The sequence below is a fragment of the Python bivittatus genome, unplaced genomic scaffold (assembly GCF_059951505.1).
Source record: "Python bivittatus isolate LINGU-HERP-01145 unplaced genomic scaffold, Pbiv_v1 ctg000020_np1212, whole genome shotgun sequence".
NCBI lineage: Eukaryota > Metazoa > Chordata > Lepidosauria > Squamata > Pythonidae > Python > Python bivittatus.
Genome location: NW_028277030.1, coordinates 62,668,502 through 62,740,590, shown reverse-complemented (window position 1 = coordinate 62,740,590; position 72,089 = coordinate 62,668,502). Strand labels below are relative to the sequence as shown.

The 72,089-nt window shown below is 38.2% G+C and overlaps 1 protein-coding gene across 1 annotated transcript; it reads right to left on the bottom strand.

Annotated features, from left to right (window-relative positions):
• Positions 1-24,891: 24,891 nt before the first annotated feature.
• On the bottom strand, positions 24,892-70,320 carry RFX6 (regulatory factor X6). The gene is made up of 19 exons (XM_025171601.2): positions 70,125-70,320; positions 67,973-68,129; positions 65,953-66,076; positions 63,144-63,205; positions 53,184-53,261; positions 51,569-51,596; positions 48,418-48,525; positions 45,435-45,512; positions 45,230-45,343; positions 43,660-43,709; positions 41,177-41,336; positions 38,401-38,545; positions 36,042-36,151; positions 31,904-32,021; positions 29,866-29,988; positions 28,296-28,505; positions 27,642-28,157; positions 25,856-26,068; positions 24,892-25,067 (listed from the first exon to the last, which is right to left on the bottom strand). Exons 1-19 carry the CDS (start codon positions 70,318-70,320, stop codon positions 24,892-24,894), a joined length of 2,766 nt encoding a protein of 921 aa, XP_025027369.1.
• Positions 70,321-72,089: the final 1,769 nt, after the last annotated feature.

The window sequence follows — 72,089 nt, the reverse complement described above, 5'->3', positions numbered from 1 at the left end:
TACTATTAGGTTCCCCCCCCCCCCCAGGATTCTTTTAAATTTTTTTACTTCCAAGTCTAGCCTACAAATTTGGATTTTCAAGTGGTCTTCCTTCAGACTCTGCGTAGCTTCTTTGAGATCATCCAACATCAGGTAGGTCGTGCCACTTGCCATAAATTTAATAGGGAGATGATGGCAGTAAAATCATCATCATCATCATCATCATCATCATCACCATCACAAAATATAAAGACTTGCAAATAGAAGTAGGACGACTATGGCAAAAAAAAAAAAAAAAAGCAAAGATAGTACCAATAGTAATAGAGGCCTTGGGTGCAATCCCAAAACAACTGGAACACCACTTGAAGACCATCGGCAGTGACAAAATCACCATCAGTCAATTGCAAAAGGCAGCTTTGCTTGGAACAGCTTATATCCTGCGACGATACCTTTAACACCATCAAACCATCAATCAACAACATCTGCCTATCCCAAGTCCTTGGGAAGGACTAGCTACAGTAGGTGGATAAAATGCCAAATCCAGTCTAAACATCTGGCTGACTGTGTGACCAGCCATAATACTAAAAATTAAGAATCAAGCCCACAGATCCCAATGTTGGGGATGTCCAGGAAGGCCAATATCATAGCCTGGGAAGGGCTATCTTCTGCTCCAGATTTCTATGTCATTCACTGGGATTCTGACTTGGTGCTTGGGCTGGGAGCTATTAAAGGGGAACAGGCAAATGATAGGAGTTTAGTAGAAGCCAAATCAGACTTCATGCTACTTAACATTCACAAAGGGTTATTGTAGATTCCATTCCCTTCTATCCTTAAATAAGGTTCTGGGGGCGGAACCTGAGGGCAGCAGTGGAGCAGTGGATCTGGAGGACATCTCGCTGGGAAAGACTGGCTGGATATAATACATAATATTCAATTTTTAATTACAGAGAACTGATGTTGCTAGAAGCATTTAGCACTTTAACAAAGACCTCTTAACTTTATGTACAATATAGCACTGTGTAAATACACATTTAGTGTCACTGCACTATGCCATGAGATATTTAAAAGTACTCAAGGATAGTATCTCCATAAAGGCTGTTTGCCTTTTACTATTTTAGGGTTTTTTTTCAAAATTTTGTTTTTGTGTGGATTGTCTGTCCTCCATTCACTGACTAGTTCTCATTTCTCTCAGCTGGAGTCTTCTGCTAATGTATGCACAATACCTAGCTCAAACCAAGTGTTAATTCTTTTCAAACGAAGCCATATTAAGATGGAGATAAGTATCATGGTGTAATCCGGAATTTAAATAAGACAAGGCTGAGCGTGGGCAAGTTTTGCTTGGCATCTACTGAATGTCCTGTTGAATCTGGCAGGCCCTCATCTTAGCAGGCCCAAGGCCATCCCTGACAGCTGGTCACAAGGAGAGCCTGCCAAAAGACCATGTATGATCATCAGATGTGTTTGCTAAGGGCAAGATTCCAGGATGGGAATGTCAAAATTGTTTCTGTCCCAAGCTTACATGCCTGTGGCTCAAAGGACCATACATTCATTCCCGCTCTCTCCCTCAGTGAGAGAGGCAACCACCATTTGAAATGACCCAATTGGTTCCATGATCTGATAAAGCTAGCAGGAGGATGTAGCGGGTGATTATGAGTAACCTGGGAAAAGATGAAGATAAAAGCTATTAACAGCTCTTTGTGTTCCACTCCCTTTTGGGATCTTGGGAAGATGTCTGAGTGTTAGCTTTTAAAGCAGCTGAACTGGATGGTCTAAATTGGTTGCACAGTTTTTATTAGCAGGGCCAGTTAAAGGCTGGAGAGGGAGTAGGAAGTGGCAATGTTCCTGGGGCATTGCATGGTTTGGGCCCTCCTCCATACACAGCCAGATGTGGGAGGATCAGGTCATATAAAGCCAGGTAGATTTTCCTCTGACTCTTGTCTTTCCTGTGAATACTTGAAATTGGCTCCCTATGCTACACATCCATGCGCAAAGACTGTGAAAAGGTGTTAGCATCCTGAATATATGTGTTGGCCACTTCCAAGACAAAAGGTTATATACAGATGTGCTATTCACTATTTTTCAGGGATCGCATGTAGTTCTGGAATGGCATGCAAGACAAACACTCTCAACAGTAGATGAAGTGGGAACAAAGAAATGGAGAGGCCAAGAGAAAATTACATTAGTTTAATTTTGATTTAAATTAAATCACAGGTAGTCCCCAACTTATATTCCAGGAACCATGTGCAAGACAATTTTTGTGTAAGTGACATTGCCATTCACATTCTGCATGTCCACCCTTTTTCTGTATGTGCAAAAAGCTGATCCTTGTGTGGCCTACAGGGGAAAAAAAATCCATAAAATAAGTTTTTATGTCAAGTTCTATGTAACCTGTGAAGCACCTGCTATTAAATAGAATTAATATGAACACCCCCATCAAACTATATAACAGTTGCATTAACATTTTAATGTCATATTAAAATTATAATTTAAAAATGACCAACATTATGAGGGCTGCTTGTTTGGATCCTGTGTTAGATCTCAATCTGCCCTTCTGCAGATGTCCATGCCCTCTTTTAACTCTCATCATTCCAGTTATTGACGGGCTAAAGTGGTGCTCTTAGATGCTCTGGATTACAGTTCCCGTCATCCCTAATCATTGTCTGATGAGAACTGTAGTTCAGATCATCTGGGGCAGAGTCTACCTGCAGATAACTTTTAAGAAAAATAGTATCATTTAAGGTTTCTTTTGTGTTTAGGCAATCCATTAATAGTAGTAGAAATGGAAAATAAAATAATCCACGTCTGTGTGTCTGTATGTAATTCTGTGACTAAAGAGAGCCCCAGGGCTTTGCACACCATGTACTTGTAGGATAAAATGTACACCCATATTATGAATCACAATTTATCACTGAAATGTTCACCACCTGGCCATGAATCATGGTACCTGTTTAACAATATGCAATAGAAAGACACAGCAATTTAGGTAAGGAAGGAAGAAATGTCACATTGAATTAGGTCTATGGACTGGCTAAAATGGGGCTGCCAAGGAGAGGCATGATCCCAAGGAAAACAAACCTGAAATAGGGCTGAAATAGATTTTGAATGGGCAAATGCTGTGGGCCATATTAAACGTTTTGTTATCTGTTCATATTAGCACTCTGAACAGCTGCATGATCTTTACCAATTAGGAACCATATGGTCATGCTAGCAGTACTGTTCATCCAATCAGATTGATCGGTGTCATGATGTCACAAAGAGCAAACACTCTGCCACTGCAGTTTATAACAATAAAAGAGCAGTATGGTTGATTGAAAAAGCTCTCCGAACCAAAATAAACAGATGACACAATCTATGCAGAAATCCTTTTGTTTAAGGCAGTGTTTCTCAACCTTGGGAACTTTAAGATGTGTGGACTTCAACATGGCTGGCTGGGGAATTCTGGGAGTTGAAGTCCACACATCTTAAAGTTCCCAAGGCTGAGAAACACTGATTTAAGAAATTGTATTTTCCTAATGCAACTGCTGTTTGTTGGGTATCCTATAGCGAAGGCAGTAGAGTAACTCCTGGGTCTTTGACACAATCTTGTAAGGATGTGCAAATCTTTAGAATGAGGCACTTTGGGATGTGTAAGCTGTTCTTAAAAAGTTAAAGCAAGTGCACCTTCTCACTTCTTATCACTATGCAAATGCTTGCACAACAACTGCACAAACTCTTTTTTTTTTTCACAGCCAAGCAAAGGCATGCCTATGGTGTGGACACAATTGGGAGCAGCTTCTTAAGCAGCCAGGAGACCTGAGCCATGTGAAAGATGGGGCTGCTTTCATGATTCCAGAACAGGCACTTTGTACAGGTTCCTGCATGTTCCAAAACATCCCTTTCCAAAGATTTGCACAGCCCTACAATTAAATACAGAGATAGTGCTGTGTGAAGCAAATGGGCTCTGTTTTTAGACAGTGCTTCATGCTACAGAGGTGTTGCACTTTGTCTCACTCCAGTTAGAAGCATGGGGGTGAGCATCTGCCTTCATTGGCTGCCTCGCTTCTAAGAAAGTAGGTTCTGCACACGCACAGGAGCCACTTTTCCCAAGCAAAGTGAAACAGGACAGCTGCTCTGTTCTACTGCTTAGAAGGAGAAGCATTTCTCTTCCTCAAATGGCTTCAAAGGAATGCTTCAGTTGACTCTTGATTGACGTCAAGGAGCCTTTTGAAACACCCAACCGTTTGGTGTTATACATCGAGGCATAGTATTCCAAATGTCAGGGGAGTAAGTAAAGATGGGAAGATCGCATGTTTGATCTTTTCTCTTGTAATAAAACATGCCAGAGGCACTGTACATTCCTATATCAGGGCAATGTTTTCACCTATACTGACCACCAAGAAACAACACATGACCAGTTTCATCCTCTTTGGGACTATTCAGATGTACAGAGCCACAGATCTTTTCCATCGGTTCAAACCCTCTTCCAGGAATTGAACTCATGAACCATTGCACATCAGGTGATGTATACAGTCCATTAGCTTCAGGAGCTCTCCAGGTCCTGACGTTCAGCAGTGTGGCAGGAAGAGATATAGAGTCTATCTTTTAAAACAGTATACACAGTCCATCTTCCCTTCAAAGCAGAGAAATATAGATGCTGCATTAAATTATGTCCTCACCTATGAAGTTTTACATGATTTCCACCTCCCTCTTGTTAAAGTGCTGGTGTTTATATCTGTTGCTTTGTGCCTGCAGTTCTGTTTCAGCCAGAGTCTAATGCGTTCTCTGTTACATTTCCCTCCCCTGTGGAGACCAAATGTTCATAGTTTTATTTTAATCTCTACTGAGGCTTGCATTTCAGATTTCCTTTAAAAAAATTGAGATTATAATGTATTAAGATTACAATGAGAAAAGTCCATGTTGCAGGTACATAGAAAAGCAGGTTTTTCTCCCTCTAAAATAGAGATAATGTACAGTTTATTCAAGGTTGTGCAATTGCTTAGGGAATAATGAAAATTAGTATTAAAAAGCAACCATAGATTTCCCACCCACAGATCACTTCTTCTTTATCTCATATCAAAGGGAAGATGAAAATATTGCAAAATGGTTGTACAGATTTAAAATCCTACATAAGAATTAGAATGAAGCTAGATTAGAACATATATAACTCTCATCACAATTGCCATTTTGTTAAAAAAAAAAAAAAACCTGTAAAATAGTTGGAGGGAAAAGAAGTGGAATATAAGAGACCATGTCCTACAAAACATAAGTAAATCAGATGTTATAAGACTAAAACTAAAACAAATTGATCACTTGGCTAAATAAAAATTGTTCATTGCCCATCTCAAGGTCTCAATAGCTCCCTAAACTAGCTTTGGTTGGTCTCAAAAGCTAAGCAGGGTCAGCCCTGGTTAGAATGAATTGATTAGTAAACTGAAAATAAATCAGTTTAATCTAACATGGATGAAAGCTCCAAAATTGGGAACTTGCCATCCAAATGACATTGTCCTTCATCCAGATGAATTACGGCACCTTTGTTGGTGGAACAGAACAGAGCAGGACTACTGAAGACAGCTGAGATTTGCAGGCATATTTATGATAGGGGAAGAGACAGCTCTTTGTATAACCTATTCTTAAAACAATTACAGCCCTCATATAATTCATTGGGAACAAAAAGGAATTAGATAACAGTGCAATTTTTGATAAGACTATCAGCTTATCTTATATCTCATACCAGCTTATCTTATATCCACTTTGGTACCAACTTTTTGTACCAACTTGAACTTCTGAACACTTTTCAAAGGCAGCCTCACATAAACTACATTGCACTTACCTAACCTGTCTAACCTAAATGTAACTATCGTGTGGATACCAATTGAGCAGAAAATAAGAATAAGAAAATAAGAGGGCATGTAGTTCAATACAACAAATGCCAACCATTCTCCATTCACACAAACATTCTCAGGTGGCAAGAGCTGATTTCATGGTGTTAAAGAGAAACGTGCCATTCTTGTTTTAGGGAATGAATCTTATACTGAGGCAGGCCTGCCATCTAGTGGCACAGTGATGGACTTTCCTTTTTTGTTTCTTTACATAATTCTGAATGATGATCCTGGGCTAAAATAATAATGCTTCTTTAAAGTTGAACTCAGCTCCCAGGACTTCATCCATGCAGGATTTTGAGGCATAGTACAAAAGTGATTTTTTTTATTTTCCTAGTTTAGTCCTGTGGTATTTTTTATTAATCTCCCATCTAAATCTTAACCAGGCCTGTTCTTGTTTACCTTCTGAGCCCAGATAAAACCAACCAGCTGTTTCCACTTAAAGGAAGGCAAAAGGCTTTGCAGAATAACACAATTCTCCATTTCTGTTGTAGTCAATTCAGTATGTAAAATCAAGGACACCACCTGACTATGCTTTGTTGCAACACTCTGGGCTTTTAATAGTGTGTTTAGATTTTTGAGAAAGCTTGGGGAAAGTTTTGGACCAACGTTGCTTTTTGGTGAATGTGATTCCTTTAACAGAAAACTTTGAAAGCAGTCAGAAATGGTTGTGGGGCAGAGAGATTTTTGGAATTTTGCATATTGTGCTAAGCTTCTGTGTACTGCGTGGCTTAGTGTGTTGACAACTATTCTAGGTTCTGAACTGCTTGGGGTTTTGTGTTTGAACAATGAAAAACAGGATTATGTTTTTTCAGTAACTGCTTTCACAGCATTCATATCAACCACGATACATTAGTAAGTTCTGCAAACTCAGGCAATTGCAGTTTAGCCACAACCACGGTTAAGTTACCCTTGGCTTAGAGAGAGGGGTGAACACAGCCAGAAGGATCCATTCAAATGTCTTCTCTGACCTTTGGGTCATGTTAAGCAGCAAGTTTGCGGAGTCCTGCTCCTGTTGCTCCTGACTTCCCCAATGCTTTGAATCGGCTAGAACTTGGTGACTTCAAAAGAGAAGAACATGTCTTGAATGTCTTTAGTATTTATGTAGACGGTTTGTTTTATAGTGGATTTTTATGGATTGAGTAATTTAATTATTTATGGGGTAATTTAATTGTTTATGGGCTTTTGATTTTTAATTGTGAGCCACCCAGAGTCACCCGTTGGAGGAGATGGGCAGCATACAAATTTAATAATAAAATAAATGAATGAATGAATGAATAAATAAATAAATATTTATTGTCAGTGAAATGAGAATAAGAAGGGACTTTCTATCATCTTTGGTGCACATGTAATAAACCTAAAATTTTTTGGACTCAAATACATACAGTATATTAATTCAGAAGAATTTGGAGGCTAATATACAGTCAAAACCAGAGACATTTCTTCAGGGACTGATGGATAAACAATTGGAAAAAGCTCATGGACTTTTGTTTTTTTACATGATACCTGCAGCTAGACTTTTACACGCTCAAAGGTGGAAAGATTCGACACTACCCACAATGGAAGAATGGATGGTGAAGTTGATGGAGTTAGCTGAGATGGCAAAATTGACAGCTTTGCTTAGAGAAAAAACATTGACTAACTCTAATGCTAATTGGAAGCTTTTGGACTTTTGGCGGCAAACAGAAAAAAACGAAATTATGATATGTGGATTTGATGATTAGACAAATTAATAGACTATGCAAAACATGTATGTTAAAATGTAAGAGGTTATTTTATGGTTCATTTATATCTGCTGCATAAGAAGTCGGAAGTCATTCTCTTTGTATTTCTGTTTTTCTTCTCCTTTTCTAGCACTTTTGCTTGCTTTCTTTATCTCTAGCTTTCTTTCTTTCTATTCTCTTTCTTGATTATTAGTTTGTGTTAGTTTTTATCTTTCTGGTTTTTAAAATTTAATAAAGTTATGATTAAAAAAAGAATAGTTATTGTCAGTCTGTGAAAGCAACAAGCAACATGTCTCCTTTTCTGACGTTCTTTTGCTGAGAGAATTTCCAGGCGGGTGAGTGGCTTGCCTCTGCCCACTAGAGGGCGCTCAGGCATTGCTTTACTAGCGTCATTGCTAAGCTAGCCTCAGACTCTTGATTCCTAAAAAGGTTGCTGCTGTGCTGTAGAGTAGGGGTTCTTACAGTGTGATCTGGGGACCCCAGGGGTCCTCAAGACCCTTTAGGGGGTCCACAAAGTCAACTAAATAATATTTTAAAATGCCTCAGTTTTTATTTCTAATACAGTAAATATCGATAGATATAGCCCACATAAACCAAAGCTCTTGGGGTCCTCAATCATTTTTAGGAATGTAAAGGGGTCTGAGATCAAAATGTTTGAGAACCACTGCTTTGGAGTAATAGTGATCCAGCTCAGTGTTTCTCAACCGCAGCAACTTTAAGATGTGTGGACTTCAACTCCCAGAATTCCCCAGCCAGCCTGCCAGAATGTTGGGAGCTGAAGTCCACACATCTTAAAGTTGCTGAGGTTGAGAAACACTGAGCTAACTTAATATTCTTCTTTTTTCTTCTTTGAGAGAATATTTATAGTTCTTTATGGAAATACAAAAAAATTTATCTGTCAGTCATTCTCAGCCCACTTTTCCTCAACTCTTAATAAGGATGTTACCAATCAGTAAACAGTGTAACATTCAAAAATGTGTGAAAGCTGAATGACAGTTGCATTTCCGTAAATGCATACATTTGGGTCAATTATCATTAAAATGTGAATGTAAGGGGAGTTTTGTCTTCATTCTTAACTTGGACTTGATGGCCTTTTAAAGGTTGAATCAAAAATTTGTCTGTCATCTTTAAATCTATGGTTAAAACTTAACCTTTTCCCTCAAGGCCTTGCTCCATTAATTCTCCAAGATAAATTTGTTTCTTCATGGACCAAGGCTGTCGAGTGTAATCTTGCAAGGCTAGGCGTCTCCCCGCCTTCATTACTTCAGCTGGGCTTTGACAAGGCAAAACTGAACCTGAGACAAAGGGTGGAAGACATGGAGAGGCAAGCCGATCTAGAAAAAGTTCCATCGTTTATGGCCCCAGAAACCACTAGATATACTGTAGCTGCCGCCAGATATCTCAGGCAGCTAAAGGTAGAGAACTACCGGAGGACCTTTTCACTTGCCCGATGTCATGCACTCCCTTCAGCTGTGCTGGACGGTAAATATAAGGGAGTCCCATTGGTTAAAAGGCTGTGTCCATGTGGTTCTGGGGAAGTGGAAACCACTGGGCATGTCCTCTTACGTTGTCCATTTTATAGAGAATTACGAACAAAATTTATTTCTCCAACGATCAGCAGATATCCTGGCTGACCAGATGCTGAATATCTTCAAATTCTCCTCAAAGATGAGTGGAGTAATGTTACAGTGCAGGTGGCAAGATTTTGTGCAGCAGCTCTTAAGAGCCGACGTATTATTGTGAGCAATTGATATAAGCATTCTGTATTTCTATATTTATGTACTCAAAAACCGATATTAACTTTGAATTTTAGTGGTTTATAATGTGTAATTTTAGGACGATTGAAGCCATGGTGCATAAATTATTGTAAATGATTTTTTAATTATAACCAACAAGTACCTTGACTAGCATACTTTTGGATATATAATCCCTTATTTGGATTGGACATATTTCATGTCTTTCCCTTTCTTTTAATATTGTACTGGTCTAATTGACTAATAAAGTTAATAATAGTAACTTGGACATGAAAAGCAAATAGTTCTAAGAATGATAGAGCACAGCTTAAGGTGCAGCTCCATCCATAGATTCATTGAGCACTAAGAAAATATGTTCTTTCCTAGAATAGGTGAATAATCTTCTTATAAGGCTTGAAATATAATGATCCACAAGGAAAAACAAATGTGTTTCTACCAGACTTAAAGTGGTCTCTAAAAATGTCATTTTGAATATTCCATGGATTTCCTCTGAATGTTTGCCAGATATTTGTATAACTAATCAATTTTTCTTCATACAACAATTTATAATTAAAACTTCAGGTAATTACTGTAAGCAGAAAACATACTTTAAGTAACATGACAAATATTGTTACATCTTCTGATATCGTTTCTTTATCTTACCAGATGTTGACACCATATTTTACCTTGTAGTATATTAAATATAATTTTATTTATTGTCCAAAGGTTTTAATTAATAATTTTATTTCTGTCCTCTTTTGTTTTCCAGCTGCTGCGTCATCTATTTTTTATTTGCTGGGTTAAAAAAAAAAGATTAATACGATTGTTCATTGGGTTTCATGTTCAATTACTGAAATTATTAGCAGTAGTACTGGTATTAGTATTAGTTGCAGCAATAATTAGTATATCTATTAGAGTTAGTATTACTATTGATATTGTTCAGTTATTAGAATTAGTATTCCTTTTTTTGACAGTTTGGAACCTTTTGCTGAAAGATGCCTGATAAGTAGATAAATATGTGTTTAAAAACTTCTTAGCAAAAATTTATGAATTGTTAACATAAATTAATAAAATTAATAAAAATGAAAAGCTTATAATGTGGTCCTCTTCCAATTTACCATAGCCCAGGGTTTTTTTGTTTTTTGCTTTGGTGTGAAAAGGTTACTAGGATAAGAATGTCCAAAGACTGGTGAGGTTTTAGTAGGTTTTATTTATTTATTTGTAAGGATACGGGAGCATAAACCCCAATAATTATTTTCTGAATATATTGTAACCATTAAGAAATAAAATTGTTGGAAATGTGTACTGGTTGCCACGTGTGTTGCATCTCTATACAGTAATTGTAGGGTGTTTTTTTTTTTAAAAAAAGCTTTCTTTCTTTTGTTCTTTCTTTCGGTGATAGTTGCTCCACATATGTCATACCAAAACTTCTTAAAAGTGGTAGCTTCATATTTGATAAATATATTTAATACCTAGTGATTTTTTAAATAACTGGACATATCCCAGTCACTTTCAGCATTTCAACAAACAAGGAAAGTCAGTCTGACAATCAGTAGTAGAAGCACTTGTGAAGAAGTAACACTACTTCAGAAAAGGACCATAACTCGTTCTTCTCCCCTTTAATCTGTAGCAGTGACAATTGTATTTCTATTCTTCCTTTTCTCTGGGAGCTCAAGGCGGCCTTTCCTAACACTGTTGTTATAACAACAATCTTGTGATATAGATTGGCCTGAGAAAGAGTCACTGGCCCAGAATCACCTGCTGAACTGAGGGCTCAGTTGTAGCACTGCCAAAGCTGGGTTGCAAGAATTTAGATGATCACTAGATGGCAGCAGAGATTGCCTCTTTGCTGCCATCCAGTGGTTGTCCACATGTTTGCAGTCCAGGTTTGGTAGCTCAAGACAAGCTGGCACATATGGGCATTTGAACTAGCTCTCCCTGGTCTAAGTACAGCACCCTAATCATTGTATTGTACAATAGTTCCATTATGAATTGGAATTATGAACTATTGTACGATACATTATGAACTATTGTACAATACTATTGTATTGTACAATAGTTCCATTATTAGTATTTATGTACAGGGTTTGTTGTCTTTATTTGATTTTTAATGGATTTATTTATTTTAACTATTTATGGGGGATTTTTAATTGTTGATGGGGTTTCTGATTTTAACTGTGAGCCGCCCAGAGTCACCTGCTGGGGGGAGATGGGCGGCATACAAATTTAATAATAAATAAATAAATAAATACATACATACATACATACATACATACATACATACATACATGAGGGCAAGGAGGAACACCTATCTGTCCATGGAGGATGGTTGGAAGAGGTTTCTGTTTGGTTTAGCATATTTATAAATGATCTAGATGAGGGGTATTGGAAGGACTGATAATGAAGCTCAAGCTCAGATACTTTGGTCACCTAATGCGAAGAGAGGACTCTTTGAAAAAGACCCTGATGCTGGGAAAGATTGAAGGCAAAAGGAGAAGAGGATGGCAGAGGATGAGATGGTTAGATAGCATCACTGAAGCAGTGAGCATGAAACTGAGCAAACTCAGGGAGGCAGTGAGGGACAGGAAGGCCTGGTGCAATATGGTTCATGGGGTCACGAAGAGTCGGACACGACTTAACGACTGAACAACAACAACAAGATGAGGGGTTAGAAAATATGATTATCAAATTTGCAGATGACACAATGATTGGGTGATACTGTGGAGTCCTTGGTGCTCTCGAGCTTGGTTGCTTGCTTGCAGATGTTTCATTACCCAACTAGGTAAGATCATCAGTGCGAGTGAGTGTGGGGTTTGCTCCCTGTTTATACACAATATAATCCCTGCCAGTTTTGGTGGGGGCATGGTTTTCTCCTTGGTAGTTCCTTGATTAGGGTATTATTTTCTTCTTGTTCTTACTCTGGTGTTCATTCCTGCTTATCTGGGTGTTGGCTACTGGAGACGATGTGTTCTAGTCTTTTTGTTTCCTTCTTAGGTCATAAGGGCGAACCGATTGCCAAGGGCCCAGATCACCATAACTTCGGGTACAGGTTGTAAGTTCCTTCATTCAGTGGCTTCGTAACTTCAAATGGTCACTGAATGAATGGTCATTAAGCAAGGACTAGCTGTATTTCTATGTGTCTATTGATGGCTGATTTGTCTGTATGCCAGGCTTTCAGGAATTCCCTAGCATTTTTGGATTTAGCTTGGTCTAGGATGCTCACAGTTTCCCAGTTGAAACTGTGGTTGAGTCTGTCCACGTGTTGTGAGATTAAGGAGTTTTCATCATGTCTTCTGACTGCTAGCTGGTGTTCATGGATCCGCTCTGCTGGTCTGCTGTCTATCTGTCCTACATAGTGGCTGTTACAGTCCTTACACTGTATGTTGTAGATGGCTCACAGTGATGATGTTACCTAGTTGGGTAATGGAACCTCTACAAGCAAGCAACCAAGATTAGAGAGCACCAAGGACTCCATAGTTCAACCCTGAGCTACAGATATTCTTTTCCATTGGATTGGGAGATAGCAAACATTTTAAAGGAGATTGTTAAACTTCAAAAGGATGTAGATAAGATGGAATTATGGACAGGACCCTGAAAGATGAAGTTCAACAGGGACAAATGAAAATCCCTACATCTGGGTAGGAAAAATTGAAAATTGGAAATATAAATACAGGATATGGGGGCCATATTTGCAGCAGTACACATGAAAATAATCTGGGGGGTCTTGATGGATCAGGACTGAATGTGTGTCAGCATTGTGTTGCAGCTGTAATTAAAAAAAAAAAAAGCAAATGCAATCTTAGACTGGATCAACAGAAGAGACATGATAGCTCTCTTCAAATACTTAAAGTCACATTAATGCCTTTAAGTGGACTGGACTGATTCCTGCAATTTTCTTGGTGAGATTTCAGAAGTGGTTTGCCCTTGGCTGCTTCCTAGGGCTGAGACAGTGTGACTGACCCATAGTCACCCAGCTGGCTTCATGCCTCAGGCAGAACTTGAACTCACAGTCTCCCAGTTTTTAGCCTGAGGCCTTAACCACTACAGCAAACCAGCATGTAGAAGATAGGACAGATTTATTTAAAGTAGTTCCAGAAAGCAGGACAAGAAACAATGGGTAAGGATGCAGGTTTCAGTTGGACATCAGATAAAAGATTCCTAGTGGGAAGAGCTAATCAGCCATGGAATAGCTTCCTTGGGAGGTGGTGGACTTTGCTGCAGGTGATTAAATAGAGGCTGGATGGCCATCTGTCAGGGATGCTGTTGGAGTGGATTCCTGTACTGAGTAAGGGGTGAGATTAGATCATCTCCAGGATTTCTTTTGTCCCTTGCATTCTACAATTCTGTAGTCTGGAATGGTAGTAACCCTCAGGTGCCTTACTGCCTTTCACGTATGAGAAACCATTGCTGGTTCTTGGCAGCAGTCCAGAGCGAGGAACTGGAAGTCTGGACCAAAGAACCATTTTCTTCAGAAGACTAGCCAGGAAACAGGATAAACCAGGGCTCAGCATAGGCCCTGCTGCTTGAGCCAAGTTTCAGGAGAGAGGAGACCTCATTATGCTAATTGTCACAGAAAAGCACATAGCCAGCAAGGATGGAGTCAATCTGGAAGGGTCTTTATAGAGAAGCTGTATTGCTTTAATTCCTTCATAGCACCTTAGTCAATAGACCCTGTCATGGACTAGCTTCAGAACACTATTATTGGTCTTAGAAACAGCACTTTCATACCTGGCTCTTTTTTTCTCACCAATTAAGAATTTTCATTTAATGTGATAGTAAAGATTTAATAGAAAACTAATACTTCTGCTCCATGATGATTTAGAGCACTAATGTAATAGTTCACAGGACAGCTGGCAATATCTTTTTTTTAAAAAAAGGGGGTGATAATGGCCCAATTGACATCTGCTTAATGTCCTCCAAGCAATTCTCCACATCCTACTGTTGCTAGTACATTTCCTCCAACCTCTCTTCTCAACAAAGACATTTGGAGAGGAAAGGAAACATTAAAGAGCCCAACATGTTTAATTTAAAAACAGATATACTCTTGAATATTGGCCATAAGAAAGTGCATTTGTTAAAAGAATGCTTTATTGCAGGCTTCAATATTTTTGTTGCCAACATTAGTGGAAAGCTTTGCAAAGCTAAGGCTTTTAAAAAAGAGTTATGGACTCTCTACTGCCATATCTCACTACATTTAGAACATTTTAATAGTTTTGAAATGTCACCAGGTCATGGTTTACTTTGAAGTAAATATCTGTTGGCTTAAAGGGACAGTACCAATAATTCCTTTCATGTAAGGCTAAATGTAACCCAGAACAATTCTCCATCACGGCATATTGTATTCTAGTGTAATTCTCTAAGGTTACCTAAATGGTGGCCATCCCATAAATCACGTACAACTTGAGCCCCCATTTTGCATCCCCAGAACTCTCTACTGAAATGTGGCAGCAAATCACCCATTTTCTTCACTCATTTCCCAGAATTTATGCGGAAGTTTAAGGCAGCCATTTTGCAGCTCCCCTAACTTTTTGCCCACAAAAGGGAAAAATAAATCAGCCTGGGGATGTCATTAGGGCAAAGACATGTCTTCTGTAGCCTTCAGAGGCCTCTTTTTTTAAAGCATACTTAAAAAAGGTTGTTCAATCATGATCAAAAGCAAGTGAGCACAACTGGCCTTCCCATGGGCCCTGTCGCCTCCCAAGCTTTCAGTGTGATTCCCAGAACCCATTGAAAAGTTGCTGCTGAATTGCGGTTTTTAATGTGACAGGAGGGGGAAGTTATTAAATACAGAGAGAATATTCATATTAGTGCTATATTTAGATGGATTTTAAATTAAATTAAGCCTACTTTATACTGGCTCTTCTGTTATTTTCAGTTGCTTCCTCCTGCTTTTTGAAGGGCAGTCTCTGGCAAATGCCACATGTGGCTATTAGCCCCCAAAGGTTGTGCACACCCACTTAGGAAGTGACCCATTACTTCTGCAGCGTGACTAACACTTCAATGTGGCCAGATTGTACTTTGCTGGAAATGTTAAAGTATATCATTCAAGGGAGTAAATAGGTATTATGGCCATTTCCATACATGCCTCAAAGAGATTGTATTAAGTATTTAATGTTAAATGTGAAGAGGGACTATTAACAGGGATAATTTAGTTGGACTCTGACAAAGTCAAGGAACTACAGTAGCATGGAAACAGATTCCTAAGACTGCTCCCAAGAACTTCCAGGAGTCCTACATGGTCCAGGTTTTATGAGATGCCAACCGCTGCACGAACCAATCTAAAGAGAGTTTCATTCATTCATTCATTCATTCATTCATTCATTCATTCATTCATTCATTCATTTTTAGCTGCCCAATTCCAATGAAACTCATGTAAATAGGTTTCACTGATCCAAGACAAGTGTAGATTGGCTTTTAATCAGCACCTGCATTTTTAAAAAAAGAAGATAATTTCTCATATATGCTTTTTTGTTTTGTTTTGTTCTGTTTGTCCTGCTGAACTGAAGGACCCTAAAAGGGAATGTATGGGGAAACCCAAAATCATTCTTGGCATTATATTTTTATTGCTTAGTTTTCCTACCCTGAATGGACTGTGTCAATCCATCTGATCATTTCAAACGCTGAATCATAATTTGAAGGTGGCCTGCTCTATGTGTGGGCTGCTTCCTTGTCCTAATTAGAAAGAACTCCTCTTTGTTCTGTATTCCTAAGATGAGATACTCTGCATTATCCAATTATCCAGAGCTGTAGGTTAAAATGTCCTACAAGGGTTTTTTTTTTTAATCCTTTGAAAGGAGAAAGTCACGCCTTGAGTATAACAGATGGTTTAAATATGGTGATTACAAAATCCTGAAGTTAAAATAGTTTAATTACAAAGTCAATACAGTCCTAAGCCTTTAGCATAAAAACAACAGACGGGCTAGTGCAAACGGTCAGGCAATCTTTAACCAGAACTTTACTTAGCTACTCCAAGGTAGTTTTCCTGAAGATCAACGGCTTTTTCCAATTTCTCTTTGTTAACCATCCCTCTTTCAGTCTCCAGTCGTCATGGTTAACACGAATGAAGTATGTCTGCTCTGAGTCATCTTCTGAGGACCATATTCAGTTATTGTACAGAAAGACCATCTTCTCAGATAGCAGGGGTAGTCTCATTAGTTCCCATTTGTATGTATCTCTTCTTGTGTGTGATTTTTTAAAAGCAGTCCCTTGTAATGTTTGCAAAGTTTTATTCCCCTGAGAAAGAGGCTCTAATTTTTCTACTTCAGTTGCAAGATGCTTGAGATCCCTACCTCCCCCCTCCCCTAAAATTTCTCTTGACGAGTTTTTTGAACTCTATGGTTGGGAGTGCCAGGGGTGCTTACTTCTATTTTTTTTTATTTATTCAATTTTCCACCATCCTACAACATGTTCCCTCCCCACCCCACCCCCCCAGCTGCCTACTCTTCCCAGTCGGGGGGGAACAAAAAACAGTATGAAAAGTTCACTCCTGATCTTTCTATCCATGGGCTTTACAGGAGATGTGAGTAGCCAGGGAGGCTGCAGACAGCTGGAAAAATAAGGATACAGTAGAACAGAAGACTTTGATCTACATCTATTGGCTGTCTCAGAACTAAGTCAGTGCAACCCTCCACCTGTGAGCCTTTCGCCCAAATTCTCTTTACCTTCAGAGACCTTTAGAAGCAGATGTTCTTCCACCAAGGAGAATGAAAGCTGACAGGAAAAAAAAAAGGCAGGACTGCTTTTGGCACGGCACTAAGTTGTTTGATTTCCCCAGTCCTTTTTTTCCACTGAATGTAACTGCCAAAGATCCAAATTCTTTTAGAAAAGTCACAGGCACAGATGCTGCTTCGGTGTTTCAATTCTGTCTGTTTTTCTTCCCAAGCCTCTTTGATAGCTGCCGTTAGCCGGGTAGAAAATCAAACCCCACAAATATAGGTAGTCCCCAGTTTTAGAATGAGTTCCGTTCCCAAATCCCCTTAAGTTGAATTTGTCTGTAAGCTGGAACAATATTATTGTATAATACTGTATAAATAGTATTGTGTAATTAACTTGAACCATTGTATATTTAACTCAAATCACTGTGTATTTAATTCAGATTTTGCTACAATAGGCTCCATTCTTAACTGTGGGTCATCCTGGGGACTACCTGTAGATGATCTTTTTAACTTTCTCTTTAAACCTCAGAGCATCAGAGGAAAGATACAATGGCCTGCCTGCAACATATCACAGAAGCTATGGAAAGATGTGCCTTTTTTTCCTAAATACTTTTCTAAATACTTCCCCCCCCCCCCAAAATACTCTGAGAGGATGATTATACAGGTTGCACAGCTCACAAACTTTTCTCTTTATCATGCTGCATTGTCAGGCACCAAAGCAGCTCCTTCAGTACCGATAAAACTGGGCTGATCAGATAAGGCAAAGGATGCAGGCACACGGATGATAACCCAATTGTTCTTCCCACTGATGTCCCAGCAGCCATGCTGAATGCAGAGACTTCTGCTTTGATCTCCTCCTCCGCTACTTGTTTGGCTTTTGAGGTTCAGGAGTTCTTTTTGACAAGAGCAGATAAAAACAGGGAACTTAAGACAGACAGGATTTTCATGAGCAGACAACACAGGTGTTAACCAGAAATTCTAGACAGTAGTGCTTGCTCACGGAGAGACACAGCGCTGATTAGCTTTTGTATGCGCTGGCTGCTTCATGTTCAGAGCCACTTCAGAAATGCAGACAAAGATGACAAGTTTTTTGAGCTAGAGGAAAAGGCGAGGAGTGGTGTTTCTAAAGAACGAAAGGTCTGATCTGCCATTTGAATAAATGCCACAGCTCCTGATTAATCCTTTGTCATCATTAGGCTACCAGTTTGGATTTCTGTAAGGAGGGGAGAAATGGTTAGCAAATTCATATGCCTGCTTTGAATAAAACTGCAAAAAGCAGCATATTTTAAGAGCATTTCTAGTGGCTGCTTAGGTATAGCTCAGGATGTGTGTGGGTGCTTTTAGAAATTGCTTTTGTGTAGTTGTAGACCACCCAGAGTCATTGTGAATGGGGGGATGATAAATTCTGTTAATAAATTAATATGGACAACATTGAAATAAAGAATGGATTGGGGAGAATGTCTCTCTCTGCATTTCTACAGTAGATATCTCTTTGGCATGATTTTCCCATAGATATTATAATAGCTTAGTCTCATAAAAGTGACTTGGCCAGTTTATCCTTTTTCAGAACAAATAAACCTATTTTGTGCTGAAGCCTTTCAACCCTTCTTCAACACCAGGAGAAATTATATTTGATAAGAACATAATGACGGATGTCTTCTTTTCAGTTGCTGAGAGGTAGTGAAAGAAGTAGAAGGTATCTTACGAAGCTTTCTACTGAAAGTGTATAACTGGGCAAAGCTGTGATGGCTTTTCCACAGTACCTGAGGTGGTGGCAGCAGGCTAACTGAGAGAAAAGGCTTCATCCATAGCTTTCTTCCCTTCAAGGTAGAGCAGACTAGGAAACTAAAGTTATGAATACTAATACAGTACTATTTTTATTATAAGGTTACAGCAAAAGAATCTTGCAAGTCTGAATACTCTTCCCCCCTTCCTCTCTTTTTCTTCATGAAAACTAGGGAAGGTCAAGTCTGAGATATTTTCTCAAATTACATTTCTGCTCTGGACTCAAATTTCTTTATCTGACCATTGGCTTGGTTGCAGCTCTTCTTCCTGTTCCTCAAGCTTATTCTTGTAGCTCATTATATCAGTATTCCAGCATACTAGCCACAATGGCCCCCTGTTGCTCCCCATTCATAGCCTTTGCTGTGACACATGTTCCAAAGGGGTGAGGCTTCAGCTGCCTGGTTACACACACCATTTTGAGCCCACTGATTTCCCCAATCTAAATGTTCCTTCTGGAGACAGCTGCCTCTTCCTACCTAATGGTAGGGCCAACACTATGGGGAAAATAACATTTTCATGAAGTATTTTAAATTAAGATGGGGTAGGATAGATTAATGATAGCATGATGATTATGTGCCATCAAGTTGATGTCGACTCTTAGCGACCACATAGTTGGATATTCTCCATGACGATCTGTCCCTAACCTGGTCTTTCAGGTCTTCTAACAGTACACCCATTGCCACTGTTATAAAGACCACTCCATCATTTCTGTTCTGGTCCTCATAATTATCGCTTTACTCCCTTTCCATATATGATATTTGCTTCTCACCATTTCCAGTCTCACCATTACTTTAATATGGTGGCAGAAATTAAGGGAACTTCTATATAGGTTTCATTAAAAAGAAAGGAAAAGAAAAAAGATGACCTATTAATTGCTTTTCTGTATAAACTTTTTACAGTTTGGCAACTGTCTTTTTAAAATTGCACAGATATGATGCTTTTGTTGTCTTTCTTATCCAGCCTCATTAGCAAGCATAATAGCAGTATGCAAACAGATGGGGACCAGTACATCTGAACTTGAGATTTTAGACATTTTTTTTAAATGATCTTCTAAAATCCATACAGAAACACTCCTTTATCTCATATAACCAAATAAATCCAATGGGAGTTCATCTGCATTCTAAAATCTCCTTTCATCAGTTCTGTGTGTTCTCTTACTTCTTAGAAGTCACCATTCCTGATATACAATATATAAATATGCTGCAATAATACAGTGATTGTAATACTTCCATTACATATAGAATATTACTTTTTAAAATGACTGTTTTTCTTTCCCTGGGCTACCTACATTTCTACTGGGCTTTTTAAAAAAAAATTAGTCAACTGGAGAAATGAAGGACAGTGCATCAATTCACTTATTTAAAAAAAAAAAAAAAGCCAGTGGAAAAGTAGGTAGCTCAGGAAAAAGAAAATAGTAGTTAAAAAAAGAAAAGAGAACAAGGCAAGTGTGCGCTGTGTTTCAAACCAATAATATTCTATATGCTAAGCAAATATTATAACCACTACATGTTTGCAACACTGTTGTTTAGACTAGCTGTAGAAGACATTAGAGACCATGACAACCATTGATTCAGTTGAGGGAGCATTCCTGCCTCTGTGAAGCAGCCAGTAAAACTATGGAGGTTGGTCTAGAAGAAAATAATGCATTGCTAGCAAAAAGGACAGCAGCTTTTGAGGCAACAGAAGCAGAAAAACACTATTTTGAAAATGGTGTAGAATGTGTACCATGAGATTGCTTTTTAGTAGGTGAGAGGGGAGTACAGGGCAATATTGTTCATTCCTGCCACCCAAAAAGGATGATGGGACAATTGGCAGTGTGGATCAGTCCTTTGTACACTGTCTTGGGTTGCTTAGTGATTGGGCGGCTTTAGAAATAAAATGAATACATTTAAAAAGAAAAAAGAAATATGCATCGAGGAATTCTTTTCAGGATTCGTTTTGGAGGAAGGCAGCCCCCATCTAGATCAACTAATTTTTAACTCAGTCTTTGCCAACTTAGCCCTCTGCGCAAATTTGATTCAGTTCAGTTCAGTTTTCAGAGAATTATCCTGCTGACAGACAGAGGGTCCTTATACATAATTTCTTTTCAAAATTCTGTTGGGTTGGAAGGAGTAAAAATGATATTAACATAAAACAGAATCAATGCATATTTTGCATTTCAGTTTCATATACATTTATTTCTACACTGTTATTTGGCCATTGTTCTGCACATACGTGTATATGTGTTTTTGTGTTGCTTTTTTCCTTTTTACCTTCTGATCCAATGAAGAGGTGAGCTGAGTAAAACCCCTGAGACAATGGGAGAAATACACTGTTAACTTGCTTCTCGTGCAAAGATATACAATACACAATGAATACAAAAAAGCTCTCAATATCAATCTCGTTTTAAAAGCAGAATTTAACTATGTATCTACCTTTTCTATAGCAACCAGAGCACCAGGGCAGTCTGAACATGTGGCCTTTTATTTGATCAAGGATAATAATCAACTAAGCCGAGAGGACAGAAAGCAGATCTCCTTGTTCCAATAGTTTAGTAGAATGAGTCCTTCTGGTATATCCAACTGCCTCTTGCAAGATTATGCTAAAACACTATTGTACTTGTTAAATATCCTTCATTTTATAAGCCTGACACAGAGCATCTTATAAAATAATTTTATAAGTCCTAGCCTCCTTATTTTGCATTAAAAAGTAAGTATATGTGGCCTAAAATTCTGACCATTTGTTAATCATTTGCATCTTCTTTTGATAAAACTAGAAAATGCAATAGTCTTCTGTGTTTTGAATGTACACCCACCACACTTAAACCAGTTGAGTCCTGTCACTATCTTGTTGTGCATTAATGGAGAAATACCCAGAGTTGTTAAGAGTCAGGTGGCATACAAGTTTAATATAGTATTATTGTTGTTATTGTTGTTATTGTTATTATTACATTAATATATTATTATAGCTTTCATTATTACTATTATTATATTAATAATAACAACAATGCACTATAGTACCTCAGCTACTAAACCTCTCTCTTTGCTCTAATGGTGGGATCTTAGTTCTACAATTGGAAGAAACTCATTTGTTAACTTTTTAAAAAGCTGCAGCTGCTTTGTGAAGGTTTGTGAAGTTTTTGCAATACTTTTCAAGGCAAAAGGCTATCAAATAAATAATAAGGAATACTGAAATAGTGTATACTGCAGTGCATGCAATAATACTGTAAATGTGCCAAACTATTAGCAGCCACTCAGCAGAGGCTGATAGCTGTGGGATTTTGACATACTCTTCACCTATTCCAGTGATAAGGCATGACACTTCTTCCTAGAGAGTTCATTCTTGAGTACAGGATCCAAGGAACAGATATATCTAAATTAGCTAGATCAATCTAGACCAGTGTTGTCCAAACTTGGCCACTTTAAGATGAGTGGACTTCAACTCCCAGAATTCCCCAGCCAGCCATGCTGGCTGGGGAATTCTGGGAGTTGAAGTCCACTCATCTTAAAGTGGCCAAGTTTGGACAACACTGATCTAGACCATTGGATTACCTCCCTTCTGTGCAACACTGGTCCCAGTGTTATGTATAGAAATAACCAGAGAAATCATGGGCAATTTTAACTCAAGTTTGGCATCTACTCTGTCTTGCTGTTGCGCACTATGCTCCCTTCAGAGATTTGTTCTTTGTTGTGTCAGCTCTATATTTGATAAATGGTAAATATCTCACCTCATATCTGATGCTGAACACGTTGTGAAAACTCAAATGTATTAATAAACAGCTGACAATCAATATAAATGTATTTCTAATCTATTTTGTGCATCTTCATGATTTCTAAAATATGGTAAATCCGCCACACTTACAAGACATGCTTAGTATGCAAAGCTTTATCATGTGAAAGAGAGCCTGAACCAATCAGATAATGACAAAAGAACAAATGAGGTTGTGACTCAGTTAATACTTGAAATGAGCTTTTTAATCCATAAGATTAGAAAATGTAAGTTTCATTCTGGGAGTTTGAAAAACTGGCCTTGTAAACATTTCTGTAGGAGGTAGAACACAGACATTTGACAATCTGCCAAACAGAATTGCAAACCCTGCAACTCAAATAAATAAAGAGAACATATGTCTATTAACTAGTGCTTCTTTGATTTTACAAAACTGAAAGTATATACAAGACAAAAGAGTACTGGTTTTAATAAATAGAGAAAAAAAATTTTTTTTAACAGATCACAAGTATGTAGCATTCTTTTTACTTGTTCTGAGGATAGGGCTATGAATTGGATTGCTAAAGCAAATTTACAAAACAATAGGACTCATAAAGTTTAAAATTTTGAAAATGAAAAAAGATGACAGCTTTCCATGGGATATTTGATAGGACAATATCTAAAGCAATGCAAGTTTATTAGCATACAATGTTGTTACAGAGTGCTTAGAAATTGTTTCCTTCATAGAAATCTATAGAACTCCTAAATCCTGCCATGAAATTCTTTTATATAGGCAGGAGCAAAAGTTCAATTGGAAAACTGACTTTGATTGTCAAATTCACTCATAATGCCCAGTTATATATTCCATATATCTTTTCTTGGGTGCAAATTGACCCATTTAAATGTTGAATTTTTAAGGCTCTACTGAACTCATGTGGGCCGTTCTCTGGAATACCAGTTCTACATGTAAGAAGATTGAATCACATTAAAAGCATATTTTTACACAAAAACACATGAACCCTTCCACAGGTAAGTATTCATAACAATAACATTTGTAGTGTATTAAGTAATAATAAGATGGCCTTATTGTACAAACTTGTGTTTTACTGTTAGGTAAGGGTAGGTCATAATCCTAATGTCAAAATAATGAAGCTGCTATGCTGAAATTTTGGCACTAAAAAAAGTTTTAAATTGTGTCTTTACAACAATACAAAAGCTATTGAATACAAAATCATATCTTCTACTCCAAAGCCCATTAAGAGCAAAGCCCTATGAAGCATCCATACAGAAATTTGTATCTCTGTTCTGAGTCTTTCTGTATAAGATATCCCCATTAAGAGAGAAGGTGGAAAGGAGTAAAAGATGGGTAAAAGATGGGATAATGAATAAAGTGAAATCATGAAATCACAGTGAACCACACACATTTTGATTAGAAGATCCATCTAAGAAGGAAAGATCTAAAAATTAGCAGAGTGGGAGAACTACAGTAGCCATGTCCATAGCAACCACAGATGACAAAACATTGGAATAATATAGCAGAGAATAAAGTACACATAGGAACATACCCAGAATCCATACATCATCATCATCATCGTCGTCGTCATCGTTATTATTATTACTATTATTTTGCCATGCAGTTTTCTTGGCAACATTTTTTGGAAGTGTTTTGCCATTGCCTTCTCCCTAAGTCATGACATTTGGGGAACTGATAACAATTCAGTGAAACAATGTAATTCAGACTAATATGAATTATGAATTATGTAATTCAATATACCTAATTGATAGGATGGGAAGAAAGGCAGCAGTTGTTGCCTGGGAGCAAAGTCACAAAATACACTGTGTCTTAATATTGTGACATGACTTAGGATAGGCTTTCTTAATCTGGTGCCTTCAAAATCTGGTATACAGCTTCCCAAATCCTGCCAGTCTGGTTAAAGTTGATTTGATATTCCTGTCCATCTAAAGTTGGTTTGATATTCCTATCCATCTGGAGGGCACTGGGCTGGGAAAAGCTCACCAAATGTATCATGATAGTGCATCTGTGTTTCCAAATCTGGAGCAGGCATCACCGTCAGGCGCACTTGTGCAACCAAAGGTTTCCAGAAAATAGGTCACATGTCAAGAAGAGAGGATAGCAAAATTGTGATGAGAGAAAGAGAAACTTACTGGTTTTGCTGGAAGAACGAAATACTGTTTAATTATTGCTTTAAATTGCAATAAGGGGAGAAGAGGAAACACGAATAATCTATAAATGTGCATTGAAACCCAGACAGAAGTAAGAACAGAACCTAAAAACCACATTGCAATTATATTCTCATTCATTTATAAGAAATATTCTCCTTTCAGACCCAGAAGTCCAATATTATTTAAGCATACATTGTAAAATCTTTCTGGATGCTCTTCAAGAACAATTTGTAAAACTTTTCTAACAAAAAAAAGTTCTTAAGTGGAGGAAGTAAGTGAGAAATAAAAATCAGGTGCCTCCAGCAGCAGTTCCCATGAAGACAATATTAATTGGTGGTAAGGATGACACCATCTCATTGTTGGCTTGTCCAGAAGAGTCCATTGGTTCCTGAGAAGGACACTGTCGAGAATGGCCATACATGCATTGGGAGGAACTTGCAGACATAACAGGCGGCATTTCTGAAGCTACAAAGAAAACGGTAAGAGTTACTCCTTGCAGTGCTTCTAGAAAGAAAAAAGGAAAAGATTCCAGAGCTCTAAATCTGTCTGGAAAGATCATCCTCCAATCTGAATTTCATTTTCTTAAATCCTGATATGTTAAGACCTACTCTAATTATGCACTAAATTGGGGGATGTAGTCTAATAACTATTTTAGTATTTCCCAAGTCAGTTGGTTTGCTTGTTTTGAAATAGGAAAATGTGTGTGTAATGACCTCAAAGAGTAAAAATAAGTGAAGGGATCATCCCCATGTGTCACATAACTTTCTTGGTGTGTGTCTGTGTTTAACTATCATTTCTTTGTTCTGCAGCCACCACGAAACCCTTTTTTGGCTTTAGAAATTCTTTAAGTCTCTAAAGTAGTGTAACTGGGTGGGGCATAGGGAAGATATAAGATAGCAAAGAGACTTGATTAAAACAGAACAAATTATATATATGTATGTATGTATGTGTATGTATGTATGTATTTAAACAAGTTGGCTTATGTCTACTATATATCTTGCCAATACCAACCTACCTACAGTGTAATTTGTTCTCCCATTACAAGGTCTGGATATCCTTAACTTTTTGAGATCGCCCAAGATTAGCCAGTTGAGGAATTACTAAGCATCTTTGGCTAATGTGGGGAGGTTCTGAGCATGACTAACCAACACAGTTTTTTTCCCTTTCACATTCACCCTTGGCATGAATTCAAAAGAAGAGGAGAGCATCCATGATACACTTTAGAATCCTAACTTTTTTTCAGTTTTACTTACTTATAGAGTTCTGACCAGTGATTGAGGCATCTGGATAATAAGATGCTCCCTGTTTCCTTCCCGTATCCTCTAAGATGCAGAGTGAATCATGAATGTCACTGTATGGAGGCAACGGGCGAATGCTGCTGACGCTGCTGATGACAGAAACATGCTGATCTACCAGTGACTCAAGTCTGTGGGAATCTGAATAGTTTGTATTATTTCCATAGAAACCTGTTAACAGGAGGTTGACAATAAGTGAGTAAACATCTGGAACAACAGACAATATTGTATAAACACATGTGCTATAAACCTTTGTTTTTTAAATCAAAAAATTAAACTTTCATGTTGCAGTGCATGGGCCTTTGTATTGTTATAAATATGGGAGAGAGCATATGTGTGATGCTCTTCCAGCTGAAGACGTAATCATTCTTATATTTATATTTCTTATATTTATATTTCTTATATTTATATATAATATATACTACACAAAAATAAGAATATATGTAAGAAATATATACATTTCTTATATTTATATTTCTTATATTCATGTTATATTTCTTATATTATATTCTTATATTTTGACATCAGACGAGGTGGGGATTGCATAGCCCAGGCAGAGGTGGAACCCTATTGGCCACTGCTGGTCCAGAATAAATTGAAATAATTTCAAAATAGATCCAACTCAATTTACATAAGCATAGATAACTAGACTTTCTAGCAGAAAGGAATTGCTGTGACCTATCATTTTACAAAGATTTCAATTACAGTATCAATCTTTGTATCAATCAGGAAATATTTGGCAACAATTTAAATATTAATGTCTTGTCTGACAAAACCAAGTTTTTAATCCACTTCATGCAGTGGACAGAAAGTTGAGTTGGAAAGCAGAAGATACCAAAATCAACCATATTGTTGGATGCTGGCTGTGGATTACAGGAGGTGCAATCCCTCTGGAATGCACAAGTTGGGGGAGACTATTTTAGAAGTTCTTATGAAACCGTCTTTCATTCTTAACCATTTGTAGGTCCAGATGAGGTTAGAATGATCAACTATATGGCAAAGTATCACAGAAGTGATTGTTACAAACAATAAACTGAAGTATTCACTTTCAACTGCAATGAATACATAATTTATTACAGGTAGTCCTTGTTTAAAGACCACTTGTTCAGCAACTGTTCAAAGTTACAACAGTGCTGAATGAGGGATACTTATGACAAATCCTCACAGTTGTGGCTGTTGCAGCATCCCCGCAGTCACATGATTGTGATTTGGGTGCTTGACAACCAGTTTGCAATTACAACATTGCAGTGTCATGCAGTCACGTGATTGCCATTTGCGACCTTCACTCCCGGCTTCCAACAAACAAAGTCAATGGGAAAGCTGGAAGGAGGTTGCAAATGGCAATCATGTGACTGTGGGATGCTGCGACCATGTGGGATTCGCAATTGGGACTGCCAGAATTGCTGTCATAAGTCAGTGTGGTCATGTAACATTGTGCTTTAAGACCACATTGCTTAGCAACTAAGTTCCCAGTCCCAATTACTATTGGTAAGCAAGGACTACCTGTACAGACTTCTGTTGGCTGGATTTTCACATAAACCTAATGGAGATGGATTGTTCAATTCTTATTCTTTTCTTGATTTTATCATATATCTGCATTAAATGTTCATTAAATGGGTGACTTTAAAAATATCTGCACACACAAGGTTAAAATGCATATGTGAATTAATCCAAGGACTACTAGAACACTAAACTAAAATGCAAATCAAAGACAATAAAATAAAATTCTGAAAATGGTTAATACCATTAGAAGCAGCTGTGGAATATGACGATCCTTGACAAGAACTAGTTGTGGTGTTGTTCATAAAGTTGTAGCCCCCATTGTTCAAAAATTGCATACAATGTGTTTCCTGTGTAGCTGAAGAGGATCCATAAAGAGGAGGGGAACGGGTACTATATGGAGACACAGCACAACTGCTATTGAAGTAGTCCCGGGAGAAACGTTGCTGCTCATTCGCTGCTGGAAAAAGGCTGGGTTCTGCCCTCTGAGGATAGGCTCCTGAAGGGAGGTGGGTCTGGGCCCTGAACATGGGTGGATAACTGGCACCAACTCCATAGAAGTTCTGATTAGTTTGTGGCACCGTCTGGTAGAGGTGTTCAGAATAAGAAGAGCAGTGGGAGTGTGCAGATAATGGCGGGCCTACACTGGATGGTCTGGCAGCCATTGGTCCCTGGTTGATAACACTTCCTCGGCTGACTATGGCTGGAGAAATGGGTGGAGTGATAAGGTGGGCAGTGCTCTGAGAGAGGTCTGTTTGACCTGGAAAAACAAAGAGATTTTTTTTTTCCCAAAACCAAGCAACAAAAAACAATCATGGGTGTTCAAGGGTTCTTCTGTGATGCCTTTTGGCAATCCGAAAAGAACCGATAAAGAGCAGGCATCTCCTTTGTTTCCTACCTGTGGGATGCATATTCTCACTGTCTCCTGCAGAGCATGGGTTCAGTCCAATGGACACACTACTGTGTTGACCAGATGACAAAGGGAAGTAGGCTTGCTCCACCGGGCATTCGTTTTTCACTGAGGCATCATTAGCAATTGTGCCAGCCTTGTTGCGGTTTGCTAGGAAACAAGAACTTGGGGATGCTGTAAAAGCAGCTTTACTGGCATCTGGAAAAAATAATTGGTAGCATGTAACACAGACCAGGAGACAGACAGAAAGACAGCAGCATCTGCAGTAAACCGGAATGATGCCAAAGGGGTGATTTGTGCATGGTGATGACATTATGTAAATGCTGCCATTATATGCTTGCATCTTGACATATTACACAAAGGATGTAAGTTGCAGCATTTGCATGGTGACATTGCCACACAGATTTCATCCTTTACTTCCCCTTGCGTAAACAATGGACACCCAAACAGATAGACAAGTAAAATATTGGGCATTGTTTCTTATAACACTCACTGGATTGACCAGGCTGCCTTCCTTAACCCAGAGCTCTGCAGATGTCTTAGGATGCAGATGGTGGAAGTTGACATCTGGCATCCTGGGACAGCACCAGTTTACTGCAGGCTGTTTTAGGATACCATCCTGTATTACTTCTGCTATAATGTACAAAGTAGTAACAGTGACTTTCACCTAAGGAAATATGCATAAACCATATAGATTGGAAATGCACGCATATCAGCCTAGGAATGGGGCCAAGTAATTACAGTGAGAACAGATCCATTAAACAGTGTAAGTTGATTAGGTGCTGTATATCAATAAAAATTGTAATAACAAAGATTGTACAGAGGCCATTTAATAGATGATTAGCATTCTGTATAAAGCCCAGAAAGTATTGCAGACTGAAAAATACTATTTCTTTTCAAGGAAGGACCTTAAAAATCCTTTTAAAAATAAAAGAATAAACTACTTTTTAACGGTTTTTCTTAAACAGTCTGCAATGGACACCTATTAGCTTCAAGACACATTGGTATATAAAATGCTGATTTTGGCCTGTTAAATTTATAATAGTTTGGACCAAATACTAAAACATACAGTATTTGAAAGCACCTTCTTCAGTTTATTATGTGCACTCTATACAAAATGTGTTTTCCTCCCTAGTGTGAAACAAAGTTAAAACTTCATTTGAAAAAAATATTAAAACCTTTTCTGTTATTTAGGAAAGAGGAGGAATTCATAGGAGTATAGATGATCTGGTTTTTAACGTATTAATTATATCTAAATATAATCACACACTCCTACTGATTCAACAGCGCCTGCCACTGATTTTAGTTAGATTTGCTTTGTAACAAATATTTAGAATATTCTTACCCATTCAAGTGCTTTGGAATGAAATGGCTGAGAAATTGAATGAAATAAGCCTGACAGTATTAAGTATGAGGCAATAATTCCTCTACAGACCAACATGCAAGTGTGGCCTTGCACTCACTCAATTTAGATATCTATCTGCCTAATGTTAAACTAACAGGCGCACCCGGTTGGGCTTCAGATTCCTGAAGATCGCAAACTTCCAACCCCAGTTACCTAGATTCTTCATATATTTATCCAATAAATTCTGGAGTTCTTGTTCTTTATCATTGTGGAACTGGGTCTCCATTGCAAGCAGGATGTACTCATCTAAAAGCATGCGGATCAGATGAAATGAACCTGCGCAGGAAGAAAAGTGAAGAGATTGTGCATAACCTTATCTTGCTGACCATCTCTCAACACTTCACAAGAAGCAAGTGAAACAAACAAATAATTGCTGGACTTTCAATGACCTACTAAGACCAACAAGGCACGGTGCTTAACTCTTCACCCTAATCTTGCTTGATGCTGGCCCACCTAACTCAATATGTTTACTGTCCTGCAGGTTGTTTGACTGCCAATGACATCAAAGTATGACACTGATGAAAGTGAGATATGCTTTATACTTGAACAGACCTGCATTAGAATACGATAACAATGAATCCATGCAGAAGGAGGATGGATTTGCTGCATTTTAGCTTTCCTAATGTTAAATAACTAGAAAGTAGCTGGCAGAATCTTGATGGCCTATTTCTAAAAAATAAATATAAGGAGCTCTAAAGGAACAATGTTTTCATACATATGCAGAATATCATCCTCTCCCTATTAAACACCTAGTCTTTACATAACTCTCCCACCCACCATGCCTGTCCTGAAAACATGTCCCTCCCTCTCTTCACAAAAATGAAGACTTGGATTGGCATCGGGATGAATTCATGTTCTGTTTATGATAGAATAGTCATACTCATCCCTGCCCCATGATAAAACACTTCTGGGAATGAAGGTTTGGTAGTTTGTGGATGAGAGGAAGGTATGTGATTCAAAGGGAGAGGGAAATAAATCATGCGCAGGGGTCAGCAGCTATTTTTACAGGGGCTGCACATTTATTTTATTGTTAGTTTTTTCTTCCAGGAGCTGCAGGTTTCATGGTTGTTGATGTCACTGGACTTTTTAATTTTGTAGGATTCGAGGTAGGGATTTACAGGTTTTTCTCTTGTAGGCTTCTTAAGGCTTTCTTACAAGAGTTTCTCTTGTAAACTCTTAAGGCTTCAAAAGAGTTTACAATATACCTCTACTTTAAAGAGTAAAGGTTTTTAAAGGTAGGGGAAGCAAACAGTGTGGCTTCTGGAATTCTTTCCAACCTCTTTACCAGCAGCAATCATAGGAAGGGTCTGTATTCTTTTCTCTGGGTAACAAAGCAACGTTTTGTGTCTGCATGGGCATTTCAGCTCTCTCTTCTTGTTGCATCTGTGTGTTTTTGTGTGGATATGTACACTGGGGAGCACAGGGTAGGTTGCATATGATATATAATGGAAGTGTTGCCAACAATCTGACCAGCTGCCCAGCTTCCTCTCCCATTTGGATACATCGGGAAACATTTTCCAGAATGTTTTCTCTATAGCCCCCCACCAGATCCAGTCCATTTGTAACTCAATCTTTCTTTTGCCAGCTTCTTGTTATTTATTGCTCTCAAACAGAGTCCTGATCCTCTTTACAGAATTTCTTTCCAACATTCTGTTAGGTTGGAAAGAATAAAAAGAATAACTTCTAGCTGTTTCTGTGCTTGACACAGTGGTCCACCCCAACTGCTATTTAAACAACTAATGCTGGATGATGGCAGTTTGGCATTTATGCTATTTTATCTAATTATGCCACTGTATCAGAAACACAGGAACTGGGACATGGAATGAAATGACTCCCTTTCAGTGCAAGCACAGATCACTTATTGAATGAAAGATAGTGTTACTTTACTGCTCTGGAGGTGGCATGCACTGCTTTCAAATTGTTTTTAGTTTTTTGGGTTTTTCCTGATTATTTATTTATTTATTTATTAAACCAATTCATATAGCTGCCCATCTCACCACAGGCAACTCTGGGCGGCATACAACAAAGGCCCTAAACAAAATAGAGGTTTATTAGAACTTTGTGCAATAACAAGCTGAAAAGTGATACTATTAACTTATCACCAGACAGCCTGTACTGTGGCAGATTCAGAATTGAATCTTCATCTGGAATATTCCTCAAACAAACAAGAAATTGGAGAAAAATCAAATACCAAAACTGGATGCATTGTTCAAAGTGAGATTATGCATTACTCGAGCTCCAAAAAAGCTCCACTTGAGAAGGAAGTCTTGTGCTCTCTTCTTTAAGGACCGGCCATTCTGCTTGCTTGCCTAAAAGGAGAAAATATTTTTTAAAATCCTTTATATTTTAAATCAGAGCAGATTCTACATCCCTGTTACTGTGTAACATTTCCTGAGACCAGTTCACTTATCTTTTTCTTATGGTAGCCTCCCTAGAAAACTGTGTGTTGACTAATGAAGACTAATGTATTCACATAAAGGAGATATTCACACCAAGTTCTGTTTCTAGCTACCTCCCTTCCATGAATAGCCTCTGGGCTATTTGGGAGTGGGAGTGAAACCCTTTTACTTCAGTGATGCTGAAACAGTGCACCACTGGCCTTATTTAAAAGAAATAAAAGCTCAGAAAAAAGTAGCTAGCTCAGGGAAAGAAAAATAGTTGTCGGTTTCTGTCCTCCCAAAATGGATGCTGACCTGTGATGGTAACATGATACAGATAAGCCCTGACAGGGCAATCCAATGGATTCCTATACAATATATTAAGCAATCAGGAATTTGAAACTAAATTTTCTACCCCAGAGAAGTTGTCAAAATATGGGTTGGGATCTTACTGCAGGTTCACAAGCAACTTAGAGGAGTTGCTTTTAAAATACTTTGCCTCAGGCATAATAATCAAGCTCTGACTTTTGAGTAATGTTAAATAAATGGATTGGCTTTCCATCTGCTTCCTTTTGTTAGCAGAGGCACAACAATTTTATGAATCACTAACAATATGGTTCTTATTTATGTTATAGAACTTTATTTTGTTTAGTATCTCTTGTAAATATTTGTGTGTCTCCAGAAGCTCTGTCAGTAGAGCACTTAGTAGTACATCCATAGCATTTGGAGCGTCTTATGTGTTAGTGAAATTCAGTATTTTAATCTGGTATTTTGCATTTCAAGCCCTTTGAAATGGATGGTAAGAAAAAAACTAAAAATGACCAATTCACAAGAAGTGATTTCTACAGTTGCTGCTGTAAAGAGCAAATACTGATAAAAAATAAATGTGGAACAAGAAATGAGAGTGGCTGTCTGAAAAATGAAATGAGATTTCAAGAATTATGCAAAAGTAAGCAAATTCATTTCCCCTCCCATTAATAAATGGGGTTTTACATTAGATTTAAAAAAAAAAATTCCAGTGAAACAGTAAGATGTATAATTATATCACTGTTTTATTCCATATACATAAAGTTTATTTCATATATATTTGAAATATGTACAGCATATATATTTCAAATTTGTTATAGCTGCCCAACTCCAATGGACTCCAATGGCAAGAAATATATATATTTCTTGCCCACCCTACCTCTAATAAAATCATTAGGTTTTTTTTTCACGGGGGGGGGGCCTGCCCATATCAATCCATCATTTTAGGGGGTCATGGTATTGCAAGATTTGAACCCTTGCACTATCCCTGTCCTCATCCTGTTGCCTATCCTGGTTGGGTGGATGTAATTTGTTTCAGCTAAATTTTGGATTCAGTATCTGTAGAAGCCACTTTTTCTGGCTAGAAAATTTCTACAACTGTATTTCATAAGCTCTGACAAGGAGGAAAAAAATCATGGAATTTCATACATTTGAAAAGGAGTAGGGAGGTAGTATTTAACAATGAAATTCAAAGGACAGTGCAAAGAAAAAAACCGCAGGACTAAATAAGTCCTTGCAGTAAATGTGCTTTAACTCTATCTCTACTTCAGAAAATCTCACAAGATCTGAATGCCATATATGCAAGAAAGCAAACATTCGTACATATCCATACCTAGCACATTTTTAGTTTTCCTCTCATGATAGTAGGCTTCAAGCAGGCCAGGCCCTCTCCCTATTTTCCTCATCTGGGACCTCACACATCCTCTAGAGCAGGGTTCCTCAACCTTGGCGACTTGAAGATGTGTGGACTTCAACTCCCAGAATTCCCCAGCCAGCATGAATTCTGGGAGTTGAAGTCCACACATCTTCAAGTCGCCAAGGTTGAGGAACCCTGCTCTAGAGCAGCTTTTTTGAACCTGGTGCTCTCCAGCTGTATTAGATAAAAGATCCCAGCATTCTCAGTCACATTTGGCCATTCTAGTCCAGCCCATCTGGAAAACACCAGGTTGGGGAAGGCTGTTCTGAGGCTTTCATGGTCTGAGAACCTGACTTGGAAATAGCCAGTTCACAAGGAGGTAGAAAGGAGATGTTGGGTGATCCCTTCTGAAGCCAGACTTCTGTCTCAACAGGTACATCTACCAATTCTATGATCCTTTGCCTCAGGTTTCCATTACAACCTACTTGTAATGGTATGTGGGAATGACCTTGGGAGACAGGGGTGGTGGGGTAGTGGAAAGAGAAGCAGCCTAGGGAATGATCAGTTAAATCCTTAAATCCTTATTGGGTTCCATATATGCAAAATATTTGATTGAAGTGCTGTGTTGAGTTTTAAATTGCTTCAGACTACTGGCTTATAAAACAAAGTTTTTGTAGTTGTAAACATGTTTTGTGCGTAATACAAAACTCTTCGTAAAAATGTTTTGTAAGCCATTTATGAGGGGTTTTACCCTGAAAGGTGGCATATACCTATTTCACATGTTAAACAGTTCATATGCTCTTTTTGGATAATACTCTAGCGCTGAGTAAGACATCAGACTTCAGCTGCTCGTGGTAAAGTTATAAAGTGCCACTTTCTCAAACAGCAAACAAAGGAAGACATTTGGTATGATGGAGAGGCCCTACTCTTTTTCACCGAACAGAAGGCCGAGGGCAATGGAAGGATTATGTGCTCTGTAAATCATTACCACTTACTCTGCTAATCTTGATTCATATAGTAAATTGTTGGGTACTTTTTTCCAGACATGGCTAGAAAGCACTGAAAATTGTACATTTATCCCAGAACAATGTTCCATAACAGATACTAGTGTTTTGGCAATTTTCTTCTACTGCTTTTTAAAATAATTATGATCTAAAGATTAGCTATACAGGCCTATCATTTTACTCTCTGATTTTTAATTTTTTGTAGAATGATAGAAGTTGTGTGAAAGTAGTGATTACTTTAGGGATGAGATATAACAGATAGTGCCTTCTTTTCCCTCACTGTTACATCTCTGTCTTTAGCCCTCTAGCTGCCCAGATTAACCCATGGATGTAAATCTGAAAAAGCTCCATCGGAAGAATTAAATATTGGAATTTAATTGATACACAGGAAATGAGGTAGGCTGCAGGTTGCTGCAAGAGAAGGCATATGCATACCCTTCAGTCCTTTTGTAATTAACATAAATGCAAGCTTTATATTACATTTTTTCTCTTCTTCCTCCAATTCAAAAGTATTCCCCCCCCCCAATCAAACTGTAGGACGGGGTTGAAAAACGTAAAAGAAATTTCAGCCAAGTTGAAATTGTTATTGTTAAGTTACTTTCCAATACTATGATCCAGACTATTTTTTTTTATGTATGCTCTTGAAAATATAAAACAATCCTTAAAAAAGCTATGAATGCTATTTCTATCCTATGAGGAAGAGTGCAACATACTGGAATGTCTTTATGTACGCTTTTGTATAGTACAATCAAATTACGATTAGTTTAAAGCATAAATACAGTGATAGATGAACTGATATAGATCTGGAGTGTTATGGAAATACACCCTTCATAATTTAATTTGGGCACCAAGGATGCCTTTCACCTTTAGGCAGCATACTCAGAGCTACTCTTAAAAAAGTAGATGGCACCAGGATAGAACAAGAAAAAAGAAATAGATGTGGCCCACACCAAAAACACTAAGCTTGATTTAAAGGACTTTAATGTAATCTTAATTAATATTACATTAATTCAAATACTGTTAATATGGATGTACTTAATAATTTTTTCCATTCTGTAAAAATTACTGTGTGATGGAAATTTTGGGTGGGGTTCTGGGAGCAGGCTTTTGAGGACTTTATGGAGCCCTGGAGCCTGCAACTGTGCATAATTGTATACAAAAGATTTCAGAAGGAGAAAGGATGCTGACCATAAGGGCAAGACCCAGAAAATCAGGTTATAAACAGGCTCCTTTGGAAGCCATTTATTTTCAATTTTTAATCTAAATGAAACTGTTGAAACTTACCTTAATAACTCTTTGCTCAACTACGGTATCCAGCCATTCAATAAATGATTCCACAGTAGCATTCTTCTTTAAGAGGTCCTTCAATTCTTGGAACACTGTAATAGAGTCATCTACCATGTAAAAAGGAAAATATGTGGTTGTGTTCTACTCTGAACAGGAGAGAAAGCCACTCACCCGTCATTATTAGTTTTGTAGCATGTAAAGAAAAGAAAAAGACAGAATTAGAGCAGTGGAGAGGAAATTAGTAGATAGAATTTACAGGAGATTCCTTGAGTTCATCAAGCTAACTTATATCCCAGGGAAATTTCATGTGATTTGGAAGATTTTGCTTTTATTCATAATTTACAGTTCAATCAATCTAGCTATCCAGTTTTGTTGTATATTCAAATTTTGCATCATAGGAATTGTTGCTAGGATTATGCATTTCCTTTTGCAAAACTATTTTGTCCCATGCTCATGGTGTTCTTCTTTGTAGAACTCATGCATTAAAGACTGAGTTATCAATCAATGGAATTATATTGTCTCTAATGCACATACCAGAATTTAGAACCTAGCTACATATTGCACACAGTTCCATGTTAACCAAACCAGAAAGCCAATGATATGGGGGAAATTATAGTAGGGAGACAGCAGGGTAGAAGAAAGTTAAGCTTTTCTTTGATCCTGCCACTTTTATGTGTATAACACCCCAATCAGGAAGTGGCTTTTTGGGGGGGGGGGGAGAAAAAGAGCTGCTAGGATTTATGTATAAGGATTTGTATATAATGTGTAGCTAAGGAGTATGAGTGCACATAGCATCATTACAGTTATATTTTCCATCTACTATTATTATGGCGAATGAGGAACTAACTCAAGGACTTGCAGGATATGCCACTATATTCTGGGATGAATACAGAAACTATGATGTCCCACTATCAACCATCAACCACCACTATCTGTAAGGATAAGAGAGGGAGTTTAGTGAATCCAAAATACCAGCAGTCATGTCCAGGGAAGAAGAAAACTGAACAGTCAATTAAACAGAGAACACCATACTGTCTACAAAAATTGGAAAGTATTTGTAACCTGAATTTTGTTTTACTAATGTTTTACTTACTCTCTTTAGAACCTCTACTTATTTGAGAAAAATCAAGCGACATTAGACATTTCCCCTGGATTTCAATGGGAATGACTTAAGCAAATATTTAAATTACTGAAATCAGTATAAGTTTAACGCCCTGGGTAGATTATGCCCTATAGCTACTGCATGTTGGTATACTTAAAACAATTTTAACAAAAATGTGCTATTGGTGGAACTATTTTAATTATCGTTATAGGAAAGCACAGTTCCTCCTTCAATCTATGGTTCTTCATGGAGTACATCTTCAAAATCTGTTCTAAAGATTGGGAGATTTTTCAGAGCCTATTTGAAAATGACATGGAGGTTGTAGGAAGGGAGGAGGAAAAAACCCTATTGTGTGAGTAAGCTTCCATTTGCATGGCACTTCAGTTCCTAAACCAGGAGTAGTACAATTATGCCTGTCTTGACATAGTTGGATTAAGTGTTTGAACCTCTGTGCATTAATTAACCTTGCCTATCTCATAGCAGTGAGAAATTTATTTAAACAGAATTTTAAAAAAGGAAGAGAAAAGAAAGAAATCTTTGTCAATTAAATAAGGAAACAAAAAAGGAAACCAGCAAAAACATTTAGAATCTTCCTTATGTGATGAATTATTTTCATGTCATACACAGAATGCAATAGTACAGCCAGACACAGATATATTAATAAAAATATAAATAAATCATAACTGGAGAAACATACGTGTTGATAAATTATTTCACCATATGTCTGAAATATCTATGCAGAGGGAGGGGGGAGGGAGGAAGGGACTAAAATTTCAGATAACATTCTCAACAGTATATAATCGAGTCTATCACTTTCCAAAGGATATCTCCTGTTTTATGAATTTTGATATTTGAACACTTTCAGGCCTCTTCTTATGCATATGTTAAATTATGGAAATTTCAGGGCCAAAGACAATTCTTTGCAGGCAGTGGGAAAGTGGATATAGAGCTGCTTATGACATTGAATTGAACTGGGAATGTCCTGCGTTCAGATATCTATAGATATTTCTGTAGATAAGTCCGTTTTGATGTGTGTGTGAAGCCAGCTTTGTTTTAAATTGGCTTCTAATGCAAAACAGAACTTACATTGTTTGATCTAGATACTTGATTTTCTCCCTTGCATTAACACAATTCATATTGGACATAAAAAGTGTAAGGTAAGTTGTAGTGTGCTTTTCACTATTATGGAACAGAATGAAGACCCTGGAACAGGTTGAGAAACACCAATCCTTTCAAATGTAAGCACAGGCTTACATTCAATGTAGCCCTCCACATCAGAGTCCAGGCTTCCTGAGACCGTGAGAAGTGCCTGAGATCCAATGCCATACAAATCAACCTTTTCAATATCGGCAACCATGGCATTCACTATATGTTGATCAAAGAGAGCTGGTCGCGCAATCTATGAAGAAAAAACAGAGGAAAAAATCCTGAATTTCTGTTGATGGAGGGGCAGTGGCATAGCTCAGCTGTGTTTTGAAAAAAATATTTTTTTATTCATTATCAGATATGGTTATTTCATATGCTACTTAAATGTTAATATTATGCAATGTATTAAATGAAATTAATACAAGTTCTTAAAAGTGCGATCAGATTAGTGACTAAATTTTAGCTGCCCCAACAGCAAATATGAGAGCCTATTTGGTTTAGTGGTTAAGGCACCAGGCTAAAAACCAGGAAACTGTGCATTCTACTCCTGCTTTAGGCACAAAGCCAGCTGGGTGACTTTGGGCCAGTCACTCCCTCTCAGGCATGGAAGAAGGCAAGGGCAAACCACTTCTGAGAAACCTTGCCAAGAAAACTGCAAGGACTTGTCCAGGCAGTCACCAGGAGTCAACACTGAGTCAAAGGCACACACAGAGAGACAGAGCAGCAAATACTGAATAGTTTTAAACTATTTCATAGAAGTTCAACAACTTGCTGCCTTAAGTAGCCCTGACATACGAATGTATTTTTTAGAAGAGACAAATGGTTTGTGGCAGGGATGTGTACCTCTCTCCTCTTATTTCCAAAAAGGCTATTATGCAGTGAATTGTACACAGTCCACAACCAGATGGAAGGGAGGTTGAGAAGAGAGCGCCATTGAGAGAGAGACAGAAGACAGTTAAAATGAGATGAATCCTTTTGGATCAGAAGTATTACAAACGCCTTCCTCCTTAAACTCTAATAGTACAACTTAACGATATAACCATTGTCAAAGAGTAAAATCTGTCAATTAAAAATGTATGTTCATATTGTTGTAATTTTTTTTTCACATATCAAATGTTTATATAGGCATTTTGCCCCAAAAATTCTGGGAGCATTTTAATCCAACATATAATTTCACACATTTTAGAATATATTTTTGGGTTTTGTTTTTTTTAATTAAAAGCTATACAGTGGTACCTCTACTTACGAACGCCCCTACTTTCGAAATTTTCGAGATACGATCAGCTCTGGCCCCAAACATTTACCTCTACTTACGAATTCGCCTCGACTTACGAGCCATTTTCCGCCCGTTCCACGTGGTCCGCGGCCATTTTTCCGCCCATGCCACGTGGTCCGCGACCATTTTTCCGCCCATTCCATGTGGTCCACGGCCATTTTCTGCCCATTCCATGTGGTCCGCGGGCATTTTTCCGCCCATTCCACGTGGTCTGCGGCCGTTTTCCTGCCCCTGACACGTGGTCCATGGCCATTTTTTCCGCCCTGCTGCGTGGTCAGCGGTCATTTTTCCACCCCGATGCGTGGTCCGCGGACGCCGGAACGGATTAACGGTAATTACATTGAACCTTATGGGAAAATTTACTTTGACTTGCGACCAACTCGACTTGCGATCAGAGTCACTGAACGGATTAAGTTCGTAAGTAGAGGTACCACTGTACTAAGAAATTGAGAAAAAAGAAAACTGTAAAAGATAACCGCATTCTGATCCATGTATCAGCCCAGGAAGTTCACTGCAAATCAGTGGACTTTAAAATGTAGACCAAATGAAATCCTTTGAATGCTTGGTATATACATGCAAAGTACTCTGTTATAATGCCTACCATGTGGAACACCATACCCCCCAAGATTTATTTGGCCCTGACCCTGCTGGTATTTTGTAAAGCCTTGAATACCTTGATGTTCCCCCGGGCATGGGATCTGTAGCTCAGTTTAGCCCATCAATATGATTCTGTGTTTCTATGATTTGACCTACATGGGCCTCAGATGCCATTAGGTCATCATCCTGTTATTATGTTATTATTAATTACTGTTTGTGTTTCTTCTGCTGGTTTTTTATTCCTATGTTTGCTGCCCAGAGTAGGCTATATAAATCAATATAATTAGGAATCCTTGAAATGTAGAAGCCCCAACTACATGAAGGTTAGAAATAGAGTCAATGGCACTGAAGTTCATACACTTAATATTCTGTCCTAAGAAAGAATAACCTTGTCTGGTTTTCCCCTAGGAAAGTGGGAAAAATAAAGAAAAAATCAAGAAAGACTAGGAATTAATGGCTTAGTCCACAAATATGGACTTTATCAAAATGTGATGAGGCTGAAGCAGGCTTCATCAGCATACATCCTGTGGCAGGAATGGGAGCAACTTACAGGAGTGACTTGCAACCTTCCCTGCCAGCTTCTCCATTGCCTTTGCTTGTGGGAAGCTGGCAGGGAAGGTCACAAATGGTGATCACGTGACTGCAGGACGCTGCAACCATCATAAGCGGGAGCTGGTTGCCAAGCACCTGGATTGTGATTATGTGATCGCAGAGGAGCTGGGACGGCCAGAACTTCGAGGACCAGTCATAAATACCACTCATTCAGCACTGTTATAACTTTGAACGGTCCCTGAATGAATGGTCATTAACCGAGGACTACCTGTAAATAAGTACTTTACATAAGAAGCAACCTGAGCTTAGCAGTGCTCAGTATTGGACTATATAGTCAGCTTGTGGTATAGTTTCAAAGCATTTCTGCTGGAAGCAGGAATTTCTGCAAATACTTTCCCTGAATACATATACCCTGAATTTATAAAATAAATGCTGTATTGATCATTACTGTAGCTCTACCTGGGCTAAGTGCAAAAAGGACGTCTGACGCTTCAGAGAAGATACAAATCTCCGTGCAATTGGTAATTTCTTTGCTGCAAGGTCTTCTGGTAGATTTTCTAGTGCAGAAATAACCCAGTGTTCCCAGCTTTTAGCAAAATTTCTTATATCAGCCAATAATCTGAAACAAACAAACAAACAAAAATAGAGTCTGCAATCTTATCTATAGAATGACACGGTTATGCACATGTTATATGATTTAAAAAAAAATCATTAAAAAAAAGTGATAGCTCAACACAAATCAGACTTTACAGTCTGAATTTAATGGAAAACTTGGTCCGAACCCAGAAACCAGATGTGTAAGACTGGGAACAAGAGCTTCCACTATGGTAAGCATCACTATAGCAAGTTTGGCCAATGCCACTGTCCCAACTTTAATTTCCACTGCCTGGTTTGGCACAGAATTACAGCAACAGATTTTGATTAGATCAATTGGCCACTACCACTGCATTCCCTTCCAATCTAAACTTCTGAAGTATTTTATCATACTTAGTTCTACAGCAGAACATAAAAGAATAGAGACAGAAAGTATCTCCTTCCCAGTAAAACGGGATACCGGCAAGGGTAAAATACTGAACCGCCGTAGTTGGCTCATGATGAAAGGTGAAGGGCTGGCACTCGCCGTTACCAAGACTGTTGCTATAAGCAAGCCAGCGAGGGAAAGTCTGAAGACAGCCTGACACATGGATAGTGGGATTTCAGCAACAGGGACCCTTTATACATGTCCATTTAGAATAGGTTTTAATAATGGAAAAAGGATTCAAGCTTCATAAATTAATATGGATTTGTGGGGAAGTGAAATCTAAATGAACATAAGGGCTCTACAGAACTGTCAAACTGTTAATCCTTTGGTGGTCCACAAAATACTTGATTTTTGACGACTTTGAAATGTCATCACGTAACTGCCAATCTCACACAATCTTATCAATAAATATTTCTCTACCTCACACAATGGCCACAAAAATGATATTATCAAGTTAAATAATTAAATAACGTTGCCTATCTCTAAGGAAAGGGCTCATCATTTGTAAGCTAAAGAATTTCCTGAAAGTTACAAAAAATTTATTTGGGGTGAGTCCCAAATGAGAATGAATGAGTCTCAAGGAGAGCTAAACTGATTTACAACAAGAACGATGAGGTCAGACGAAGCTCTGACTTCTCAAGAAATCCACTACACCCTTAGGGAAGACCATCTCTGCCATACAAATGATTGTGAGTATCAGTAGAATATATTACTAATCTTTTAAATAAAATGTACCAAATTTAGTCTTACTAAATGGTCCTATTAGAATGGTCTTACTGAATTTAGATGTTCAATACTCCTGTTTATACATCCTGCAATGCAGGACTCCAGTCATTGTTCCTTAATTTTCTGGATAATAATCCTGTGCATATAATTGCCATATAATAGCAATGTATAGAGCAGTGTTTCTCAACCTCAGCAGCTTGAAGCTGTATGGACTTCAACTCCCAGAATTCCTGGCTGGGGAGTTCTGGCTGGGGAATTCTGGGAGTTGAAGTCCACACAGCTTCAAGTCGTCAAGGTTGAGAAACACTGCTCTAGATACTTTCCTCTATCCCACTACTTTTTTTTTTTTCTCCCTGCAGAAAAAGCTGGGGAGATGCTAGATTTTTGAGAGCTGGAGAGTATGGATGTTTAAAATTCCAATTTTTACAAATAGTTTTTCTGCAGGTATATGAAGATGTCCACTTTTGAAAAAGCCACATTGTCCTCCTTTATAAGCTTGAATTTAACCCTCTTTCAAAACTCTGTGTCTTCACAAGTGCGTTCCACTGTTTAGCAGACTTGCAGATGTGTGGAGTTTTGAAAGTATGCTAAAGCAGGAGAACGCAGATAAAGCTGCTTGCCGAAACTTGCCACCTCCATCCTGCCATTACTGTTATGATTGACAGGTGATTTCTGGCCAGCTAGAGATATTCTGGAAAGGAGAGGGCAACAAAGCCAGAGGGTTTAAACAGTTGCTTTGTTTAACATGCCTTGCACATCAGAAATCAGGATACCACCTCTGGCCATGAACCAAAACCGAGTCAATAGACACAAGGATCAGCAATAGAGACAGCAAATTTTATGCTGGTAGCTCAAAAATGGGTGGATAGCCATTTAATGTGGCAGTGAAGAGAGGCTAAAAAAGATGCATCTTAACTTCTTTTTTAAAAGCCAAGAAATCAAAAACTAATCTTAGCTCGGTAAGGAAAAAAAATCCATATTTTGGAAAAGAAAACTTTCTCCACTGAATGGCATTCTCAAAAGCAATTCTCCTACATATCTCAATAACTGGCCAGGCTCAAGTAGGTAGTCCATTTATATTGAAGAACTGGCATTTTTCTTTTGTTAAGAAAATGACAAAAGTATTTTTCTAAGTTTTCAACTATTATAGTGCTGATGTTAGGTTTTCAACAACTTCATATACAGTGCTACCTACCCTTCTGGCATTTCTTGCATAGTTGCAGGGATGAGTACATCTGTAAGGACCTTGAATACAGAAGGAGAAAAATTAACATCTCTATAATGTCAGTGCATGGAATCAGGTGAATAGGCCCTGTTGCAACTTGGCTGCAAATAAAAATTCACTGCAAATAAGAATTCAACCCATTGCAAATAAGAGTGCATTAACTGATGACTCTCCTTGTGGAATCATACACATGACTCTTTGCACAGTACAGGATCTGGCAACGATATTTTGCTGAGTTCTTTAGTTCCCTCCCATGCTGGCTCACAGATGGTAGACTGCAAGTTTTACTTCAGTAATATCAGGCCCTTGGTAGAAGTGTATTTATGTGCATGTCTGGGATAGAACAGCCAACTGTTGGATGTGAGGTGCAAACCAGTCTTGAAGTGCTGGAAATGGTTCCGCACATTGCAGCCTACTAGATGGCAATCTGTTAGGCCACTAGCTAAAGTCTGAAAGGCCCTCAACTATATATTCCTTGATATGAAATAAAGGACGCATCCAAACTGTAACGTTTAAAGAATAAGTTGTCTGTTGAATCAATTCAAGGGATTTGGCGAAGCTACCAGCACAACAAGGTGCTTTGCTACGCAGCTATTTATTAAACACAGCTTCTCTTCAGAACATTAAATACGAATCAGCAGAAACTTCTGACTTCTGCTCCCCAGAGATGGCTTCAAATACATCTCAGGCAAGTTGCCTAACTTTCTTCAGTGGCCTGCTGAAGAAGTCGATGAAGCCAGGGCAAAACCAACATTGGATTTAATGACATTCATGGATCATTTATTTTAATTATTTCAGTATGATTATTTATTAGTTATTTAATAGTTCTCCCCACTGTTACATTAAAGAGTACAATTTGGTGGCAACCTGATTACAATGTATGTGCTGCCATGCAAAAATGATGGGTGGCTGTATTAAAACTGTATTAAAATGTGGATATGTTAGAAAAGGTCACATATAAAAACAAATATACTTTTTTTTTTTGCTTTTGAAAAATAAGCGCAAGACATTTGATGGAATTACATAATATGTGAATGCATCTACCACTGAATGCACCAGGTAAGACTGATCTACACATCTCTACCAATGTGTCTGTTTCCTATGTACAGGAACTTGTCTGCTTCTTTATTTGTTTGGCAGATTCAGTTTGGTGACCCACTCCTGCAATCTGAAGCAGTCAGTGGTGTCTCAACAAACCATGATTACACAATTAAATTCTTGCGTCCAACATCTGATGTAAGTACATTAAGTGGCAGTATACGCATAACATCATCAAGCATATTGTGCTGCTTGCCCTCATTGCCTAACCCAGTATTTCTCAACTGTGGCAACTTTCAGATGGGTGGACTTCAACTCCCAGAATTCCCCAGCCAGCCATGCTGGCTGGGGAATTCTGGGAGTTGAAGTCCACCCATCTGAAAGTTGCCAAGGTTGAGAAACACTGGCCTAACCCATTAAAGCGGTACAGCCTAACTTTTCCATATCAGTAAGAACCTGGTTTGCAAAGAAACATCTATCAATATGACAGAAGGTAACACACCTTATAGAGTATTGAGTCGCAAACACAGAAGATGTCAAGGATAACTGCATTTTCAAGCAGGGGAAGAAGGTGCTCTGGCATTCCTTGCCAGAAATGTAATAGGAAATGTTGGATCTAGGGAGGAGAGGTAGAAAGCAAATGTGAGTGAGATTCTGTTCATGCTCCTTGTATTAGGAACAGGTTGACACATTTTTCTAGGTCTTACCTCTTCAAAGTTTCCATTAATGGCATTGTCAAGGACACATTGACAGTGAGTTTTATACATCATGATAAGGGTATCCACCTATTTTAGGAATCAAAAATTAAAACAAAGTAACATTAAACAAACACTTTTGTTATCTCCTTCAGGAATTTCTTCTGTAACATTTTGTGTCTGCAGGGCTTTTCATTAGCATTTTTCTAGCTTTCTCCCTCAATGTACTAACATTATACTGTCTACATATAAAAACACTGCTTTGCAGTTATACAAGGCCAAATGTCACAGCCCCTGCCCTCTGGAACAGCATCCCTCCCCCCAAGAGATATGTATGGCTCCCACTCTTCACATGTTCTGGACGTCTCTTAAGACCAGCCTCTGCTCCCGGAGTTCTGTTCCGTTTCAGTTAGGGAGAGCCCCTGTTGAATTTTTTCCTGGATGTTATTTACGTGGTTTTGTCCAGGCAGTCATGGTTTCTTTAATCAAATTAATTACATTATTAATTAATTAATTAAACATTCTTTACATTAAATTAGATTTAAATATTGTAAGCCACACAGAGTCTTGAAATTTATTTATTTATTTATTTATTTATTTATTTATATTTCAAATGTAGATACCACCCATCTCACAGAAAGCGACTCTGTGTAATAAATCCAATAAATAAAATAATAACAGAACAGAACTGTCCAAATCTAATGCAAAAAGTGAGGGAAAAATATGCAAAACTGGACATACGAAACAGGAAGTTCCATTTAAAAATCAAATTCTATATTTCAATCTCCAAAATATTTTGGTAACTGACACTGGAATTCCATTTTTTAATATAATCCATAGTGATTATTGAAATGTATCATCAAATCAAGGAATTATTTCTGGTCCAGGTCTCTACTAACATTAATTACAAAATACATAAATAAAATCTTGATTATTATTATCAACAACATTCCTTTCACGCTAGGTTTGTCTTATGCAGGTTGGATTTAATTTAACAATTAAGTGTGTATTTTACATGAGATGTATACTTGTACTGTCCTAACATGGGTATTACACTGGATTTGGAAATTTGAATCAATTTATGTACTTGCATTTTTAATATTTTATCATGTACAGTATGTCACCTAGAGAATTGTATTTGTAAAACAAGGACAATCATTTTAAAAACATTTTGCATATATTTAATTCTTGAATTTGACAAAGCTATCAGTAGCAAGAAAATTATCAAAGGTGGGTAAGATTTTTTGAAATATAATTTCCATTTTGATATTTAAATAGCTTAATTTTTGGAAAATAACACTGCAGTCCTAGGTATATTTTCTAGATATAAATCCTATAGAATTCAATGGGATTACACTGGAACCTGATACACAGTTGCCTGGTTGTATCCCTCAAGAACTTGCAGTACTTCTATAGGTTGTGTAGTGTTGTTTCTGTTTTCACACACCTATTTACTTTCAGGGGGACATGACCAGACTGTAGCTCTCATAAAGCAACACATAAGGTACATTGAGCCCCAGTTCTTCCTATGAGTGAAAGTCATAAATACATGGTAGTATCTGCTTCCAATCTGACACAGATTTTCTTCAACACAGAAGTGCCTACATTTGGGCCCATTTTAGGGACCTTCCTTCAGCTGTACTAAAAGGAAGATAAGGAAGATTCCTTTAATGGATCACATATGTCCTTGTGGCCAAGTTTGCTATCGAACATGTTCTCCTCCATAGTACATATTAAGTACATATTATAGAGATGTTTGCAGTACACTCATTCAGCCACTCCTCAAAAGGATACTAGATTGTTCTATTGCCCATTTATTACTTCTAGACATTGATTCTTTCATTATATACAAGTTGTGTGTGGTGGCACATGAAATAAGGCAGGAAGCGATTGCCAGTAAGCACTGATTCAGCTGATTCAATATTTCTATTTTCAGCATAGTTCCTAGATATCTGGATTTCTTATTTAAAGACTTCCTAAGCAATAGAGAGTTATTATTTTAACCCAGTTGAATATCATTCTATGGCTAAGGCTAGGGTCAGATTATTTTAAGTTAGGTCTGTTTAGACGGTTTTTTCCCCCAGTGTTTTACAGATCTTAGACCTTTATTACAGATTTTAGCCTTTCATATGTATGTGTATATGTGTGTATAAACACACACACACACACATATACATATATACACATACATATATACATACACATATACTTTCGATTAACAGACTTATTTATTTGTAGCAAATACAATAAAATGAGTATTTTATAGTAAATACATTTTATGTATATACTTTAAGTAATCAATTTATTGACCTTTTGTATTCTTCTATATTTTATGCTGGTCAAAACTGAAATAAAATTGATTGGTTGATTGGTGTTTTAACACAGCATCCAGTGTGTGTGTGTGTGTGTCCATATGTGTATAATCATAGGGTTACAGATATTTTGAGTCTTATTTGGTTCAATAATTGTAAAATTAAACATTAAAGTTGGTTAAAAGACGTGTACATTTTTTCACAAAGACATAAAAGGAATCAGCCACATCAGGAGCACTATTTAAGACACATAGTGATGACTACATCATTCTCAAATGATAAAGAAATACAGGAGTGCTAACTTCTGTTCATTGACCAAACAAGAAGGGAGAAAAATCCACTTCCTAATTTGCTTCTGCCTTATCAGTGTTAAATTAGTCCATTGGTATTTTGAATGGATAGGACCCTTAACTATTTCTTTGTTTTGCCTTTGTCAGTACAAATACCATCTGCTTGTAAAATATTAGGCAACTCAATATGTAAATAATTCAACCACTGTTCCAATGGAAAGCCAGTTAAAGGGCGATAGTAAAGTTTTGTTCCCTCTATAAATCAGTCAAGTCTGTTTGATTACAGACATTTCTAGCTCTTTCATATCACTACAGTGAATCATTTGAGAGTAGGGGTGGAATAAAAGTACAGATTTAGAAATCAGTTTAGTATGCAAACACTTCACATTTTACCTTGTCTTTAGAGATACGCCGGTCCAACACAAGATGTTGAGCACTGGGGAATTCTGGAAGGAGGGTCCCAGTTTTGGAGCTTAAGGAATACTTCCGAGTAAACCCACCCTAAAATGTATGGAATCATTTACAAATGCACGTTCATAATATGCTATAATGATCGTCCTATTGTGCTGTATATCAGATTGTCAGATTGTCAAAGCTTACAGTATCATGTAAGCTTACCCAATATCACATGTGAACAGACTTCTGTTCATGCAGCCAAACTTCCTGTTGTTGTTATTCCCTCTGTAAGAATCCCAAACCTTCTCCTGCATTCAACCAAAGACTCCATCAGAACAAGAGGGTTTCTGGAACTTCAGCAGATGTTGCCATGCATGTATATTGGCACTGCCAAGTTTGCAGAGACCTTGGAGAAGTTATTCCATATTCACCATTTGGGCATTTTTGCTGGATGACCAGACTACTTTCTTTGCTCCTTCATATTGAAATGCAATTAATTAGAAATGCTTCCAAAAATAAACAGGCCCTATCCATACTCCCTTTCTGCCATGCATTTTTATACCAGCAACAAGTGTCAGGAAGACAAAAAGATACAGAATCTGAAAGATATTTGTCAACATTTTCATACATGCTACTTTCTCTCCCGTAAGTGTTCTTTTAAGATTCCTCATCCAGCCTTTAACATGTATGTATAATAATTTAATTACTGAATTGTACAAAACCTGAAGCTATTTGTTCAAATTTGTTTAAATAAACTTTCCAACCAAAAGAAAATCAAATTTTTACATGCATTATAATATCAGTAAGAGTTGCATAATGCATTCATCTTACAGGATCTGTAGATAAACAATGAAGAGAGGAAGAAGAAATAGAAGAGATCTGGGTGAGACCAGAAATGAAAATTCTAGGAATCACACACACACACACACACACACACACAAACCCTACCCACATTCCTAAACAAAGAGAATCCCATTAACATCTCCATTTGGTTTTTGGCCCACAGCAGATGTTCCCACATATGCTGAGGTACTGCCAGGTTTGAGAAGTCCCTCAAATAAGATATTTATTTTGAAGATCCATTCAGTACTGGCTTCCTCATTTTTACATATGGAGGCATCCTTTTCTTCCACAATGACGGAAACAAGGATGGTAAGTGAGAGCACGCCACCAGTTCCTGGAATTCTTAAGAAGTATTTTCAAGTCATGTGGCAGGGGCCCACTTTCTAGCTGAGCCAAACAATGAAAATTTTATTTTTATTTTTATTTTTATGTGTGTGTGTGTGTGTGTGTGTGTATGTATGTATGTATGTGAGTGTGTGTGTGTGTGTGTGTGTATATATATATATATATATATATATATATATATATATATATATTCAGATTTTCCTTTAAAAAAAAGCAAAGAAAAGGATTGGAACTTACTGATGGACTTTGGTAAAGGTCATAAAACTGAGTAAATCTCTTCTGAACATCCTTAATAACTGTACCATATTTCAGATCTCGTAATTTATACCATTAAGCCAAGAAGATAAAATATGAATAACATAAGACAAACACATAATTTGTTTAGTCGAATTATTCTTTACATTAATACACCCTTACATGTATCTTCTGAGTTTATTTCAGTTGAACATATACAGGCAGTCTCACATCTAATGTCCATTTAAGGTTAGCACTCTGCCTCCCAATCCAGAAACAGTTTCAATTAACAGTTTAGGTGCATTTCTTTTTATAGTAAAGAAACCAAGGTTATTCAAGCTATACCTCGCCTGAACATCAGGCTACTCAAACAGAGATAAGGAGCTAATGAAAGAAGTGATGTGCAGTTCCCATTGTATGTTGACATAAACATTAGGTCATTTAAAAGCTGTCATGAGTCAATATGGCTTCAGTTGAACAATTGCCTATTAGTATGTGGTGATTTTTTTTTAAAGATAAGAGCAATCTGGAAATATTATTTTCCAAGTGTATGTTAAAATACATTCTGGGAAATTAAGGAAATGGAAAGTAAAATGAAAGGGCAAAAGCACTGGGACAGCAAGGGAAACATTTATGCAATTAATACATTCACATATATGGAAATTTGTGCTCCAGTTTCATGTTTGACTCTTTTACCTCACTGCTGAGGGTAACTTTTCCTTCAAAAACATCTGCTACATGACAATGTGAGACTACATGGTGATAATAATATCAGTCCATTTAATCGCATTGTATCAATGGCAACACTAAGGGCATTGTTCTTTTTCCCTCAGACAGGAGTCTATCAGCATAGGATTTTCCAAGATCAGGGAAAGTGTTATGATGTGTCTTTTAACCTAAGTTTGTTGATGAAACATTTCTTTAAAAAACCTCAAACATTTAATTAATACAAGTAAGATTAGCTTCATTGGCTTCGATTACAATATCCGGATGAAAATCTGACTCCAGAAGTGCTGGGAACACTGCAGAGCCATTTTGTGAGTAGCACAGAGGACAGTGAATGGGGGAGAAATCCATTCATTCTTTGGCAAACAAAAATATCTCCTGCTCGGGCAGCAGACCATCATCTCTACTGCATGCACCTCCCAACAAGAACAGGAGCTACATAGGGCACCCTACAAATCATAACCGTATTTCATAAAAATGTGAAAAAGGAAAGGAAAATCTTGGCTTTGTACTTTTCCTTTATTTCTTCTCACTCTTCATATTTTTTTTTTAAATCTTTAACCCACACTGGCTGGACTATGGGAGTTGAAATCCAACCCAACTAGAAGGTAGCCAGCTGGAGAAAGTTGTGTTTAACCATTCGTATCTCTAGACAGCATGAGTCTCCACTTGATCTTGAAAACTTTCCATCTATATGAAGAAATAGCCTGGATATATGGACTGTGCAAGTGGGAAACAGCTAAATTCAATGGCAAACCACTGTTTGGCAAGGGGAAGGACACAGATTCAATTCCATACATCTCAAAGCACGGTGAGAAAAAATAAATATTGGCTAAATAAGCCAGTGGTTTGTCTCAAAAACACTCAGGCAGCTTCCTCAACTCTTCTGTTTCAAAGTGTGTGGGACTTCCAGCATGGAATAACCAGAGATTTGTGTTTGTCAGGTTTTTCTCATTACTGCACATCTAATAGATCAAATAACAAAGTCGAGGGTACTCACCTCATTTTTCAACTTGCTTCCAGAAAACCTTGGAAAACCAAAATATTTTACTTATACTTCAGAAAAGAATGCCACATTAGCATCAAATACCAGATTATAAGCAACAATATTATCTCTGCAAATATCTATAGGAATAGTTATTTTTATGTCTAGAATGTATAAAGGCACTTCAGATCTATGTTGGAAATGTGAACAACAAGAAGGGTCATTTTATCATGCTTGGTGGACGTGTAAAAAAACTAGAAAATTTTAGATTCAAATACATACACTGATTCAGAGGATTTTAAAGATTAGTATATAATTGAGATCAGAAGTCTCCCTCTTGGGACTAATGGACAAACAGTTGGAAAAAGTCACGGAACTTTGTTTTTGTATATGATAACCGCAACGAGATTATTGTATGCACAAAGAAGGAAACATTGGGCAATACCTACAATGGAGGAGTGGTTGGTGAAGATGATAGAACTTGCTGAGATGGCCAAATTGACTTGTTTGGTTAGAGATATCTACGTTTATTGCTGAATGGAAATCCCTTATGGACTTTTTGCATAAAACAGAAAAAATGAATTTATGATTTATGATTTTGACAATTAGACAGGATAGATTATAGAAAGAATAGAGTCATGATGTAACTTTAGAGAAAGAGGTAAATTTATAATTGTACTTTGCTATAAAGATCAGAAGCCACTTTATATATTTTTTCTTTCTTTTCTATTTTTCTTTTTTTCTTTCTTTCTTGCACTTTTAGCTCTCTCTTTGATTTCTTTCTTTTTCCTATTTCTTCCTTACTCTACTGTATATTCATTTGTATTATTTGTACCTTTGTTTTAAAATTTTTTAATAAAATTATATATGAGAAAAGGAACAGTTAATTTTAGACAATGAGGCTTTTTTTTTTTTTCATTTTTGAACCTTCGTTAAAAACTATTAGGTTTGCAAGATGGCATAATTTGAGCCCTTGGAAAAAATTTTGCAGAATTGGTGGGTTTGTGGCAAAGCCATTTTAATTCAGTCCTAGAGAATAATTCTGTCCTCTGCTTCACAATTGTAACATATGGTGGTTTTACTACAGTCCGTGCAATCATAAAGCATTGATATGACATTTATTTTTATATATACTGCATATACATACATACCAAGGATCTGCTTTTTTTTTTTTCTTTTCAAGGATACTGGCTCGTTAAGAGATGGAAAGTAAAACCATTTTTATCAGGCAGAAGATGCATGCAAATGTCTATTTGGCTTTATATGGGGTGATCACACTGGTAAGCAGCCACCCTTTTATAAGCAATGCCTAATCTTACGAAGATCTGAGAATCTGCACACAGAAGGTTTATTCATACATCAAGTGAGCAATTCGTAGTTGCTTGAAATTGCTTCACATGCTAGTTTCTTGCCTGCAATATGGTGTTTTTGCACAGCACTTTTTATATCACTACACATTACTTCAAAAAAGCAGAACCATTTAGACATCACTAAATAATAAGCGGTCATGTGATGAAATTTCAAATGATGTACATTAATGTATAGACTGGTCCTGATTCATCTTTGTTCATCATCCAACAGTTGATTGGTTATACTTTTGAAAAAGTTCTTTTTTTAAAAAAAACTATACCTTGTTAAACCTTTCCCAGAGTACACAGAATGATAATATGCACTGCTTTCTTTAATGCCAATTCCGTAATAGTGATATCTGTAAAGGGGGAGAAGACTTATTAACAAAGACACATAAAACGCAAGCCCTAAACTAAACTGTGAACTAACGACCACAACTTCTACATGTTGATATAATACAAAATGTATCAATTCCTTGTCTTCTAAGACTTAGAGAACAAAAGCAAGACCTAACTGCCATGTGTATCATAGTTACAATTTGGTCCAAAGAGTCTTTGGGAACCACAGATATGGAAAAATAAAACCCTAGCTCATATATGATATGGAGAGCCAACAGGAAACAATTTAAGGAGTATTTCTGGGACAATAAAACATATCTGGGATTCACACTAATTCCTACAGAAACAAATAAATCAGGCACATTCACTTTCACTTAGTTTTTTATTTTGTCCAATCTTATTATGTCTAATTACTAGATCATTCCCCCCTTTTTAATTTAAGAAGCCTGTATGAAAAATTACATTCGTGTGTTTATGTGTGTGTGTGTGTGTGTGTGTGTGTATCTTGCTCTCTCTCCCCCCCCCATATACAGACACACATCTACATATATACAAATGTACACATTTTTATAAGCAGTTTCCTTAACAGTTTGGTTTTCTGCATACCTTTTCCTAAGTGAATTTTATACACATTCTGTGAGTGGAAGCTGTATCCCAAAATTTGGGAAATGCAGATTTCAGCATATACATATACATACACACATACATACATAAATGACAGAAGTACACATTCAGTGCAGTTGTATTTGTCCTTCAGCTCAAAATTCTGCTTTCAAGACATCTGGTGACTCTCTCCACCTACATGAATGACCAGCTCTTCTAATTCAGGCTGAGACATAGCAGAGACAATAACCATCTTAGGAATCCCAGCAACTAACACTTTCTCTTTCACCTGTGCTTCCAACATCAATGCTCTTCCTCTAGCTTAGCCCCCATGCACCCCCTACGATCTCTATTCTGTCCATTACCCTCTTGACATTTCTGCATTCCAGCTAATGAACATCTTAGTGTTAAAGTACAGCTAAGCTCAATTAGACATTATCAAGGGGAAGGAAGAGCCAGACATCCATCTGCTATATCCAGTGGCAATGAGGGTGAGGTTGCTTCATTTTTCTGAACTTTCATGAAACTTCAGTAGAAGAGAATGCTAGTCAGGTAATGAAACGTCTGCAAGCAAACAACCAAGCTCAGAGAGCACCAAGGACTTCACAGTTTATATGAAACTGTTCCATTTAACCTGAGGCAGGGGTTTTTCACAGCATTTGCCATGTATTTATTTATACAGGTAGTCCCTGGATTAAGAACACCCAGTTTATGGATGACCCATCATTAAAAATGGAGCTTACTGTAGCAAAATTTGAGTTAAATACACAATGGTTCAAGTTAATTACACAATATTACTTATACAGTATTATACAATAATACAATAATATTGTATAATACTGTTCTGGCAAACAGATTTGACTTAAGGACAGACCTTGGGAACGAAATTTGTTCTTAAACTGGGCACTACCTGTATATCAGATTGTTAACTCCTACAATTGCCTTCACTGTTTTCCTTTTTTAAGAATCAGAAATGCAACTTCTACTTTCTGGGGGGCGCAAACCTGGTAATTGTAAAATGGAATCACAGAATCAGAACTGGAAAGGAATTTGAAAGTCACTTAGCCTAGCATCGGGGTGGGGTGGGGGGGGGATGGAGTGGATTTTGTATTGGGGTTTTTATTTTTGCAAGCCGCCTGGAGTCACCGTGAGTGAGTTGGGTGGCCATATAAATTGTTTAAATAAATAATAAAATAAAATAAATAAATATGTGACAGATGACAGTCCATCCTCTCCATAAACCTCCAGTGAGCTTAACTGGAGACTCCCTCAAGCTTACTCTGGGCCTTCTGCTAGCAAACCATGCACACATTTGCTGAAGTCTAGAAAGCAGCAGCTTATCTTTGCAGGATGACCAGAGGCATATTTCTTACCAGTTTCAGATAATAAATGTTACTCCAGACAGAACTGGAGGTTCACGTGATGTATATATTTAATTATTCTCCACCCCTTATTCTGTGCCTTTAAAACTATTCCTACATACACATGTGTGCACACACAAAGCATGACAGAGCAATAATAATATTCTCTCATGAAACTTATACATCTAAATTCTTATTTATTAAACAGACACACATATGAGTTGTTAAGGGGCTTATCCTTTTTGGGTCTATTGATTCTTCCCTGACAACATATCCTGCAGATTCATTATCTCTCAGGCCAGTTAAGTTCAATTTCTAATAGTGATACAAGGCTGTAGAAGGGTCACTGTAGACAGAACCTGCCAATTCCTTTCAGGGAGAGATGGCAGACAGACCGAAAAACAGCCTGGAAGTATTTGTAGGGGAGGATTAATGTTATGGGAAGGGTGGAGTATCCCTTCCAAGACATTCAGTGTAGACACCAAATATGGGGGGAACATGAGCTGGGTTGAGAGAAAGATGGATGCAGTAATAGGCAATGGAAGCATAACAGAAGGAATTTTTCCATTCCAAATATCATTTTTGAAGTTAAAGTTGGAGCCATCCCATCTCACTGGGAGAGATATATGAAAACCAAAAAGGGCTGGTTACTCAAAACTCTTAAGAATCCACATTTTTATTCTAATTTAAGAAGAATTCCAGGTCATTGTGTCTCTATATGGAACAGATTTTAAAAACAGTTTTTGATAACTTGGTTGAAATGGTTAAGGCTCCCTTCCAACTTTTGGAATTGCACCATCTTCCTACCCTTTGATTCTAGAACTAAAGACGGAGCCAGAGATGGATTTGCATAACATTACAACAAAGTTATCTGTTTTATCTTCTTCTTCTTGTTTCCATATAGCCTTCCCCAGTTTGGCACTCTCCAAATGTGCCGGACTCCTGGTTGGGAATCCAACTCATCTGCAGGCTATCAGATTGGGGCAGGGTATTTCAGTAGACGCCCCAAGAAGTGATCTGAGGTCAACAAAGAAAAACTTCTCCATCTTTTGCAGCAGCGCAGAAGAATGAATTTCAAGCTCATCTGCTGAATTCCTCATTTTGTACAACTATTAAAGGCATAACATGGACATCTGAAGTCAAGAAGAGTTTTGAAATGAGCATTTGAATCAAAAGTGCTGATCTTTACTGTCTCTTTATGGATCAAACTGAAGCACTGCAAGTAGCAGAATACTTGTTTCCCTGTTCTACCATATACATATCCTTCCTGCTAATCCTTTTTAGGGTAAGTGATGTTATGTAAAATGCAGAAAAAATGTGAAGTAGCAAGCAAAAAAACAAAAGACAGAAAAGGCAGAAGGGAAAAAGAGAAATATAATGACATTTGGGTTATATCAATACCATTCACTATACCTCTCTGTGCCTTTCTATCCTTGCAAACCATCCTTGCTTCTACTCCATCCGTACACCATTTCTTGCATTTGTTCTTTAAACTTCTCATTTGTTCTTTTTAAGGATCTCATTGACTCAACCCAACTGGAAATTTCTCAGGCTTCTGCTTTGTTCAACTCATTCATTTTTCCTTCATATATACAGTGCTTTACTTTTTATATTACCAAACCTTTCAATGGTCTTCTTTCTTACTGGTCACTCACTTTTGAATTCATTGACTACCATTCATTCTTGATTCTATTTCATCTTGTTTTACCACACACACACCTTAAGTACCCTTCGTCCACTATTTATTTTTATTTTTCCTAACATGCCAACTCTCATGTCTATATAACAGCATGGCATGCTTTTATACATAACTATTTTGCTACTTTCAACAAACATTAATTCCTTACACTGACCACATACTAACATTTCCCCATCTTTAGCAAACATTGTAACATGGAACACAAATTTATCTAAGTGCTGTATTTTATCTATTTGTATATAACTTGAAATCGTTCACTCTGTTTTCCCTTTCAAACACAACTACTTTGGTTTTGGTACATTAATTTGCAGATCCATACTCTTCATTCCATTATACAATCTACCTAACGTTCACTGCAGATTATTTATGTTCCCAGCCAGTTACATGCATAAAAAGTATGCATATTTATATCCCCAACCAACACCTTTCTAATTTCACCATACGTATTTCTTATACATTCATTCATAAATACATTAAACAACTAGGGGCAACATCAAATATCCTTATTATACTCCTTAACCATTCCATTTATTGTCAGGCTTGTTTTACTTCCATCATATACCACTCTTATCACATTTAACTGCCAATCTTCAGCTTCATATTTATGCAACTCATTCCATAATTGAGTCCTGTTCACATAAGTATATGCTTTTTCTAAATTAACACAGATAAAATAAAGTTTCTCACATTCATATATTTCTTGATGAAGAGCAAAAATCTAATCTGCATATAGCTTGCCTAGCCTAAAGCTGCAGTGCACTTCCCAAACCACATCCATATTTTAACATTCCTCCAGGTTCACCTCTTTCCTTTCAGCCTTATCATTTTTCAGTGCTTTCACAGCATTCATGTGATGATGTACTTCATCATTTTTTCTTGGATATTAACATTTATAGCATTTGTTTCAATTCTACTCTTTAGCATATCTCCATAATGCCCATACAAATCTCTAAAGTATACCTTCCAGTGTTCCCTCACTTCATTTTCACTCCAAATAATTTTATCACTTTTATTTTTTAATTCCATTCACTCTGCTGGCTGCTTGTTAGTTTCCATCAAAATCACCCCGCATATTCTCCTCCCATTTAATGTTAAATGTTTTTTCTTAACTCCATTCTTTGCAAACAGTTTTCCTTTCTATAGACATTATTCAGTATCTTTCAATTTCATATTTTCCAGCAACCATTTTCTTATGTACATTTTTTCTCACACATAACCTCTTTCAATTCACTTTCCAGTACTCCACATGCTTTTATGAGACTCCATAACATATTTTTTCCCCACTGTTACTTCTGTCCATTTTCCATTCATTCTACTTGGAGATTAAGCTATCTTCTAATCTTTCTTCATACAGGACTTCTACTTTCTCTTCCAATAGTTGCTCTATTTTCACTTTAGTTTTTTTTCATTTCTTTCCCTTTCTTTTAGATTTATTTTTCCCCAAATCCACTGTTTAACATTACTAAAAAAAAAGTTCTGTTCCACATTCAGAACCTCTCATTATCCTTGTAATCTTCACTCATTCTCTCAGCCTTTCTTCATAAAAAAATCAAATCAATGATACTTTTAGACTGCACATGAATAGATTTATGCTTACAGTACATGTTCAAAACAGACCTTTATCTAGGCAGATACTCACCAGGTAATCACCATACTCATTCATTCTTAGGTCTCCAAATGGCCCAATCACTTTTTCTGTATTCTTTCATTTTGTTCCCAATCACCCATTTATGTCACTTAATAAAATTACGTTTACATTAATGATTATATTAATTCAGAATTTCATTCATTCATTCATTCATTCATTCATTCATTCATTCATTCATTCATTCAATCACTCTAGTTATATGGTTACCCATCTCACAAATATGACACTAACATATTGCTAACAACATGTAAGAAACAATAGGGAAAAAAATTAACAAAAGGTAAAAGCCTACAATGGTCACTGAAGACAAACCCAAACAAAACAATCAACAAAATCTGGCTGGGTGACCTTGGGTCAGTCACTTTCTCTCAGCCCTAGGAAGAAGGCAAGGGCAAACCACTTCTGAAATGTTGCCAAGAAAACTGCAGGGACCTGTCCAGGCAGTTGCCAGGAGTCAAAATTGACTGGAAAGCATATCTATCTATATCTATATCTATATCTATATCTATATCTATATCTATATCTATATCTATATCTATATCTTGAAAGAAGACAGCTAGGGAGAAAATGGGGGTGGAAATATAACCAAAAGTAGAGTTTGGGAAAAAGGACTGGGAACTCAGTTCAGTTCTGGTACTCAAATATTTCAGCTCAGTATTCCGTAATCAAAAATATATGTTTTGCAAAATCTTTGGGTGGGTGCCAAGAAAAAGAAAAAAGTAATAATTCCTGCAGACCTAAAATTTATCTATCTTGGATATATTGTTCACCTGAACCTCTCTTACTAAACAGACCTCTGAACCATTACATTTGTTTAATTAAAATATTTCTATCCCAACTTACCTAGTACTCAAAGCAGCTAATAACAATTATTAAAACCATACCATATATAAACTAAAAACATTTGACCAGAAGTTTAAAAGCATCAAAATTATACTTGCATCTACCACCAAAGACAGTAGAAATTAAATTAGGTTTTCACCTTATATTTGAAAACAGAGAGTGTTAACCCCTGATGGACTTTCAGGAGGTTGAGTATGTGACAGCATAACAAAAAATCCTGCTTCCATGAGGATTTTGTAAAGCTTGTCTCAAAGAAGAGATGTGCTTTGCACATTTCAAAATTTTCCTTGGGTCATTTTTTTCCTGGATCAGCAGAGGAACGGTGAAATGTTTGTTTTCAACTGAGTGAAATTGACAAGATTTCTACAGTACTAATTTCCCCCTTCTAGCTCAAGGGACTAGAAGAATGGTAAATTCACCATTCCACCATTCACCATTTTTTCACCTGTCCTCAACAGGCCACAGAAAGGAACGCCATTGGTGCCTGCTTTCCTGGCATGGGTGGGAAGGAAAAAGAAGCACGAGAACCCATCCGTCAGGAGCTGGGTTAACCATAGTCTGGAGAGAGCACCTGGCTATCACTAAGGCAAAAATGGAAGGAGGAGATGAGAAATGGAAATGGATTTAAGGCTGGAGTGTGGAAAAACCCACTGTCTTTACTCCTATACTTATAGGGACTTGTCAGGTAGTACATAGAGAATAGCACCGGAGCACAGAACGAGGGGGGGGGGAAGTAATTCATCTCTTTGCTCCCTGTGCCTCTGGCATGCGCTATAGGGTCCTTTGTCTCTACATATTGCAGAGCATCACAGAGAAAGACAAAATCTCCTTCTTTCCTGCTCCCTGCGTGGTGGGAAAATGTCACAGAATCAGAATCATATTAAACTGACTCAAAAAACATCCAAATTATTTCATTTCTTAGGGGCAAGAAGAAACAACTCTGCTCAAAGCTCCAACAAATGGGGTGGAGGTCTTTACCCACCACTCTTATATATTTGAGTTTTAGATATTTTTTCTTAAGATGCACTTAGTATCAATAGCATTCTACAGAGAGATGTCATGTATCACACAGAAGACACGCAGACGTACACACGTGCATACAGCAACAGATTTAAGATGAGGTGGGAAAAGGCGACCCAGTTACAGGTAGAAAAAGGTAGGCTGGATCTGTTTAATTTGTATTCGTTTGGAAAGAAATAAGAGCAGTGATGCTAATTTTTAGCCTTCTCATTAAAGCTTCCAGGAAGAAAGAAGCCAAGCTGATTTTTCTCACCCTCCTTTCTCCATGTGCAGGAACATATGTCCCTGTGCTGCAAGCAAACCTGACCAGAGCATATGCCAACACAAATGATAGCTGATAAGGCAATGATATGATTAAGCTGCTCAGGGACTTGCAATAACGCGTTATCGCAAGGCCAGCTGCCATATCAGTTTTATTAACCCACTAAATCACTTTTAATAAATAAGATAATGCCTTTCAGAAATGGTGGAAGGAAGTTAAGATTTAGCAGTGATCAAAGTCTGCCCCCAAAATTAAATTGTAACTGGAGCTCACGGTCCCCAAGGGTGTATTCCCTGACCCATACACATACTACCTTCAAAGGAAGACCCTCCAGCACTGCTGAACTTGGCTCTCACTCAGAGCATGTTAGATACCACAAAACTCTACAACTTAATTTAAGCAGGCCTAATTTATTCCTCTCATTAATTTCCCCTGGGTTTATATGCACTCAACTTTCTCAGGATTGGCATTATCATTGTGTATGATCTCTGGTGACTCCCCTTCCTTGGATTTCCAACATTTCAGCTTCATTTAATTGTACTCTTGATGGAAACATTATTTGCTGTCATCTAGTGTTGGTCCAGCCTTTTGCATTACAGATCTAGTAGCCTTGCTCTTTATTTTCTCAAACTCTTTATCTTCTTCTTCACCATCTTCTTGCCCAAGTCCCTTTATTTTGTCCTCACACCTCATTTTGTCTGCTTGTTTGATAGTAAGAACTAGCAGCTAAAGGCAATGGATCTGGTAATAGCCATGCCACACTCTACTGAACATCCCCTGATGTCTCTATGAAGGAATTCTGCCTGAAACTCCAGAAAACACCTGACAATAATTTGTGACAATTATAAGTTAATTTTTTTTTTTAATTGGCCCTCCCTGGTGCAGAAAAGATGGCCAGCTAGAGAGTACAAATGAAAAATTCGGGAAGTGCCCTATCTTCTCCAAGCACGAAGATACTGGACATTCCAGGCATTCATTCTGTTTTTAACTCAAGTCTCACATCTTCTTCCTTCCACTCAAAAGAGAGTTCCTCCAAGTTAGTAATCATTAAACACACTACCAATGCAATAAATTCCTCTATCATTATAAGGCCTCTGTTGTAGGTAGGAAATGAGCACCTCCTGTTCCGCAGGTATTGTCTGGCTCCAATCCCTATCACCTAAAGTGTACGCACACTGTTTTGCTTAATCGTACTATTGTGAATGTGAGATTCTTGCACTCATTCAGTATCTAAGATGCTGGCCTCATTTTCTTAAATGATAATGTTGCCTTATTGCAATAGCAATCACCAATATTCAATGAAGACATGACTGATGATAGAGCATGATATGGAGGTAAGAGCCAGGGTGAAAATTACATGTTCTCGCCTTCCAAAAAAGTGTTCATAAATTATCCCAGAAACATTTTTTTATCATTTTCTCACTACCCATTTGCTGGGGAATGAACTTTTTTCCACATCCATTTAATTCAAACAACTTCATGGCCAGGAAGTTCACACCAGGATTTTCCATAATTAAAGCAAACTGGGTGACTTTGGGCCAGTCACTTTCTCCCAGCCCTAGGAAGAAGGCAATGACAAACCACTTCTGAAATCTTGCCAAGAAAACTGCAGGGACTTGTCCAGGTAGTCACTAGAAGTCAACATTGACTCAAAGGCACCAAAAAAAAAAAGAAAGAAAAAAAAGTAAACATATGAGAGCTTCTGTATGGAACTATCACATTCTGAGTGATATTTCTATCACCTCACAATCCCTTCCATTGCATCTCACATATTTCTGGAAGTCTCAACTCTCTATAAAGAGTTTTCAGGGATTATAAGGGTCTGGAGCATGTGGGAATTGGGAAATTATGGTTTCCAGCAAGCAAAGTCAATACAACTTGACAAGAAGCATGGAACTTGGTATACCTTGCTATACCCTTTAGAGGAGCCTTTCACAAATCTGGTTTTCCTTCAGATATGTAGACTTTCAACTTCTATAATCCCCTAGTCAGCATGAGGTTTATGCCTCCTGGAGAATTCATAGAATCATAGAATCACAGAATCATAGAGTTGGAAGGGACCTTGGAGGTCTTCTAGTCCAACCCCCTGCCCAAGGCAGGAGTTTTCATACCATCTTGGACAAATGGTTGTCCAACCTTTTCTTGAAAACCTCCAGCAATGGAGCACCCACAACTCTGGGAGGTAAGCTGTTCCACTGCTTAATAGTTCTCACTGTCAGGAAATTCCTCCTTATTTTCAGGTTGGATCTCCCTCTGACGAACTTCCACCCATTGCTTCTTTGTGGGAATTGAAATTCATAAAAATGTGGACACCACCAGGTTGGGATATGTTACTCTAAAAACTGTGCTTCAGCTAATAACCCATTGGAATGCCACCTGTCTGTACCAAGATCGCATGGCTTTAGCTAAATAGGCATGAATTTAAAAAGTGTGGCTCCTAAGAACAAGATGTGGAACAGAACTTACTTTGAATGGCCTCTTGTGCCCAGCCGTCTAGTGGTGAGGAGAGGAAATTTCTGGCGAATTGTCTAAAGAGAAAGTCAAATAGTGAATACTTGAAACTGGTAAATTCAAAAAGATTTTATTTTTTTTCTCTTAGAACATCTGTTCTAATTGGCCCATCAACACAAATCACAACATTCCTAATATTTAGGACCAAGGTAATTTATTAATATGGCATGCCTCTTGCATTATTGTAGGAGAACTAAAAAGACCAGTGGAAAATTCTTGTTTTATCTGAATTGTGGATATAAAACTATTGATGATGTTTTCTTAATGTTATTATATCTACCAATGGTGCATTCTAAGCAGGGAACATTCTGTTAGAAGAGACTCTAGTAAGGCTGAGTCTCCATATCCGATGCATATACCATCTAAAAACTATTGTTCCTTTGCCTATTTATTTATTTAGCTATATGTAAGTCTATGCATGAGTAATTAATTATGCGAGATTCATTTTAATGATCAGTGACAAATCAGCATGAGCATTAGAAAGTGGGAACTGCAACAAAATATCATGCTCCAGTCAAAGGTACCAGACACCCAACCAGCTATACTATTCCAAGGAGATGCTACTCCATTTCCTCCATTTTTGTTTTATTTTGTTTTCTGTCCCTAACAATCAACATTCTGGGCGTACTGAGCATCCTCACAGGATTTTTTCCAACTTCAGAGTTTTTCCCCAAAGGGTTTTGTTTTTACAGTTCTCCTAAGCTTACAGATACCTCCCTCTTTTGTATGAGGGATGTTGTCTTAGTTGTACAAGAACTGCATTCAGAGGATGGGGAAAAACTAGTCCTCTTTTTAAATAACTCTATAATGTAGGATATGATACCACCAAAGCTTATCAAAGGTATACAGTATTACAAAGAAATTACCTTCTCTGAAATTACCTTCTTTTTAAGAGAATTTTTTCTTCCCCACAACATTATTTTAAAATTCAATTTTATTTTATTTGGCTTTATTAAAAATTATTCATATTGAACTATCTTTTCGTAAACTGCTCTGGGAAGACCAGGGTCTTGGAAAGAGGTAAAAGATGGAATGAATGAACACGAATTTATTGTGTTTCTTAGAAACTTGCTTAATATCAGAATCCAAGCAATATCCCTGTAGATATGCTTTTCTGGGTGGGTTGGATGGACAGACAGACAGACAGACAGACAGACAGACAGAGGTAGCTATGTGATTCATACTTCTTTCATTCTACAGTGCCATTGTAGAGGTGAAAAATAGTGACCAGGCACCTGGAGCAGAATTCAAATGATGAAAAATGTAATAAGAGAACACATCTACACTACAGGCTTCATGTACCAGCTCTTTAGCTTCCCCCAAAGAATCTTAGAATAAAGTTTGATGGGGGTGGAAATGAATAAGACTGGGAAAGGAATGACTATCAGTCTAGAACAGTGTTTCTCAACCTGGGTAACTTTAAGATGTGTGGACTTCAATTCCCAGAATTCTGGCTGGGGAATTCTGCTGGCTGGGGAATTCTGGGAGTTGAAGTCCACACATCTTAAAGTTACCCAGGTTGAGAAACACTGGTCTAGATGAAACATGTGAAATTGTTATCACAGAGATTCTCAGTGAGATTTCAGGGATTTCTTTTTATATTGCTTGCCTGAATTAGCATTTCTCACTGTATGCCATTCAAATGCAAAATCTCCACACTTAAAAATTCATCTTTTGATCTTAAAAATAGTCTCATTTTTTTCTATGACATGAAGAACGGGGGTCAAATAACTTTGCCCAAATGACATATGTGAGGCTTGCAGCCCTTTTAGTATCATTGATGAAACTACCCCAGAAACATCAATAAGACAATTGCGCCCAATTAGTAACTGTTTCCCAAAAGCTGTGGGTAAGGCTGTTCACTTGGCAAACCAGTTGAAGGGTTGATTGAGAGAAGCAACTCTGACATTAAATTGAAACGTGATAGCGATCAAGCCCCCACCTTACCCCCTTGGTTTATCTAATCTGATATAAAGCCTGGCTTGAAATTTACTTGCACAGTGAGCATTTGAGCACGAAACAATAGTCTCTGTCTCAACAGATATCATAGCCCAGCAATCAACAGTAAAGCAAATACGGAGACAGGCAGCTAATAGAAAAAGATAATCCTGCTATGTCCAAAGCTAGAAGAGTGGGGTTTTTTATGTTTATAGTTAACCGTGTCCTCTTGGTACTGAGTCATTTAATATCGTAGGGAGATGTGAACCCCCAAATTTCATTAAACTAATGTGTTTTGGCTTTTTAAGGCAATTGGAAGCGATTGTGGATGTTTGAAAAAGGCTGATCTCTGAAGCTGTCTTGGTATTTAGTTTCACCGGTTCCTAGTAATTTGGATTTAATTTGGAAAGGCCACCTCTCCCTTTGATTAAATGATTTCAGCATTTAAGTAGAGTAGATGTTTCGGTGGGAGGGAGAAAATATCTACAGTCTGCACCCTTTTCTCACCAAAGTTACATTCCTTTCAACTTCGCCAAGCCCAGCATTCTCTTTCCTATATCCTATACTCCTTAAGGCGATCTGCAAGCATCTTGCCTTGACTACTGTTCCCTCTCGCTTCCTTGTTAGGAAGCCAAAAGAGCTGCGTATATCCCACAGGCAGCAGGATTTAAAATACTCTTGAGATGTAGCAGCTGCAAGTTTTCTCAGCCCTGTTTTTGCAGAAGAAGTCAGAGACTCTGATTACCCTATGAGTCTGGGGAACACAGTGGAAATTGTCTTCTAATACAAGGTGAAATAAATCAAGTGGATCACATGTATCATTTACCTTCCCAAATGTTGCAGCACAAGCAGGCTCAAGTTTCTCCTTCCTGCAGAAGTCCAGATAGTGCGTATAAAGGATGCATCGGGGCAAACAAACTCCTTCACAGACAATATAATTTTCTTCTAACCTGCAGGTGAAAAACATGCCAACAATTTTAAAAACGGTTCCCATAATTTTGCCATATCTTTTCACTGTGACTACCAGGCTTGTAAGGCGTGAGAGAACTTTTTGTCTTCAAAGTATAAAATATTTCAATTTTTTCCCCCTAAGCACCTTTTTATGCTCCAGCATCTAAGGATGTAGTCCTAAGAATTTCTTTATAGGTCTCATTGGAAATGGAGACATTGACTTCCTAATTTATATAATGAATTGAGATTAGGAAAAGCTGGTCATATTGTGTGAAAAAAAGTCATCCTTTAGTTTGATTGGGGTTTGGTAATATTACACACACATAAACAAATGCTTCTTTGAAATTGTTACTTGCCGTACCCAGAATGGGAGACATATAGGTAACTATGTGCAGGAAGATGATATAATAAATCCACAGGTCGTTGCATTGGGCTGAGTATCATGTTCAGAGTTAAAACCTGGAGAAAAATCTAGACTAGAATTTCAGTAAATCTAGAAAAGCAATTTTTTGTTGAACATAAGTAGTTACTCTGCATAGTTTTTTATTGGTTTCTTTACTAAAGATATAAACATGAGCTCAAGATCAATTAAGGCTGCAATCTTATAGCTAAACAGATATATTAGCACTAGCATAACCACCTTAGCATTCAGCTGTGGCTGGCAACTAGTTTTTCCAAATGGCTTTGATAAATGCTAAGAATTTATGAGTTGGTACCCTAATTGCTAATTCCTGCAAAGGGCTGGCAACTAGAAGGAGGCAGACAGAAAGATGAGAGTTGGTCTGAGGTTGGCTTAGATTTAGTTTATTATGATCTATACTATCTACTACCTCAACATCCACAGAATGGTTGTAAGAACCATCTTTCCTAAATATATACCCTAGTTAAGTACTTCAACATTATCAGAAATTACTATTGTTATCATGTTACATTTATATCCTGCCTTTCCTCTGTAAGCTCAAGGCTCAGTAAACTGGGAACTCCCTTCATTTCCTTCCCATCATGACAACAGTGATGGGACAGGCCTGGAGTAACCAAGTGACCTTCAGGATTGAGTGATGGCTTGAACCTGGATATCTTCTATTCCAATCTCCTGCCTTAATCACAAGTGTACATTGGTAGGAAAAAAAAAAAAAGCAATCTTGATGACTCTATGGCCACCACCATGTACTTTCCCCAGCACCAGTATGAAAGAGGTTTATCATTGCCTTCTGGAATATTTTTCCAATTTCCCAATCTAGTCCACAGCTCTGGGGTTTTGTGACAGCCTTCCATCTAAGTGCCAACCAACTAGATCTGATTCTGCTTAGCCTTTTTTGAACTCAGCCAAGGTGCAGTGTTAAAAATGGAGGGACTACAATATAGTATTGAAATTGCCTAGGATTTTATTAAAGACCATTGGGCAATCACAGACAAAACATTACTTGTATCTTTTTGGACCACTCTTGGGGCATTTTGCGCTTTTTGCCTTTTCCAGTTATTTTTGTTTCTGAAGTTTAAACCAAACAGAACAGAAAAGCTCTGGTAAATCAATGCATTTACAACCTCTTTCCATAAAATACATAATCCAGTTAAGCAAATTAGTAGCTAAATATTTACAGAATCAGGTATGTACTTACATTAGGTGGATGTAGTACAATACTAACAACATATTTTCTTAGATACTTTTTATAAATGTTGCATTTATAGAGATTTCACTCATTTGTGTCTAGAATATTGGCAGTTGACTTTCCTCCTTAAGCAGCCCCAGCGGGTGGAGGCAAATGACGTTTTCTGTCATTTGCATGCAACCTCATTTTGAGATCATTGTAACTTCTACCAGAGGGTGAGGTTTCCCTCTTCCCATGACAATACAGAAAAAGCTATCTTAAAGCTTGGTTGGTTGTTAAGCCTACCATTGCAAAGTGAGTTGTGTCTGCTTCTTTTTGTCCTTCATAATCTGAGTGATTGTTTTCTTTGGAGGTAAATATTTGCTGAGAGATTTTATCTTGTTTTCTTGAGTCTCTCCATCCTCATCTTCTGAAGAAATGGGTTCACTGCTGAAATGAATTTCTGAGTGCAAAGGATTTAAAAAGAGAATTTATTTATTTATTTCTTAGTTATTTATCATTATCTATCTATCTATCTATCTATATCAAATTTGTAGAATATATTACATTGAATACATTCAAATGAATTGTTGAGTATTGGGTGATGTATTTGTTACAATGGCTGCTAGATTTATCTCTGAAAATGTTTAATTTATTTGGAAATTTCTCTGATGATGCAAATAGAAATGAGGGAGATAGGAATCTATGTCAAATACTTTTTTTAAAAATTCTCCTACTGTACAATGATAATCTCATAGTTTGCAGACTCCATATGTCTGATAATTTGGGGCTATTTTTTAAGTCTGTTTTTCTCATCCAAACATAAAAATGTACAATCAGGAAAGAAGTGCTATTGATATTGCACTAATAAAAATATTTTACTGAGTAAAACTGATTCAATACAGGATTCTTTTGCCAATATATTGTTGGAGATAGGGAGATGAGAAGGAGAGCCAGGAGAATGAGATGCACAAGCAGAGAAAGTTCCTTCAAGAAACACCGGCATTTTGGCTATATGAACCCACTGTAAAATGTTATGCTGCCCCCTCATCAACAGAATTCCACACCAACAAGACCCAAATCCAGTAATTGTTGCTTGCTGGCTTTGAGCCTTTAGATATCTAGATGAATGAAGAATTCTGTGTCACTTGGAAAATTACAGACTCCAGCACCAGAAAACATTGTATCATATGTCTGCAGGTAGATAAATCAACAGGTAGATAAATACAATAGGCTCCTGCAAAGTCAAAGAGACAGGCTATTTCCACACTTGTGATTTATGACAACTGACAGAGTCATCCAGACATTGCTGGGACATGATAAAGCTCGACACTAGCAGTATATCACACCGATGTCTGGATAGGGCTATAGGATGCCATAATTCCCTAGTGGGGCTTTAATCCTATACACACACACACATACACACACACTTGGAAGTAAGTCCCTCTGAATTCAGCGATCCTGCTTCTTAGGACCAGAGTATCAGAGGCAAATCCACATAGCTAATTCTGTATGAGAATCAAGAATTCTGAGTAACTGAAGGCCAGCGTACTTTTGCTTCAAACGTTCCAGAAACATATATTCACTGAGTATAGAATAATGACATTTGCATGTTGAAATCTGTGGTCCTCCAACAGATTTTTTTTTTTTTTTTAGGATATTTATCCAGTCCCTCTTCATCTCACGCATTGATATAATGCAAATACATAAAACACTAAGGCCTTATAGTATCTTGTATCCCTTGTATCTCTCTTGGCTGAAATTGTTTCCAAGTGAATTCCTTTCCAATAAATAAGCAGGAGGGAAAGGCATCCATACTTAAGTGTTTATGCTGGAGGCCCCCCAGGGCTGCCCAGGGCTGAACCTGGCATTGGTTTCCTCTCTCAGGAGTTGACTGATAATCCAAAAAGCCTTTCCCAGCTTGCATCTAGACACAGCAGAAACATGCCATGGAAAGATCCTTTTTCTGCCTTGTCCCTATGATGCTAGCTTCCTCTCTCCCTTCAGCCAGTGAGCGAGGCAGGCTTAAGTCACTTTAATTGTACAAGTGTCACTGTTTATTCCAATACTGTCCAGGGGCACTCCAGATGGACACATTTTTGTTACCCCACAGGATTTTCTGCCCCCGTGAAGATGGGTGAAGGAGAGCACTTCGGTTCAGCAATGGAGAAAGGCCCAAAGTAGATGGAAATTCCCCAGAGCAAGCAGGATGCTCTCCTACCCCAATTACACTGTAGGTGCAAGCAACTGGGATAAGAGACGGGAAAGAGGGAAAGCGCCCAAGCAGAAGCCTATTCCAACCCAGGAGACACAGCTGAACACAGGCGCCTCTAGCTCTAGTCAGGTGAAGGAGGTTTCCTCAAACCGAGGGCGGCATATACAGCAACAGGTTGAGGGCACAAGGCGCCCCAGCGGCCTCTCCGCCCATTTCCGAGCTTGTTCGGAAGTCGCCCCTCACCTGCCTTGATCCCCGCGCGGAACCCCGGCTCCCGGTCCGGGCGTTGCAGTCTGCCGTGCAGCGAATCGGCCTCGGGCAGCGGCTCTCCGGAGGGGGAAACGCGAAGCAAACCTCTGGAGAGCAGCTCGCCATAGCAGTCCTCCAAGGGCTGGCTTTGCGCAAAGGCGCCGTCGCCCCTGGCGGGGAACTTGGCCATCGTCTCGGTCTTCAGAGCTCGGCGCCTTCCCTGTCCATGGAGCGTCGGGGAAGGGGAAGGGAAGGGGAAGGGGAAGAGGGGTGCAGAAGAGTTGGGATCGGAGGACGCGTCGATTACTCGGGAGCCAAGCAGAGAAGCGCAGGGAACGGGCCGGGGCAAAGACGCGCGATGATGGACGGACAGGTGTAGGAGGCCGGGATGGAGCTGGCGCTACGACGGAGACGGGGGGCTTTTAAAACGCGCTCGGGCTAGAATCCTTGACGGGAAGGAGGAGGTCGGCGGCGGCCAGAATCAGCCGCTGGCCCGAGATCACTGCGCCAGAAGCCCCAGCCGGGCCGGGCACAGCAACAAGCCCTGCCCACCGATTGTCAAGAGTTCAGCCCGGACTGCCCCGCCTCAGGTTTGCTAGAGCAAACTCCCACCCCCGTTCCCCCTCTACTCATGGGAGGCTCTCTGGAGAAGGTCTTCGTCCTTCAGTTTCCCTTGGCACTGTAAGTGGAGCCGTAGAAGACGGGAGGAAGGCAGGAAAAACCACGACAAGAGTTCTTCTGAACACGTGCAGAGTCGCAGCCCGGCGGAGTTGGCCGCAGTACTTTTCCACGTATCTGGCTAATGCCGCGGATGGCTTTCAAGCCAAAGGGTGTGTCTAAGGCTTCTTCTGCTCCGCTGCATTGAAGTGCTGTTGTCAAAGGCCGGAGCGGGAAGAAAAGTATGTGGCCAGCTTAAAATAAGCGCTGACCGCGCTTTCAACCCCTGATCTGCTTTGACAACAAAGCTGAGTGTCCATACAAGAAGAGGAGAGGAAAGGAGGGGTGGGTGGAGAATACCCCTTTTGGTGCCGTAACTGGCAGCAGTAGATCGATCAGTGGGTCTTTTGTTGCTAGATCTCTGATCCCAGGGAGTGATCACTCCCTGGGTTGGGAGAGCCAGTACCAAGGGGGCCATTCTTTGCCGCTTCTATACCCCCACCCAGTCCCCACTTCTCTCTGTGCTGCTTGCCACTCATGGCAAGAGTGGGGGCAAAGCGAAGAGAGAGACCCGGTCCCCCTCCTCTTGTCTTGGGTGGCAGGCAAAGGGAAGGGGACCGAGAAGGAAGGGAAGCAGGTCTTCTGCTGGCCCTCCTCCTTTCCAATAGGATCAGTGAACTGGCACCAGAGGAACCCTTCTCCTCTTCTCTCTGCCACCTCGCTCTTGCCATGGGGAGCAGGCAAAGGAGAGAATGAGGGGAAGAGGGTCTTATCCATTTACAGGGGAGAGGCAGTGGAAAATCTTCCCTTCCCAAGAAAGACCACTGGAGACATCTCAAGAACGCCCATCCAGCTTAGGTGCTGCAACACCAAAGCCACAGGAGGAAGATGTATGGGAGGGAGACACCTCTCCACTAGCAAAGCCACCCCATAAGAAGGGAAGTGGGGAAAGCAGGCCTTCAGCTGTCACAGCACAGGGCAAATGGTTCACTTTAATGCTGGGACAATTGGCACCAAAAAGACTACTTCCCCTCCTTCTCTCTCTACTTTTCCTTCCACCCATGAATTGGCGAGAGAAATGGCTTTTTTGCCACAGTGGGAAGCCCTGACCCTCCTACTGGCAAAAGGCAGATCCCCCTTCAAATCAGGGGCCAGGAACCAGAGGGGAGTGGTCTCTACAGCAGCTCCAGGTAATCCGCAGGAGCCAGGCAGGCCCTACCCCTATCATCATGTACTTCAGGACTGGATGGAAGAAGCTAGGAAAAGCCCACTTTACAGCTGCAGCACGAAAAGATGTTCAGG

Coding starts and splice junctions, on each gene's coding strand:
- RFX6 (XM_025171601.2), bottom strand. CDS start 70,320: ATGGCCAAGTTCCCCGCCAGGGGCGACGGCGCCTTTGCGCAAAGCCAG. Junction 43,710..45,229: donor GCGACTCAATACTCTATAAG/GTGTGTTACCTT, acceptor TCTGTATTCAAG/GTCCTTACAGATGTACTCAT. Junction 28,158..28,295: donor TGAGAATATGCATCCCACAG/GTAGGAAACAAA, acceptor TTGTTTTTCCAG/GTCAAACAGACCTCTCTCAG.